The 63,016-nt window shown below is 35.2% G+C and overlaps 4 protein-coding genes, 1 long non-coding RNA gene and 1 pseudogene across 6 annotated transcripts; 2 read left to right on the forward strand and 4 right to left on the reverse strand.

Moving 5' to 3' along the window:
• LOC108831349 (dehydrodolichyl diphosphate synthase 8-like) overlaps positions 1-181 on the reverse strand; it is a 498-nt pseudogene extending 317 nt beyond the window's left edge.
• Positions 182-7,499: 7,318 nt separating this feature from the next.
• On the forward strand, positions 7,500-8,477 carry LOC108831350 (fasciclin-like arabinogalactan protein 12). Its single transcript, XM_018604896.2, has one exon. The coding sequence runs from the start codon at positions 7,554-7,556 to the stop codon at positions 8,304-8,306; it is 753 nt and encodes a 250-aa protein (XP_018460398.1). The 5' UTR covers positions 7,500-7,553; the 3' UTR covers positions 8,307-8,477.
• A 19,330-nt stretch (positions 8,478-27,807) lies between these two features.
• Positions 27,808-29,976, reverse strand: LOC130508036 (agamous-like MADS-box protein AGL62). Its single transcript, XM_057003186.1, has 2 exons — positions 29,656-29,976; positions 27,808-28,198 (listed from the first exon to the last, which is right to left on the reverse strand). Exons 1-2 carry the CDS (start codon positions 29,974-29,976, stop codon positions 27,887-27,889), a joined length of 633 nt encoding a protein of 210 aa, XP_056859166.1. The 3' UTR covers positions 27,808-27,886.
• Positions 29,977-35,332: 5,356 nt separating this feature from the next.
• Positions 35,333-36,526, reverse strand: LOC108841860 (agamous-like MADS-box protein AGL62). Its single transcript, XM_018614639.2, has 2 exons — positions 36,193-36,526; positions 35,333-35,934 (listed from the first exon to the last, which is right to left on the reverse strand). The coding sequence occupies exons 1-2, from the start codon at positions 36,511-36,513 to the stop codon at positions 35,425-35,427; spliced, it is 831 nt and encodes a 276-aa protein (XP_018470141.1). The 5' UTR covers positions 36,514-36,526; the 3' UTR covers positions 35,333-35,424.
• Positions 36,527-38,968: 2,442 nt separating this feature from the next.
• Positions 38,969-40,210, forward strand: LOC130507952 (uncharacterized). Its single transcript, XR_008942597.1, has 3 exons — positions 38,969-39,139; positions 39,324-39,430; positions 39,540-40,210. It is a non-coding gene; the product is annotated as an uncharacterized LOC130507952 (long non-coding RNA).
• Positions 40,211-45,433: 5,223 nt separating this feature from the next.
• On the reverse strand, positions 45,434-51,332 carry LOC108842831 (E3 SUMO-protein ligase SIZ1). Of its 2 annotated transcripts, XR_008942484.1 has the most exons (17): positions 51,090-51,332; positions 50,910-50,990; positions 50,687-50,729; positions 50,522-50,594; positions 50,255-50,417; positions 49,969-50,099; positions 49,693-49,761; positions 49,133-49,220; positions 48,971-49,046; positions 48,721-48,794; positions 48,491-48,598; positions 47,823-47,984; positions 47,576-47,680; positions 47,408-47,488; positions 46,122-47,328; positions 45,720-45,985; positions 45,434-45,619 (listed from the first exon to the last, which is right to left on the reverse strand). XR_008942484.1 is itself a non-coding variant. In XM_057002552.1 (16 exons), exons 1-16 carry the CDS (start codon positions 51,111-51,113, stop codon positions 45,843-45,845), a joined length of 2,628 nt encoding a protein of 875 aa, XP_056858532.1. In that variant the 5' UTR covers positions 51,114-51,332; the 3' UTR covers positions 45,434-45,842. The 2 variants fall into 2 exon arrangements, 1 of the variants encoding a protein (XP_056858532.1); XM_057002552.1 differs by having other exon boundaries at positions 45,434-45,985.
• Between the last annotated feature and the right edge of the window lie 11,684 nt (positions 51,333-63,016).

Genomic DNA, 63,016 nt, shown 5'->3' on the forward strand with positions numbered 1-63,016 from the left:
AGTGTGACGTAAGGTACACAAATCTCTTTGCAGTACTGAAGAACGTACGTTACGAATACGAAACCAGCTCTGTGTCCTGCGTCTGCCCTGTAAGATTGCGCTTCTTACAGATTTTAAAGAGAATATAACTGCGGTTTCCATCCATAATGAATGAGATGTGAGTAGGGATTGGACCGAGAAGGATTATTCAGATGAACTTATCCAACAACGAATGTGATGGATGACCCACAAAAATGGTTGTATGGTTGATTCGTTCTTGTTTGTTATCATTTTTTTTTTGTGATTTCTTAGGTTCCACAGTTATATTCTCTTTAAAATCTCGAATTAGTAAACCAGCCAATGATCCATATTTCAAAACAGAAAATGCAACTAATAAAAACTACTCGTTACTTCGAAAATGAAAGAAATGGCAATTCAAGCAATCTGGAACTGCTTTTTTTTCTTTTTGTTGCATCATGAGTCTTATTAGAAATATTGAATCATTTAAAGATTCTATCTGATTAAGCAGATCAGATACAAATCATAATCATATCAGACAAAAGCATAAACATCATAGTAGGTTGACAGTGTTGTTTTCGTTAGTCCCCACTTATACACTTGCAAAACCAATACACTCCCACCTTCAGATTATAAATTTATATATGTTTACATTATTTGAGTCTGTATATGTTGACACTAAATCACAGTTTACAGAAAAAAATATCTTTCTTGTCATGGCTAAAAATTGGGATCTAACATCTTGAAATTCCACTTCCAGCATAATTTATTAAACTCATTACTCAAATTAAAAAATTGTATAAATCGTATTTGATGACAAGAAAGATATTTTTTTCTGTAAACTGTAATTTAGTGTCAACATATACAAACTCAAATAATGTAAACATATATAATTTATAATCTGAAGGTGGGAGTGTATTGGTTTTGCGTCTCTCCCTGACAAATGGCTAAAGTAAATGAAAATCACACGGAAAAAACGCGTTTTCAGTCTCTCCCTGACACGCTCTCCAATGCAGTCTCGTTGGACTCTCCCTGGCCGCTCTTCCGCCGTGCAACCACCGTCTTCAACCTCCGGAGACGCTCTCCTCCCTCCTCCCTTCCCCCCGGACCCTCCCGACCCACTCTGCCTCTCTCCCCCCATCTTTTTCCCCCTCTCGCTTCCACCCTTCCACCAACTAAATCTGAACGCCGTAGAACCCATCACACTATCTCCCCATCAGATACTGAAATGACTCTAGCTCAAGGCTCTCCCCCTACTTTGGCCGTGACTGGAGCTCCCTCCTCAACTTCAATTGGTCCCTTTGCTGAGACCACTGTTTCAACTACTGCTCCTGCTACAGGAAACCCTAACCCAACTTTTCTTTCTACTTCAACTTCTGGACTTGTTACCCCACCAGTTACTGGAAACCCTTTAGATCCTGCACAATTTCCTCCCAATGTCAGAACTATCCAACCTAACCATAACTCCCCCTTGTTTTCCAACCGTGCCTCTAGCTCCTCTGTCTTGCCTCCTACTCTCTCCCCTCCTGCCTCTTTACCCTCCCCCAACCTCAGTCCTCTCATGATCTCCCTGCTGACCCCCTTTGCCGCCCAAACCCCAACTCCTACCCTAGTTGAGTCCCTTCGTCTGAGGGGTGATAAATCACTTCAACGTCTTGCTCCTGTCACTATTTCTGAAACAGGTCGTCCCCGTGTGCTCATCCCCGACTCTGTTTTTGAGAAGGGAGCTGAACTCCACAGAGACTTCATCATCTGCTACTTCAATGGTCGCCCTCCACCTTTCAAACACATTCAAAGCGTTTGAGTCATATGTGGGGAAAAGGCAGGAAGCTGGAAATGCACAACAATCCCCTGCAGCGATCTGTTTTAGTAAGAATTAGAAGTGATTACCTCCGTCAGAAGATCCTGGATAAGAACATTTGGTATGTAGGTGATTCGATGTTCCACACTGCTCAGTGGTCCTCTGCGCATTCTTCTGCGACTCCTCCTCTCAACTCTATAAAAATTTGGGCTCATTTAACCGGTGTACCACTTGACCTGCGCTACAAACAAGGGCTTAGTTTGGTTGCGGGGTTAATTGGTAACCCTAAAGAAACTGATGATTTCACTTTAAACCTAGTGAGCCTCACCTTATCTCATGTCAAGGTTGAAGTGGATCTTAATGTCCCATTGCCGAAAGTGGTTGAATTTGAAAGACAGAGTGGAGAGGTTGTTGAGGTGCAAGTGGAGTACCCCTGGTTGCCTCCAAAGTGCACACACTGTCAAGAGCTTGGCCATGTGATCAGGAATTGTCTGCTATATACTCCGCCTAAGGACCCCTTGCCTCCAGTGGCGAAAACTCCTGCAGAAAAAACAAAGAAAAAACCTTTAGCCTCAGTGAAAAAAACTCCCTCTCAAGCAACTAAAACTAAGCAGTATGTTGCTAAGGTTCCTCCCCCCCCTTCCCTTGTCCCTCCCCCTCCCCATCCCTTTCCTCCTCCCTCCCCTCCAGTCCCTCTGCTTTCAAAACTCCTTCTTTTTCTGCCTCCCTGTCTCATAAATTCCCCCCTTCCTCCACTGAAAGTCCTTCTGACAAACCACTTAAGCCATCACTAAAAAGAACCCGTTCCCCTCCTTCTTTTTCCCCTCCAGGCCCTCCTCAAATTTCTTACCAATCTTCTAAACCATCCTCTTCCGGTTCTTTTCCGGAGGTTTCTACTTTGAAGTTCCTCCAAAACTCTCCCTTCCTTGACCCCTCCACAAAAAACCCTTTTTCGCCTTTACTTTTTTCGGATAACCCTCTCCAGACCTCTGGAGACCTCCCCTTTTCTTCCTGATGAGTGTTAAACTCTTTTTTTGGAACCTTCGTGGTTTAAATGACCCGGAGAAGCATCGGACATTTTCGGATTGGCTATATGCTAATAGACCTATTTTTGGAGCCCTATTGGAAACACATATAAAAGAACTATCTCTGCCCCGCTTGATGTCTATCCTATGCAAGGATTGGCACTATCTATCTAATCACCAATCGGATGATGATGGGAGAATCGTGCTTATTTGGAAGGATCCAGCTAAAGTCACAGTGATCTCTCAATCAAAGCAAATGATCACCTGTGAAGTTGAGTTGCCTAATTCTGTTCCTATTGTTTACTCTGCTATCTACGCATCTAACCTCGTTGAAGAAAGAACTGACCTTTGGGTTGAGCTCCTGAACCAACACTCTGCTCTTGCTCTTGACTCGCGACCTTGGATGATAGGAGGAGACTTCAACCAAATACTTTTCCCTCATGAGCACTCTAACTTCTCTCACAGCCAGCACTCTTCTCAAATGTTTCATTTTCGAGACTGTTTGCTTCAGATGGGAGCTTTTGACCTGAGGCACTATGGACCTGTTCACACGTGGACAAACAAATGTGATGAATCCCCTATTGCAAAGAAGCTAGACAGATGTTTGATTAATAGTGAGTGTCTCACCGCTTTCCCCAACGCTACTGCAACTTTCCTTCCCCCAGCCCCTTCTGACCACGCTCCTTGCCTCATCGACCTCGCTTTCCACCTTCCTAGAGCTGGCACCCAACCCTTTCGTTTCCTAAACTACCTAACCAAACACCCGAGCTTTCTTGAGGTTGTTACTGATGCTTGGTTGCTCGCCGGAAGTGTCTCTGCCGACCTAGCGTCTCTGTGTTGGAAACTTAAAAATATCAAAAGGAGTCTCAAAACACTTAATAAAGAAAATTTCTCGAATATTCAACAGAGAGTGGCAGAAACTTACCGTTTGTTACAACATGCGCAGGTACAAGCACTAGAGGATCCAACTCCCTTGACTTTTGCAGAAGAGCGTGATCTAAACCTGAAATGGCAATTTCTAAGGCAAATTGAGGAGTGTTTCTACTTGCAAAAATCAAGGATTAACTGGTTGAAAGAAGGGGATTTAAATACTACCTATTTCCATCGCATCTGTCAAGTGAGAGCAAGCTTCAACGCTATTCGTTCGTTCCTCCTCCTGTCTGGTGTCACCATAACTGATCCGCTGGTGATGAGCGCCTATGCCATTTCACACTTCAAATCTGTCCTAGGTCCTGATCTGTTACCACTTCGTTGGGTCTCCCCTTCTGAATGGTTTCATACTCTTACACCTTTCCGCTGCAGCCAACAGCAGGCCTTCACCATTCTCTTGATGCCCACTGCTGATGAGATCACTAAGATGCTGTTCCGTCTGAACCCCAACAAAGCGCCGGGGCCTGATGGCTTGACTTCTGGCTTCTTTAAAGCTTCATGGTCTCTGCTTGGTACTGAGTGCATCGCCTCGATCCAGCAGTTCTTCAACTCAGGTTTCCTGCCAAAAACTGCAAACTCAACGATTCTCTCTTTGGTCCCGAAGTTCACAGGAGCATCTAAGATAACGGACTATAGGCCTATTTCATGTTTGAATACGCTCTATAAAGTTATCTCAAGGTTGCTAGTTAAACGTCTAAAGCCTATTCTACATCAACTTATCTTGCCCAATCAAACTGCTTTTGTAGAGGGAAGATTACTGGTAGAAAACACAGTACTGGCTAGTGAACTAGTAAACGGATATCACAAGAACAGAGGGAGTAAGAGGATTACTGTTAAAGTTGACATCGCGAAAGCTTTCGACACTCTGTCTTGGGACTTCCTGTTTGAGGCGTTGGAGAGCCTGTTACTGCCTGCATCATTCGTTCGGCTACTGAGGGCTTGCATCTGCACGACAACATTTATGGTTGGTTATAACGGTACAGTGAATGGGTTCTTTAAGGGGAAGAGAGGATTAAGACAAGGAGATCCCTTGTCTCCCTATCTATTTGTTATAGCGATGAATTACTATCCTTGATGCTAGATAAAGAAGCGAGGTCTGGGAATCTACCTTATCATCACCAGTGCCACAAGACGCGGTTGACTCATCTCTCGTTTGCTGACGATCTCTTGATTTTCATCGATAGGTCGTTGGAGTCTGTCCAAAGAGTACTTCAGATCCTGCACGAGTTTGAAAAAAGGTCAGGTCTTGCTGTCAGTCTGCAGAAATCAACTTTCTTCGCCTCGGGACTTTCTGAACAAGAGATAACGACTATTCAGGCTTCAACTGGAATGCCTTGTGGAAGTTTACCTATGGGATATCTTGGAGTCCCTCTGTGCACAAAGAAGCTTAACCTGCAGAATTGCGAGCCTCTACTCCAGCAGATCAAACAACGTCTCTCCTCGTGGTCTGCCAAAGCTCTCTCTTTTGCTGGACGTCTCCTTCTGATTAAAACTGTAATATCTGGAGCCTCTACCTTCTGGTGTTCCAGCTTTATCCTGCCAAAGGCATGCATTAACAGGATTAACTCGCTTTGTGGTCATTTCCTATGGAACGGTAATATTGAAGGCCATCATAATGCAAGAGTGAGTTGGGAAACGGTGATACTTACCAAAGCGGAGGGAGGACTTGGTGTGAAAGATCTACATAGCTGGAACCTAGCATGTATACTGAAGCTCATTTGGATGCTCTTCTTTCGGCCAAGCTCTGTCTGGGTCTGTTGGTTTAAAGAAGTCATACTGAGAGAAGATATATCAAACTATTGGACAATCAAGAAAAGCTCTACTCACTCTTGGTTGGTAAACAGGATGATCAAAGCACGCGACCTAATCTTCCCTTTGCTTAAGCGTAGGATTGGCAATGGAGAAACCACTAGGTTCTGGTTCGACAACTGGTCACCTTTCGGAAGTATCGACACATTTCTGAATGGCAACGCCTCCCGACTTGGAATTCCAAAGAATGCGACTCTTGCATCTCTCTTCACAGCTACTCGCTGGCGTCTTCCTCCTGCGCGCACAGACAACCAACTACTGCTTCAGGTGCATCTAACTACGGTGTTGTTAACTCAGGAAGAGGACTACTATGAATGGGAGATTGAAGGTAAGGTCAGACTCAAGTATCACACAGGAGAGATGTACACTTATCTGAAAGGCCATCAGCCACTTGTCCCTTGGGCTAAGATTGTGTGGTGCTCCTACGCCATCCCGCGCCAGAGTTTTCTAACTTGGTTGGTTCTACTTGACCGCTGCCCTACAAGAGATAGGTTGAACAGATGGGGTCTCAATGTGGATCCCCTGTGTCTACTCTGTAATACACAACATGAAACTAGGAATCACCTCTTCTTTGAGTGTGGTTTCAGTTTGGCGATTTGGACTCAGGTGGCAGCGCGATGCGATCTCCAACCTCTACGCTCGTGGGAGGACACTCTTCTCCAGCTCCAAGCTCTGCGATCGCCGCGTCACGCTCTCCGCCTTACACTACTTGCGTTGCAAGCGACTGTCTATTGGGTATGGTCTGAAAGAAACAATAGACTCCACAGCCGTGTCTTTAGATCTCCGGATGCTATTGTTTCACTGATTGACAAGCAGCTTCGAAATCGTCTTCAGAGCATCCGACTAACCAACCCCCGATCCTCCTCTGCAATGACCCAACTTTGGTTCCTTCACTCTCCGGTGTGATCGCCAGCGGAGTAAACAAGAACCAACAACTCTCGACTCTTCCAATACTCTCCCACCGTTTCAACTTCATCATCAGGCCTTGGGATTTTATTTTTCAATTGGGCTATAGTTCTATTCATATGTGTTTCTAGATGGGATAACTGAGTGAATCTCAACACAAACTTAAGCATTTGGGTTTGTCTATTTTTAATTTCTTTTGCTTTTTATATTAAGAATGCCAGTTTTCAAAAAAAAAAAAAGTAAATGAAAATTGTTTCACCAAAAAGGGTAAATGCGAATTGTTCACTGCTTAAGAAAATATTTTCCTATAATGGGAATCCTTGGATTCTCATCTATCAATTCCAAAATACAGTGCGTTTCGCCTATAGAAAAAAAACTATACACTGGCAACATTACGACAAACCAAATAAATAAAAACTTAAGCTCTTAAATGTTCAATATGCTTGAAATTGAAGAGAGCCCACCACAAAATCAGTTGATCTGTTTGCTTTTTCTTAATTTCCAAGCAAAGTTGCAAATTGCTCCTACATTATCACATCCTCTATTATTCCTCCTACCTTTTCATACAGAAGATTTGATCATTACAAACGAAGTAATGATTTTCTTCTAATCTATGCAGACACACACTTGTGTGTAAATACGAAATAGTAAATACATTCATTATCAATATGTGAACTGCCAGCATTATTTGCTAAAAAATTATAACTGCATGCATGGCTCAGATAAACATCCAACAATTAAGTAAATGCTTTCATGATTTGGTCCCAAAAGATCGTTACACATTTACACTAAACCAAAACCACAATTATACTTCTTTTGTTATTTACGGCATAAGGCATACATTATCTGTTAAATAATTTTGGCAAAGAGGTACAACAATTCATCTGACAAGATGCGATGGAAACTATGCACACCAAACAATTAAAGAAAAAAAGAAAAGAAAATCATCATTGATTAGCTGTAAAAATGTTGATCTCTTAACCAATTAATTTTCCTCATTTCATTATATCTCTTACTATACTTCCTATAAACTTGCATCTCACACAACACAAAAACATCAACACTCACAAACACACATATCCACCATGAAACATTCTGTCTTCTTTCTCCTCCTCCTCTCCACCGTCCTCCTCCTCCTCACAGCAACTCCCGGAACCCTATCTCAGCCAGCCGCCGCTCCGGCTCCACCAGGACCCACAAACGTCACCAAAATCCTCGAAAAGGCAGGCCAGTTCACTGTTTTCATTAGACTACTCAAATCAACCGGCGTTGCTAACCAACTCTACGGCCAGCTCAACAACTCAGACAACGGAATCACTATCTTCGCACCCAGCGATTCCTCCTTCTCCAGTCTCAAAGCCGGAACCCTAAACTCCTTAACCGACGAGCAACAAGTAGAGCTAGTTCAGTTTCATGTCATACCAACTTATGTCTCTTCCTCAAACTTCCAAACGATCAGTAACCCTCTCCGGACTCAGGCCGGTGACTCCGCCAAAGGACATTTTCCTCTCAACATTACAACCAGTGGAAACACCGTAAATATCACCTCAGGTGTAACGAACACCACCGTCTCCGGTAACGTCTACAGCGATGGACAGCTGGCTGTTTATCAAGTCGATAAGGTTTTGCTTCCTCAGCAAGTCTTCGACCCTCGTCCTCCTGCCCCGGCTCCGGCTCCGACAGTATCGAAGTCGAAGAAGAAGAAGGAGGAAGATGGTGATAGTTCTGATGATGATCCTCCGGCGGACGCTTCGTTTGCTTTACGTAAAGTTGGTTCTGTTCGTAATGCCGTGTCGTTTTACGTCACTTGCATGTTGGTCGCGGGGTTTTATTTGTGATGATCAGTTGGTTTTATTATAAATCATGATCTTTCTTCCATGTGATGATTTTATTGAGTTATTTCCATGTTGATTTTCATGGAATTTTGGGATGATTAATCCAATTCCATCCGATGATATACTCCACACCCCGAACCTTACAGTATAGAAGCATTGATAAATTCTTATTTAAACCACTGGATTTAGAGAACTTCCACAACCCAACTGAAGTTGGGACAAGTGGAGATATGTCTTTTGAATAGATAATTCATATATACCAGTAAAAATGCTATATAATTTAAAAGAATGATACAAAACATATATATATCAAAAAACTCACACTTTATTATTATTGTTTCTTACATAATTGATTAAATACTTATAACTCTTTTGTATATTATAACCACAAATTTAAAAAATGAACGACTTAGCGCACAAGGCACCAAAAAAATTCAGCTTCATAAATGATCAGTCTTAGGAAGAAGAAGGAAGACAAATTATTCAAGCCAATCGAAGAATTGGTTGGTCAGTTGATTATTTCTCCGTAAGTAAATGCGTTCAAGTGCAACAGAATATGATCGTTTCTGACCGCACTGAGTTCTGGGAGCTCCTTTGTATGCTCTCCATATTTCAGTAAAATACTTAGTCCATGACAATTAACGCCATATGTACGTACGGAAAGCTGTATGTACGTACGATTGTATTCTAGATTCTGAATACCTTTGGTTTCGTTTCTGTTGGACGTGCAGTTTACTTGGATGACCTGACCAGCGTAAATCCTGTTTGTAAATTCCAAATTGTTTGGAGCGCATCCATAACTTTCTTTCAAAACAAAACACATAACAATAACGAACACGAAGTACGAGGCAGTTGAAATCGGAACAGAATCTTGAGAAACCATCACTAGTACAAGAAGATGAAGAACAGATTGTGGCCAAAGGAACACATCTTCGAGGTCAGTGAAGGTAGAAAATCAAAAAGAGAAATATGAGTGGAGAAACGATTTGATGAAAACCGAAGATCTCTGAGCAGAGATGATGGTGAGAGAGTGAAACCTATGGTATAACAAACTGTAATACTGTACAACTATTTATATACACATCTAGTACCGTTTTAATCATGTACATTTCCGATTCGATTACTAGTTCAGTTTCATGCCATACCAAGTTATGTCTCTTCCTCAAAACTTCCAAACGATAAGTAACCCTCTCCGGACTCAGGACGGTGACTTCGCTGCCTCCGGTGTAATCAACACCATCGTCTCGGCCCGAGACTCTCGGGTAATGTAAGTAAAAGAAATTATCAAAGTCGAAGAAGAAGGATATCAAAGTCGAAGAAGAAGAAGAAGGAGGATGGATGGTGATAGTTCCGATGATAATTCTCCGGCGGACGCTTCGTTTGCGTTACGTAAAGTTGGTTCTGTTCGCAATGCCGTGTCATTTTGCGTCACTTGCATGGTTTTATTTGTGATGATAAGGTTGTTTGTCACTACTTTTCGTCAAACAGAATATTGAAAAAGAGAATGTACGAGCGAAGAAATGTCGTTTCGAAGAGAAAATTCATACACAAATAAGGGAAAAGCAATGCGATATAATTGTTGAAAGATGGATACAATACATATATCAAATAAACTCATACTTTATTATTCTTTTCTAGAAGATTGATACAATACTTTACTATTCTCTTTTTATATTATAACCCCGATTTTGAAAAAAGGACTTATTTAGGAACGTGCCAACATCCAAACAAATTTTTGGTCGGTCGGTTTATTATTTCTCACTAAGTAAGTGGCATCAGATTTAACCATATATGCGCGTATCTGTTTGCATCGAGCTCTGGCGGCTCCTCTGTATGCTCTCGATATATAAATAAAGTGAGGGCCATCCCTTAAATAACAACGCCATACTATTCTTTTACGTCCTGTCTCCTTAACCGGATCAATCGCGTATGTACCATTGGGTTTTATATCTTGAAGATTTACTGTTTCCTTTCTGTTCGATGTGCAGTTGAGTTGGAAATTACGAGGAGGCGTAAGTTCGTTTTTGAACTCCACCCGGTTGCACCCGGAAATTTTTTTCGAACTTAAACACATAACAATTACTAACATACAAATAGTGAGATTATTCATTTTTTTTTTTGAAGATACCAAAGACCCAAAGGGTATTATTTATAGTTTCTTTTATGATAAATAAGGTAATAGGCTAAATATAGACACAAATATTAATCGATTATAGTTATGATCGGAGGAGCATTCGCAGTCGAAAAATAAGGTAAAACCACAAGATAAGATCAGATAAATTAAAATTGCATATTAATTAACGTTGACCATTATCTTTTTTACTAATAAAATAAACTAGGGCTGGGCAAAAAATCCGAATCCGAAAAACCGAACCGAACCCGATCCGAAAAAGTAGCACCGAACCCGAACCGAAATTGATTAAATATCCGAACGGGTTCAAAATTTCGGTATTTAAAGAACCGAAACCGAACCCGATCCGAACCGAAATATTTTGGGTACCAGAATGTATCCGAAATAAATTTATATACTTAAATATATACATTATTTTTATATATAATGTATATTAAAAATATTAAAAATATATAAGATACTTTTAAGTTTTCCAAAATACTCGAAAAAATATATGCAAATAGTCAAAAGTAAATGTTTAAAATAGCTAAAGTATACTGAAAACACCAAAATAGTTAAATATCTATTGATTCTTTATTCAAATATTCAAAGAAAACCAATTTATATGTTAAATTAAGGTATTTGACATATATGTTATGAAAATTTATATGTAATATATTATCTTTCTTATAGATTTTGAAAATTTAAAGTATATAATGAATTTTGAAAATTTAAAAACATTTTAAATGGGTTATCCGAACCCGAACCGAATCCGCAAAGATCCGAACCGAATCCGAACCGAAATTTAGAAATATCCGAATGGGGCTGAAATCTTTGACCTCGAAAACCCGAAACCAGAATGGACTGAACCGAAACCCGAATGGGTTCCCGAACGCCCAGCCCTAAAATAGACTTTGGTCTCTCCTTGGGACAAATTTGCCACCTGTCACTCTTTTATTTGCTGTGTTTTGTGTTTATTGATTTCGGTTGGGCTATGCGGTTTTGGGTTAATTGTTTCCATGGGCTTCTGTATTCCAAGGCCAGTGATGATGTATGTTTCATTGTTTCATCGTCACTTTGCTACGAACTACTTAACGATTAAACGCAATAACGTTCCTAGAAAACAGGGTTTGTAGCTAGGTCTGGGTATAAAATCCGAAACCCGAAATCCGAACCGAACCCGAACCGAAAAACCCGACCCATTATCTGATCCGAAATATAAAAATACTCGAACGGGTTTTGTAGGGTGGTATAAAAAATATCTGAACCCGAAGTGTTATTAACCGAATCCGAACGGGTAACCCGAAAACCCTGAAACTAATAGTTAATATAAATATTTTGAAATATATATAAGTAATTTAGTTATTAAATTTAATATTCGTGGTATTTTGATATATAATAATAAATATTAACAATATTAAAAATGTTTTAAGTACACAATTATTTATAAACAAGTAATTTATAATTTGTTCATTGGAATAACAAGTCTACTCTCTATAATATAATGTATATTGTTTACAAATAATGTTTGTTTTCATGCTTGATTTAACATTTTATTGTTATTTTAACAATTTTATGTGTGGTAAATTAATTTTTATTAATTTAGTTGTTTTTCTTTATGTTTTTCTATAAGTTTTTGTTTTTTACTTTAGTTATATCCGAACCGAACCGATACAACCCGAACCCGAATGATATATGGTTACTTTATGGGTTTTAGGACGCAATATAATTTTTAACGAACCCGAAGTGTTATTATCCGAACCCGACCCGTACTAATAAAATTTTACTATGGGACCTAGGAGCGTAAATCCGAAAACCCAAAAATCTAAAAAACCCGACCCGAACACCAACGGATACCCGAACGCCCATGCCTATTTGTAGCCGTTACATTATGATTAACTTGGGCCCTTCATTTTCTAGGTTTTTTTTTTTTTGCAACCAGAAGCTTCATCTCCTAGAATCAGTCATTGTCCCCGTCAGTGCTCTGTGTAACGGCTTCAGTTTGGTTTACCTTCTCTATTAATCCAAACATTAATGTGCACCACACCTCCTCCTCTCTCACTCCGATTCATTTATTCAGCCTCAGCACTGCGAAGGTAACGGCTACAACCTTGCATATCGGAAAGACTAAATTCTGTCATGCATCACTTCCAACTCATTCTTCTTGAGATTTGAAAAGCTCATGCAAACGATTCAACGGTTTGAGAGTTTGGCCAACATCATTTCAGTCAATTTGGACGAATGGGTCTCAATGGATGAGGAATCTTGCAAGGATGAGGGTTGTGAAACAGAAATTACTGATGAGGTTGAAGAGAAGGCAGCTGAGCGATTGGATCAAGTAAAAGAAAGACATGCCATTTGGATCCACGAAATACATCTGATAATGGGCTATTTTCAGAGATGGATTGTTGCAAAGAACAAACCCAATGCATGAAATTTACAGAGATCAACACTTTGACAAGCAACTGGTGGGTTAGGCAAAAGGAAGGTAGATGGACAAATAAAATCAGAGCTTGAAGTGGAACAGGTGAGCAGAGGAGACATGCATGTGCCAGAGAGCCTTGAAGGTAACTTGAAGTTTACTCTTAGCTAGAGATCAGCAGGCAGAAACAGTTTTGACTAGGGCTTGAGTGAAGCCTCACTTTTTGGCTCTACTTTTGTAAGAATAAAGCAAACGAATATTACAATGTATTAGGATATATCTAGATCATCATTATCTCTTAGTTTATATTTCCTTATTATGCTAGCATTGGTTTTCCTAGTGTCGATAGACTTATGATATTATGTCTTGTATATAAAGACCTTGAGGTCATGAATGAATAACAACAGAAACGATTTACCGATTATAGAACTTCTCATGGTATCAGAGCCACGAACCTCAAACGAACGATCTCTCTTGCAAAATTTTCAAGTTTGATCACGACTTCCCGACCTCGAATCATGAAACCGACCTTGACCTGCGAACTCGATCTACGCGACCATGACAGAAACTACTTCTTCCTCGAAGACTCGACGAACAATATCACCATACGATCTAACAGCAAACGATAACCCTGGAGCGGTTATCTCTCAACCTCTTCTCAACAGGCGAAACTACGACGAGTGGGCACAAAATTTGCGTGTGGCTTTAAGCGCACGAAAGAAATTTGCTTTCATCGATGGAAGTATACCTAAACCAGACACCGACTCTTCCGACTATGAAGACTGGATGGCTAACAATCACCTTCTAGTTACATGGATCAAACAAACCATCAAAACAAAACTACGTTCCAATATCTCCCATAAAGAATACGCCAAGGATCTTTGGGATCATATTAAGCGACGTTTTGCACTAAAAAGTGGAGCCCGATACCAACAACTTCGTGCTTCTCTTGCGAATTGTCGCCAATCTGGATCCTCTGTCGAAGATTACTCTGGGAGATTAACTAAGATTTGGGACTCTATGGCTGAATGTATGACGGTTACAACCTGCAATTGTGGCAACTGCAGCTGCAATATCTCCGAAGCACAAGAAAAAGAACGAGATACTATCAAGGTTCATGATTTTCTCTTCGGTCTCGACGACGCAACACATGGCGGAGTTTGTTCACAAATCTGTGCTCAAACTCCTATTCCAGATCTTGATACAGTATATCAAACAATAGCTCATAATGAAACCGTTCAAGCTAATAGCCAGAAAGAACAACCAGCCGTGCTAAGTTTTGCAGCTCAAACACCGTCATATTCCAACTCATCCTCTGTTCCACGACAGACAAACCCGAGCTACGACAATTCCCGACAGACAAATTCAGCAAACAACGGTTCTCGACCACGATTTATCAACCATGACGCCAACGTAACCTGCACTGCTTGTGGCCGTCTTGGTCATCGCGCAACTGGATGCTTTCGCGTCATCGGTTATCCAGAATGGTGGGGAACCAGACCTCGAACTCGAAACAACTACCAAGAAGGACATAACAATACCAAACCAACCGACAACACTGCGAAAGTAAACTCATCTCAGATAGCATCTTCAAACACTCAAATCGGAGCCAACTCTGCTTTAACCGACACCGATCGCCAAGGTCTCGCTGGTCTCACCGATACTCAGTGGCAAACTTTGGTTACTTTGATGAACTCACAGAAGACACAACCAGAAACTCGGTTAAGTGGTAAGAACGATAAACCACTTTGGATATTGGATAGAGGGGCGACACACCATATGACCGGACGACTTGATCTTCTTCAAAACATACGTCCTGTTCCTCCAGTCGCTGTGACTTTACCTGCAGGAGCTAATGTCATAGCAAACCAACAAGGAACCGTGGAGTTGACATCCCAATTACACTTACAGAATGTGTATTTTGTGGATGGATTCCATACGAACCTAATATCATTCGGCCAACTACTATCTGATCAACCTTTGGTTGAACAAGTTACTGATAAGATTGTGATTTTGCAGGACCGCATCACGAGGACGCTGATTGGAGCGGGTGAACGTGAGAGTGAGGGACTGTATCACTTCTGAGAGATTGAGACTGTGACTGCGTTTCAGACAACTACAAACGATGAAGGAGTTCTCTGGCATCGACGTCTCAGCCATCTGTCATCTCGTGTAGTGGGACTTATTCCTGGCGTTCATCTTCAACCTAGTAGTAAAATTTGCTTATCAAATTGCGATATTTGTCTTAGATCAAAACAAACTCGAAACTCTTTTCCTGACAGCTATAATAAAGCATCTAGTTCTTTTGAATTAATCCATTGTGATCTCTGGGGTCCGTACCGAACTTCTGCATTCTGTGGTTCACGATATTTCCTCACAATCGTCGATGATTATTCTCGTGCAGTATGGCTATATCTTCTTCCCGATAAAACATAGGTCTCTGCTCGTTTACTAGAGTTCTTTGCTCTTGTCAAACGCCAATTCAACTGTGATATCAAGACACTACGAAGTGACAATGGAACCGAGTTATGTGCTTAACAAAATATTTTCGGAAAGAAGGCATTATTCATGAGACATCATGCGTTGGAACTCCGCAGCAAAACGGGCGAGTAGAATGAAAACATCGTCATATACTTAACGTTGCTCGAGCATTAAGATTTCAGGCTGGTCTTCAAATAGAGTTTTGGGCAGAATGTGTTCTCACCGCCTGCTACCTTATCAATCGTACTCCATCCAAACTTCTTAACGACAAGACACCTTTCGAGTTATTATTTGGAAGACCTCCGGTGCTTGATCAAATACGGATTTTCGGGTGTCTGTGCTACGCACCCAATCAAGAAACTCGGGGTGACAAATTCGCATCGCGAAGTATACGTTGCGTTTTTCTTGGTTACCCCTATGGCAAGAAAGGATTGAGGCTCTATGATCTTGATAAAGAACAAGTGTTCAACTCCAGAGATGTACACTTTCAGGAAGATGTTTTCCCATTATCACAACCTCTTCCCGAAACCTCAACACCAACGCCTCCTCCCATCTCTCCGATCATCGACGACCATGAATCCCTTCTAGATATCCCTATCATCGATCCTAACCCAACAGATACGACCAACCCTGACAATAACCTGACCAATAACCCGAACCCGACTGATACTAACACTGCTACGACATCTACTGACCCTCTGGGTCGCGGCCACCGAATCAAGAAACCATCTACAAGACTTACTGACTACATCACCGACGCTATCAAACCAGTCTCAATTAATACAGCCACTCTCACTCAACTCACGACCACCGCTCCATCAACGACTTCAGGTACGGATCACCCACTTTCTAACTATCTTACATATGACTGTTTTTCCATCTCCCATCGCAGCTATCTAGTTTCTCTTTCCATTGCGGTTGAACCACGGTCTTGGAGAGAAGCAATCGAAGATAAACTATGGAAAGAAGCTATGCGGTTTGAGATAGACGCCTTGGAACAAAATCACACTTGGGATATTCAAGAGTTACCTCCTGGAAAAATAGCTTTTGGTTGCAAATGGGTCATCCGAATCAAACTCAAAGCAGACGGGACTCTTGAACGATACAAAGCAAGACTAGTGGTACTTGGAAACAATCAAGTAGAAGGCATTGACTATGAAGAAACCTTCGCTCTTGTTGCCAAGATGACAACAATACGAGTTTTTCTTGACCTAGCTGCGAAACAAGACTTTGATGTTCATCAAATGGATGTCCATAACGCTTTTCTTCACGGTGATCTAGATGAAGAAGTTTATATCAAGCTCCCTCCTGGTTTTCAATCTCCTACCGATAACAGAGTCTGCAAACTACGAAAATCTTTATACGGACTTAAACAGGCCCCTCGTTGCTGGTTCGCAAAGCTAACGATGGCACTTTGAACTTTTGGATTTGCTCAATCTCGAAGCGACTACTCTCTCTTTGTCTACACCAAACAAGGGATAATTTTACGCGTCTTGGTCTACGTCGATGATCTGATCATTGCTGGTCCTCTTCATCAATGGCAGATTTCAAAACATATATTTGTCTACATGTTTTCATATGAAAGATCTCGGTGTGCTTAAATATTTTTTAGGTATTAAAGTGGCTCGTAGTCCTGATGGTTTCTATCTTTGCCAACGGAAGTACTGTCTTGACATTCTAACAGAAGCCGGCATGCTTGGATGCAAGCCTGCAGGTTTTCCTCTTGATCAGAAACACAAACTTGCAAAAGCGGAAGGTGAACTTCTTCGTAATCCTGGACAATACCGAAGACTCGTTGGACGATTGGTGTATCTCTCCTCCACGAGACCTGATCTCGCTTACTCTATTCATGTACTAACACAATTCATGCAAGCACCACAAACGGATCATTGGGACGCTGCTTTACATGTGTTACGATATTTGAAAGGCACACTCGGCCAGGGTATTCTTCTTCGTTCTGCCTTACCTATACACGTTACTGGATGGTCGGATTCTGACTGGGCATGCTGCTCTTCGTCTCGTCGTTCGGTCACGGGATGGCTTGTGCAAATTGGCACTTCTATCGTCTCCTGGAAATCTCAAAAACAAGACACAGTCTCCCTATCATCCACAGAGGCAGAATATAGAGCGATGACTGAAGTTCTTAAAGAACTTTTGTGGATCAAAGGCTTACTACACGACTTCGGCATCAACCATACGAACCCGATGACACTACGATGTGATAATCAATCAGCATTATAACAAAGCTCCAATCATGTTTTTCACGAACGGACAAAGCACGTGGAAGCTGAGTGTCATTTCATTCGCGATTTCATCATCAACAAGACTATCTCCAGAAAGCATGTTTCTTCAAACGAACAACTGGCGGACATACTGACGAAAGCTTTAGGACGAAAGGAGTTTGGCATTTTTCCCTACAAGTTGGGCATTCGTGATCTGTATGCTCCAACTTGAGGGAGGGTATTAGGATATATCTAGATCATCATTATCTCTTAGTTTATATTTCCTTATTATGCTAGCATTGGTTTTCATAGTGTCGATAGACTTATGATATTATGTCTTGTATATAAAAACCTTGAGGTCATGAATGAATAACAACAGAAACGATTTACCGATTATAGAACTTCTCACAATGTACATTAAACTCCAAAGCTTATGACTGTTTCCGCAATCCAGTTCAAAGGTTGTGTTCTTTTTTTTTTCCAGTTTTTCAGGATTTTCTTAATATCGCAGGCACTATGAAACTTATCGTCGGGAGTATTAATAACAAAAAATAGAGCAAGACAAATACAAACATTTCAAAAAAACATTTCACGTCGACAATGAAGTTATAGGATCCACTTTTGTCTATTAATAAAGATTTTCTTTGAGAATCACCAAGATAAAAGACGGTAAAAACTAAAAAGTATGTCTTGGCATTGTTATCTAAGCCTTTTAGTGTTAGTTAATTTTGTGAATAAGTTTTTCCTTTATTTCGATCTTCTATATATATATATATGTTACTGACTGAGTTTGCAAGTCTTAGAGCATTTATGGCAAAGACCCTGTTGGGTTTCTTATTTTTTTTTTGGCTAATTTAAAAAAAATTAAAAAGGAAATCAATTGCGGACCGTCACAAATGTCGGTAGGGTTCGCAAACAATTGAAAAAACTCCCAATATACGTTTCTTTTCTCGCGACATTTTTATTGGTTTTACCAAAATGTGAGGTCTACTCACTAATTTTTCTCTAAAAACCCTCTTAAAGACTACCGACAAAGATGCTTTTAGAATTCTATTTCGGTGGATTGTACCATTTAGTAGTTGCAGTGTTTATTTTTTTTTTGGGATCAAATAGTGTTTAATTTTTTTAATTTGGTGAAAAGTACCTAGAAACAATCTATAGTTCTATTGTTTTTTTTTGTAACACTATAGTTCCATTGTTTGCTATCTTTTTTTTTTGAAAAATCTATACTATTAAAATCAAGATATAGCTATTTAGCTATTTATATAATTTTTCAAAAAACAAGATATAGCTATTTATTTATTAGTCAAAGATCTTTATACATATAAATTTATTTGCTAATTCTATTTGGAAACTAAAAATTTTATACACAAAATTATATGTAAATATATAGGTACTTTTTGTTAGAAAATAATAAATAGTGCAACTTATACATCAAAAATGCTATGTCACAATATCTACTTATAATTTTTATTGTAATTCAACTCTAATTCAACATAACACTACTCGGAACCAAATACTTGAATGAGACTTTTTCAAAATTCCGAGAAAATTGATATCCAAACAGGTTTTACCAATACCGAAAGGATACCAGAATGGCCAAACTTACCAGATACCTTTTTCTACCTCTCTTCTTTTATTGTTCACCTCTCATTTTTTTATATATTAAATTCACTGTTTGCTCGATGTTGCTGCTTGATGCCCGAACAATAGTGAATATATATCCATGCAACACACATACACCGTCCTGCATGCTCCTCCTCACAGCGATTCCCGGAACCCTATCTCAGCCAGTCGCCGCTCCGGCTTTACTAGGACCCACTCTATGGTTAGCTCGACAACTAGGATAACGCATCTATCTTCGCACCGAGTGATTCCTCCTACGCACTTAGCGATTTCTTCCATGTGATGATCTTGGGAGTGTTATTTTTTTTTTTTTTGAAAAAGGGCATCTTGGGAGTGTTATTTCCATGTTGAATATAATGGAATTTGTGATATGAATCCCAACTGTTATCTTTTTATTTTTTTTCGTGCGAGTGAATTTTAGTTTTGTATTCAAACAGAATATACATCTGGAGATATATTCATTTTGGTTAAAATTAGTAAAGTGTTGAGGGCTCAGACGGATCTACTTTTGTTCTCACCAAAACATATAATTAACTTCTTTTTGTAACAAACTGTCAAGTTTATGGGTTTGGGTACCACTTGGCCGTAAATGGAGTAACCCAAATACATGTATATTATTTAGGTTTCATTCATATTTCCAATGTGAATTTTTATTCTAACACATTCCCTAAAAATAATGGTGGATATGATATAATCATTGATCAGACATAATCCATCATATTCCCTCCGATCATTGTTCTTATTGTAGTTGTGGAATTGAATTTTCTTTGGACGATCAACTAGTAGGGTTCTGGAAATCAATGTACGGACCAGATTAATGGGTCTGAGTGTTGGTCCACTCTGATATTATATCAAATTTCTTAAACTTTTAATTTAAAATCAGTTGGCTGTAAATAGAATGTCCCAAATCTCTTACATATCATTTAAGTCTCATTTATATTTTCAATGTAAATTTTTATTTCAACACAAACCAAAACACATAGCTAAGATAAGAATAATGAGATTATTCATTTTTGGATGTAGAGACGTCAAACACCCAAAGTCTCAAGTGTAGTATCAACTGAACCACCACCTACCAGATTCGAGCAGCTGACTTAGATGAAAGACTACAAATGTGAAAGGTTATCAAAAGTGAACTCATGATTCGCAACCTAATCTTCACTAAAGATATCCTAACCGCTTATGTAGCGTCAGACAAAACGGAAAAAGAAACACAAAGCTGGAGGGGCAGAAATATGTTCGAGAAAAAGAGGAGGTTATTAGAAAGAGAAAATACTATATATTTTCTTGAATCAAATTAGTTTTCAGAGTAAATCTTTATTATATTTGATAACTTTTCTTAGTTACCGCCAGTGTTTTGAAACCCGACCCGGACCCACAGTTGAACCGGTAAATCTGGTGACTCGAGATAACTATGGTTTGGGTTTTGTTAAAAAGCCAAAATTTAAAAACCCGTAAAAACCCGCAAAAATCCACCAAAACCCGATATCGGTTGAACCAACATATAGCTTTTATATCTTTTTTAAGTTTTTAATCATGTTTTTAGATTCTATTTTATATTCTAAATTTCCAATTAAGAAGTTAAGTTTCTTTCAGTTTTTTTTGCCGTCTTCTTTTACTTCTGCTGACTTCTAGTGATTTTGTATCTTTTTTTTTCTTCTTTTTTTATTTTTGATTATTTTGTTTATTATAAACCTGTAGTACTAGGTTTTACGTATTCTAAGTCTTGTGTATATTGTTTTGTTGATAAGTTTTAAAATTTAGATTGAACTTTATGATTTTTAATTACATATAATACCAATTACACTATTTTAGTTGTGATTTTTAGATTTTGATGAAGATTTCATTGTGCCACTGGAAGAAAATAAAGTGAACTATGATAGAAAGAACCAAAATTAGTTGATGTGATTTGGTGTTAGTTTATTTTTGTTATTGACAATTTATTACAATGATATTTTATTTTTGATTTATTTTGGATATGAAGTTTAATTTATTATTCACATTAGATATAAATATTTATGAATTTTATTCTTTATTTTTTTTTAGATGTCATAACTCTTAACTAATCAATTTTTTTAAATAATCTAAACTATTTTTGATATTTTGTATATCAAATGAAAATAAAATATAAAAAGTAAGTTTAAGTATTTTCTAATTTTTTTAACATAAAATATATACATATCGAAACTATTATTTAATGTTTTTTTAAATTAGAAAATATTAACTTTTGTTTCTATATTTTTATTTTCATAGCTAATATGTTATTATATAATAAAATTAATTTATTTATTAACCCGCGGTTTATCCGCGACCAACCCAATGACCCAGTGATCCGGTAAGTCATCCGGTTCAGTGTCCGGATCGGTTTTTAAAACATTGGTTGGTAGTGTTCTTGGCTGGTTTGTGCAGGTTTTGGAATCGGTATCAGACGGTACTAGTGCTTTTCTCAAGCCCGTTCTTTGCGGCATATTGGAGTTTGTTTTGGATCTCGATATTTCTACTCAGGTATAATTGTCCTCGATGCTTCTCTCCTTTGGTCGTCTAGCGCTTAATCGACAATGAAGAATGCAGCTTGACAAGATCACCGACAGCCAGCTACTTCAGGCGACATTTCTGAGACTCCGACACCCGAGAGGTAAAATCCATTTTTTCGAGGTTAACATTGATGTTAGGAGTTTTGAGGCTCCTAAGTCAAATGATAGTAAAGTGGTAGTAAGTTGTCGAACCAAATCTGAGGGACTCAAAGCAGTGAGAATGCAAATATTTGCCTAATCTAAGTGCAATCAGTGAATTGGATGGTTTTTAAATTAAAACTAGAATGCAAGTAACAGAAATGATACTTTTAAGCTATTGGAAAGGAGAACTCATGGGTATAGGGATTTCAGACCTTGGATGATCAAGTTTTGAACTAAGGATGACAAATGAATCAATCAAACTATTAACCTTAAGCCTAGACACAATTCTAAGCAAGCTCTATGTCTAGATGAATGCTCATTTGCTAACATGTCTCAAACATCAAATGTCTTTGGTTGAATAACATGCAAGCAATCATTATTAACAAGTCTATTAGCTATCTTAGCATCTTTAACAACAAATATCTTTGGCAAAGTACACTAAGAGCCTAGGAGAGTTGACTCAGGCATTTCATCAAACACCTTTTGGGTGGGAAATGCCTAGAGATCACCCTTTGAGTGGCCTACTCAAATGATGCATTAAGATCACTCTACTATGCAAGGAACAAGCATGATTTACACCTAATACATCCTAGAACTAACCTAATCACCTTTAATCACCCTAACCCATGAATCCAAAAGGTGATTACTCACTAATCTCCATGATTCCTCTTAAACCCATGGTGGATTTCAGATGAATCATATAGAGAATTAGAAGAAAATCACAAGAACACAAGAACAATCAAAGCCAAAAGAGAACTTTTCTTGAGAGAGTTTTGTGTTCTTCAATAGATCAAAGATAATCTGCCAAAAGGTGGCTACAACATACTTAAACATTAGGTTTTTCAGAGTAAAAACGTGCATAAGAAATTGCAAAAAGGTCCTTGAAAAATCATAAAATCGTGTAGCAAAAGGGGCTGGAGCGACCTTGGGGGGTCGCTCTGAGAGGTCGCTCCAGCCTCCATTTTTGTGTCTCCGGGCGATGAAAACGCGAGCTACTTAGGTGGGTCGCTCTGGTTGGTCGCTCTGGTTGGGAGCGACCTTGGGGGGGTCACTCCGGAAGGTCACTCTGCGGTTCTCGACCAGGATGGATATGCCTCTAGTAAATTGATCGTAACTTCTCCATTACATCTCCAAATGACTTGAAACCACTTCCATTAGAAAGCTAACTCAATTTCCTGTGTCTCCACAAAATCTTAGCAACAGAAGATTTCTCTAAGACCTCCATCCATGTTCATCTTTCACTCCCTTTTTGATCACATTGCCTCCAAATGTCTCCAAGAACTCCATGTGGTGTTTCAATACCTGATAGAGACATATGTATGCCAAATGCAACCTAAACATGTCTAAATCCTAATCTATATGATGCAAATGCTTATGAATGAATAGCTAAAACAAAGCAAATATGCAAGATATCAAACGTCAATTAAAGAAAACAGTTATTGGTAGTCTAGTGATTATTGAGCTATCTATCAGAACTTGTCGGATAAGTGGTGATGCAAAACTAGAGTTGTAAAATATTGTTCTAAATCATTTTGTTCAAGTCTTGTTTATATTCAATATTGATGCCCGTTTCGGGATTTATAAATATATTTATTAAAAAAAATCTTTATTATATTTTGGAAAACAAAATACACGTGCTTTATGTTTTTTGGATATTCTATAAGCGTTGTAATTATTATACTTCTGGAAAAAAATTAAAGCAATGTAAATTATAAGATTTATTAATATGAATATCAGGTAAACCCATGTTTTATTATACATTGTATATTTTAACCCAAACAAAAAAAAAAGACTCAGTGCACATGAAAAAAAAACTTAGCTTCATAATTGATAAGTTCTTAAGAAAAAAAACACATTACTTCCAATTAAGTTTTGGGTTGATGGGTTGATTATTTGTCACTAAGTAAATTCCATCAAGTTTAGCGGTGTATGAGCGCATCTGACCACATTTTGAAAGCGCTGTTACATAAAGTCTCCATACTTCTTGAAAATGCTCCATTTTCTTACCCTGCCTCAAATGACAACGCCATACTATTCTCTCCTTCCCTGCCTCATTAAATGAAATTTTGTATTTTTCATTGAATTTGACATCACGGATACCTTTATTTTCATTTGTGTTGGACGTGCAGTTGACTTTGAGTATACTGCCAGGTCCAAGCTGGTTTTTAAACTCTACAGTGTTTGGAAAGCATCCGGATTTACTTTTGTTCAAACCTAAACACATAACAATAACTAACATAAATATAATGAGATGATTCATTTTTCAGTTCTAAAGACGCTGAAGACTCTAAGGTATAGTATTTATAGTTTCTGTTATGATAAATAACATTTTAAGGTAATAGCTAAAATAGACACAAATTGACCAACTGAACGTATGGTTGGAGAAGCATTCGGTGTCGAAAAATAAGGTAAATCCATAAGATTAGATAAAATAAATTAAAGTCGATCACTATAACTAAAGAAACCAAAGTCAATTTTTTTGGAAGTGTAATATTGTTAGGAAAATAGTTTATATATATACAAGTATAAATATCAATAGAGTACATACAGTATTTTATAACATATTCTATCGAATTAGTTTTCAAAGTAATCTTTATCGATGAACATTTCTAACCTACATCTATTCTTGTCTTTATCTATACTACTAAAGTATAATCTCTAATAGGATATGTTTTCGGTATTCCAAATTTTTTTTTTGGATAAATTCTCAGTTATATTTTCAGGTTTCAGGTAAACTTTTAAAATATATTTCGGGCAATCAGACAAAAGTTTGGGTATTTTTTTTTCTTGGGTTATATTTCGGGAATAATTTCAGACCATTTTCAAATGTTTAAATATATTTTGGATATTTGTTGGATTTTCAGTTATTTTCAAGTTTCAGATTATTTTTCAAGCTTTCAGTGACTTCTAATCTTTTCCAGATCTTAATATCTAAACCGATCTAGACCTGCCATGTACCCAAATATTACATATACTTTACATGTATTTGAATTATGATTCCGAACCTCCGGACATGAAAGGAATTGTCCCATACCCAGATTAAAAAAATCAAATATTTATTTGGGTCCAAATGTTTAGGATCCAAAGATCCAAATAAAAAGGAACTGACCCGAAAATCTAAATACCTAAACCTACTCTCTCATTATATTTTGTGTATTTTAATAAGAGTTACATTTGTTAAATAGATATAATTTAATGGTAAATTTTTTTAGCTAATTTAATAGAACATATTTGTACGTTTTTAATAGTTTGTAAAATTTCTTAATAATTTTTATAAAAATTAAATTAATGTAATATATATGTAATTTTTAACATAATATTTTCAAAAATGGTTTTATTAAATTTAATTTTTTAAATAATTGAAATTGTATAATGTAAGATGACATGATACAATATATACATACTAACTCATTAATTAATATATAAATATTGTAGATCCAGAACATAAAATAAGTGTATAATACTATTGATTAACTATTACTACGTTGAAAAATAAAAATTTATAGAAAAAGTGTATCATATAAAATGAAGAGTAATAATAGAAAAAAGTTAAAAAAATAAGATTTCAAACCATGTTTTTAGTTGGATGATTGCCTTGTTAGATGTTATCATGTAAAGATTATATATGTATCGCATGTACTAAATTAAATATGTTGTTCGTTTTAATCAAGAAGTATAACACAACAAAGCATAAAATAACATATATGGACATAGTGCATACATGTAAGGCACAAAAAGAGCCGAATTTCAATAATTACTAGGGGGCTTGCAAGCGCGGGGACATGACAATTAGATATGTTATATACTTTTAAAATGTTATAGGAAATGTTGGAAGGGTAAACCCTAGAACAAATCAATCACGCAAATGTTATAGGAAATTAATGTGGACACTTCTAGGTACGGAGCGGAGTTGTTGACAATGATTCATGTGTTCCCCAACCATCAGTGAGAGCCTGAGATCCTTAGAGAGAAAAGGTTACTTAGACGTCAAGTTAAAAAGATTTGCAAGAAATGTTGGCGTTGCATTAAGGAATTGGTGAAATTATACAGTGTGTATGTGTTGCTAGGATGGATCTATTAATGGAGAGATAAATTAAGTAGTTTTAGTTTTTACTACATGGTACCTTTTTTGTTTGAATTTATTGGTCTTTACTTATAGTTGATTAGGTGATGAGGGTAGAGTCCGCGTATTTGTAATTTCCAGTTTTAGTTGTAAGCACGTTTATGTTCCAACTTTTTTGGGTTCTTTATTCAGAACTTTCCAGATTTCTATTTGGCTGGCTAATTGTAAGTGCATAATCGCTATGTTTATATATGATTTTATTTCCTCTGACTTCGGTAACAAACTAACAATATTAGTTAATAGATCGTATTGTTAGAGGAATGAATACAAATCCAGTAAATATATGGTATTAAGTAAGGTATTGTTACAAAATATAAGGTAAGACCAATAAAAGTTAATTTTAATGAACAGGTCCAAACAACCTTTTTAAATAGATTTATTAAAACTCCTTTCCTTTTAATAGTATTGACTAGATTAGGACCCGCCCTAAAGGGCGGAAATTGATTTGTCAAATTTCAATTAATAATATATGGTATATATAATATGTGTATAATATTATATATATTTTGTATAACATTTATATATATATACATATTAGACATATATATATAATATTTTATTAAATATATATAGAATTTAATAGTGTTATAATTTGTGTTGTACTTGTTATTAGTTTGTATTTAATCTTCTTTCATTTTTAGTATAATAATTTGCTTTTTCACACTTTTTACCTTTTAACTTATACACATAGTTATGCCCTTTTTCAAAAAAAAAACTTATACACATAGTCTCGTAAAATGTAATATATAAAAAACATATTTAAAAAATCTACTGACCATATGCCACCATTATTTGGTTGTTTGAACAAAAAAAAATCATGTTCTTGCAGAACTGTGTATGTTGTGATATGATGTAGGTGAAGAGTAAATATATGGAAGTAAAGTTAGTGATACGAACATGAGCCTATATATGTTGGTCTATGCCATAATTATTTGGTTTTGGAAGATCAATGAGCATAAGTATACACGGTCTTTGTATACTTACGTTGTAAATGAGTCGGATATTTTTTTTCTTATGTCTGAAATGATATAGAACTCGTTGATTTAAAAGTGGTTCAGTTTTATATGATCTAATTATATTAAGAGACTAACCAAAAATATTATAAAAGTGTTACTGGTTAGGTTTAACTAATCTATGTTGGTTAAGATTTGGTTTAATTTAAGTTGATAGGTTGCATTGTATAGGAGGCATGATATATTCTAGCAACAACTATGAAAGAGTCCAAAATTTAAATGAGAACTTCAAATAGTAGATAATCCCTAAATTAATAGATTAGATGCTACAATATTTTTCTTAATAAAATAAAATACATTAGATAGAAATGAGAATAACAACAACATAATTCTGAATAAGCAAAAGAAAGGGGGGGAAACAACAACCGCATAACAAGAAGAAATGAGGAATTCTGCAAAAGAAGATAAACACAACATACTTAGGAGAGATGAGGACAGAGGCGTGCCTACAGTGTTTTCAAAAAGGCATTCGCCTCAGGCCCCCAATCAAAATAAATTTATTTAGAGTCCCTTGATCAAAAATCATGTATGGTATGTAATGGTTTAGATATTTTTCTAAAAAGAGTTATCACTAGAGTTCGACTTACTCTTTTGAATTGAGTTTTTTTATTTATATGATATTACTATGGCTCCAGTTTATAAGTCAAAATATATTAATAAACTTATTCTTTTAACGTTTTATACTTCGGTATTTGGTTAAGATGATATATTGTATTAGAAAATATAGTTGTACATAAGTTTATTTTGGAAACTTGCCTTAGGTCTCCATATCTCTTCGCACGGCACTGGATGAGGATAAACTAAAACATGATTTTGTTTAAAGACTTCAAATGCATCACATCAGGAATGATTAAGACTGAGGAGGAAGGCCATCATGAGGATCTTAATTTCCAGATTCATTTGGATTAGGATTATGGGAGAGCCATGTCATGGTTGAATCCAGGGACAAATCCCTCAACATTACTATAGTTTCCAAATGGTGCATTACTAGAGCTTCCAGCATAAAAGCCTGGATGAGGAAATGGTGTTGCTAGGAAGAGTTGGAAAGCTTCTTGTGTCACTTGTTTCTTCAAATTTTCAAGTTTACCTTTGAATTCTTTGGCTTGACCTAAGTCAAGTATTCCAATGGATTCTTTAAACCAAATCTCAGGTATTTTGAATTTTTTTCTTAGTTTCTTTATATCTTCACTCGTTTGTTGCTCAGATTCTAGTTGGTTCGTCACCTGCATATATAAAAACTCTTATTAACTTAATTTGTTTTGTTTTGTAAAACCCTAGTTGGTAAAATCTTAAATTATTTTTTCACTGAACATAAACATATATAACTACCCTAAAATAATACATCAACAAGAATATCGCTTATGGCATCAAATTCTACAGCATATTACTAGCATTTATTTTCCATATTACGAGTATGTCTACTCTATATAGGGAGAAACATGTATTTTATATAGTATATACATTATTTATGACAGTTAATATAAAAATAAACTAAGTGTTTTCCTGCACCATGTGCAGTAAAATTGTTTTCAAAATTTAATTTATATTTAAAATAAGGTTTATTAAATATTATAGATTTATTATTTTTACCGATATTTAAATATGGATTTTATTTTTTAAATATTAAATTAAGATAAAATGATTTTTTATTTAAAATATATTGTATAATTATCAAAAATTTGAACTAACAATATTTATAGAATCTGTAGATATATACGAATCTAATGATTTTATGATTAGAAATCAAAAATTTTAAAAATTGTAGCAATTTTTAAAGATTTAGTAATACAAATTGTATAGTTATAGAAAATAAAATATATAATTTCGAAATTTTAATGTTATATATGAATATATTTATTTTATAGATGATGTATGTGATATTACCATATTTAAAGAAGTTTACCATAAATAAATATTAACATTAAATGTAAGGTATGAGTTATTACCATATTCTAAAAAGTTTACCAAAAATATAAATCAACATTAAATGAAATAATCCATGTCATATTTTTCGGAAACCATGTCATCAATTTTAGTAGCCATGTCATATTTTTTTGTGAAACTGATTGTAGAAGATTTATTAAATATTATAGATTTTATTATTTTTACCGATATTTAAATATAGATTTTATTTATTTAAATATTAAATTAAGATAAAATGATTTTTTATTTAAAAATATATTGTATAATTATTAAAAATTTGAACTAACAATATTAATAGAATCTGTAGATATATAAGAATCTAATGATTTTACGATTAGAAATCAAATTTTTTTAAAAATTGTAGCAATTTTTTAAAGATTTAGTAATACAAATTGTATAATTATAGAAAATAAAATAAAATATAATTTTGAAATTTTTATGTTATATATGAATATATTAATTTATAGATGATGTATGTGATATTATCATATTTAAAGAAATTTACCAAAATAAATATCAATATTAAATGTAAGGTATGAGTTTTTACCATATTCTAAAAAGTTTATCAAAAATATAAATCAACATTAAATGAAATAATCCATGTCATATTTTTTTTTGTGAAACTGATTGTAGAAAGGACATGTGACAAAATCACTTCTCAAATATAGTCCAAGGGATATTGAAAAATAAATGACTGCATAGACTACAGATTTTATAATTTTCAATAATAATATTTCTGATAGCACAATAAATTTACCTCAGTAAGACGATTGTTCAGACCTCGAATTGTAGAATTTTGATGGATTTCACCAAGCTGCATATTGAGTTGTGGATTGTTATCTGGATGGTCATTATTTTCGAACCGCTCTATTATAGTTTCCACCTTTGTATGACCAAAAGAATAAACTTTTCCACTAGGTGAAAACACAATAACAGCGATACGAGCATCACAAAGTGTGCAAAGCTCACTAGCCTTTTTGAAAAGACCAACTTTTCTTTTGGAAAACGTAACTTGAAGGTTATTTTCTTTCTCCATTTTGACCATTTTTGTTTTCTGGCGACCTTTACTTTTTCTCATTTTTTCTCTATTGATAACTGGAAAATAAAGTATTGGTTTGTGTTTGTATGATGATGAGACTTTGTGTATTTATAGCCAAAATCACATACGAGCAGTTAATTCGAAGTTATCTTAAAATAAATTTTGTTTACATTTGTTAGGTTTATATTTGAATATGAATTTACCATTTTTATACATTCCAATATCTTTATATTCCATCAATATAAGGTATGAAATTCTTATTTATTTGACTACAATATCTTTTTTCAGTTTCCCATAAAATAAAAATATTATAGTCAAACAACTAAGAATTGCATACCTTATATTGATGGAATGTAAAGATATTGAAATGAATCAAAATAGTAAATTGATATTCAAATACAATGTATCATAATCTGCTATCTTGACTATTTATGATATCATACTAATAAAATATTTTTTTTAGACCATTTACAATGGAGGTATTGTTGAATAAAAGATTCAATACTTTAATTATGAAAATGAATATATCAAATAAAGAAGTGTGATGATATAGATTATTTGGTGTTGAAAACATTTAACAATCTTTTTTAAAAAAGCAGAGTCCACCGACATATCAATTATCTGATTATAAATATATAAATATATATATATATACACTGAAACCTCTATAAATTAATAATGTTGGAACTACACCAAAACTATAATTTTTTATTAATTTATAGAGGATATTAATTTATCGAAATACTAATTGAACCAAAAATTCAATTTGGAACTATGAAATTATATTAATTTATAGAGATATTAATTTAAAGAGGTTATACTGTATATTATCTTTGTTACTTATATGAAATTTATTATTCTATAAAAGAGATAATTTAAGTATTTGAACAAAGAAAAAATGATAATTCTCAATTAAAAAATAAAATGTTAAATTTTATTAAACAAGACTATTTAGTGGATAAAAATTGAACGTGTGTTCAATTAGGTGGAAAAATGATGCGGATAGGGTATTAGAATCTTAAAAACCATTATCAATAATATTAAGGTATCCTTCAGGCCATCTTCAATGGAACACCAAAACACCAAATTTGGTGTAATTTCATCTCCAATGAGACACCAAAATTACACTATTCCACCAAATTTGGTGTAGAGTGAATAGTTAGTTTATATACATATTTTATTGTGTTTTTATTTATAATATAGTTCAATTATTATTATTAGTTAGTTTAAATTTGTTTCAATTATTGTTATTAATCATTTCAAATTTGTAATTAAACACAAATATACTGTATTATTTATATTTTTACATGACTAAAATATTTTTTTTTATTTTGATTTCAGATAAAAAAAATCACTGAGTTATTATTATAATTTTTATGTTATAAAAAATAAAATATCATAGAACTTTTATATTTTATTTTATTTTTAAATAAAAAATCACTAAATGGTTATTATCAATTATTTTATTTTAAATATTGATTCTAATTTTTATTTAAATGATATTTAATACTATTAAATTCACCAAACTTTAAAATATTATTTTTTGTTTTATAATATAGTTAAACATATATTACTGACTAATACAAATTTATTAAAATCAATATTTTGTTATGTTAGGTGCTTTGCATAATTAATGTTTTGTAACCTTTAATATAGTATTTTATGTAAATTAAATACATGTATAATATTGTTAAACCATAACATATAAATGTAAATAAATTTATAAATGTATAACTACAAAAATTTAGTGAACATAATATCAAAGTGTGATAAAACAATCAGTTATCAATTTCAAATACTAAAAATCAAAAGATTATCAAAAGAGAAAACATCAAATAATATAATATTATTTTTGGTGTAATATTTGGTGTCATGGTTGGAGATAACAAAAAATATTTGACACCAAAACACCAAATTTGGTGTAATTTCAACACCAAAATTTGGTGTTATGGTGGGAAATGCTCTCATGTTGACAAGTAAGCATTCTAAACTTCAATCATCTAATGTTGTTTTTAGCTGAGTTACATGCTGTGTGGGCTACGTTTAAGAAAACGGCCCACATAACCAAACAAATGCCGACAAAGTTGGTGATTGCGAAGGTGTTACAAACCGTCGAACTATCATGTGGCCTATGGTGTTTCAGAGTGATGCTTAAGTTTGTTACTGAGGCCAACAGGTTGATAACTGAAAGAATTAGATTTTAAGCGGCTCATAGATAATCAGTTACTGATAGATACGTTCAGCTTCAACTAAGACAGCTTGGTTCCCCCTAAAATTGTAACTGACATATTTAGAAAGAATCTAGTAGTTTTATCCCAGGAAAACATAACCCTACGAAACGCTGATATTTTAAACATCTGCATCCTTTTATAGCATCAGCTACCAAGAGCACCTCTGATTCTGGTAAAATGGTGAAGAAGCTCTGCTCTAAGAAAGAGAAAGTCCCAACCACTACTTCCCATATGCTAGCTCCAGAAGGAAAACCCAAGAATCTGCCGGGTTCCTCCTCTAGCTCACGGTCTCACAAGAAACGTAAAGGTAGCAGTAATATATTCCTGCATACAAATTACAAAGCCTTTGATTGCATGCCAGAACTGAAAATTTTCAACGTAAACCTGCAGTACCAGAAGATGACAAAAGCCATCCATGGTTATGTGACAGATATCTCACCACAGCAACAAAAACAGAGCATCCCTACAATAGTAGAAAACTAATGGCTATATATTTAACATTTTCTTTGTTCAAATTATGTATAAAATACATTTCCTGACACTGCTTTTGTCGTGGACACAATGCTTCAAAATAAAGACTGCTTCTGGAAAGAGGACAGTTGGGACAGTTGTGTCTGGGTAGGAACAAAACCAAACTCGAACAATGTCAGTGAAACCCAGAAGCATTTTCGTACAAATATTAGGCGTGTTCTACCCTTACTAAAATCATATTTATGGTCCATGGAATGTAGGTATTGAGCATGGCGTCCAGCCTCTTCCCATTTATTTTCATAAACACAGCTCATAGTACTATCTATAGTTACAATCTTGACATATATATGCGGCCTCAGGCCGTCCAAATAAACCAGCATTACAACATCCACAAAAATCTGCACCACTAAACACTTCAAATCACCCCATCTAAACACTGAAATATACTCATATGTTCAATACACCCGATGAGCCACGAGAAGGACGGCATTGACACAACCAAGGAAGACTCAGTGAGGTAATTGGTTCACCCGACGACTTCTGACAACTTGATGATAAATAAGCCGAAGCTCCAGATCCTTCAAAACAAGACTGAAAATTTCTACGTAGCAACAAAAATAAAGTCGGCCACCAAGATAACGTAACCGTTGCAACGATTCAAAGATGAGCATTTCCAACAGCGCCAGCACACAAGACCAATCAAACCCACAAGGATCCGAAAGAAGAACTTCTCTGAGCTTGAGGCAAAGACTAAGAAACCGAGACGATCCAAAATCAAAGGCTTATAATAAGCCAAAAAAACACAATAACAACGAGGATTGGGAGAAAAAAAAAAGGGAAAGGATAAGCACCCAATACCAGAAAAAAAAAGAAACTTCAAATATTTGATCTAGATATATATCCGGAAAAGACAATCAGCTGAAACACGAAAAAGCTATAGAACAAATCCGACCGATGTTATGGCTGTGAGGGCAACCAGATTTTAACCATCAGCATTGGTGCAATTCTCAATAGATTCTCAGTACATATAATAATACATAAAGATTAAAAATAAAAGAGTAGATGAGAGAGACAAGAAAACGTCTCTTGAGGAAGAGATTTTGTCTGAAATTATGAGAAGCGTTGGCCACTTGTCTGTTATTTATTGACCTATATTTTATTAATATTAAACTTTTGTCAGAGAAACTTTGTAGAATTTATACCTCTGCGGGTGCCCTTAAAATGTATAGCTTGGTTTTAGAGATAAAAGGGATAGAATTAGATTTTAGTTTTTTTTTTTGGACAAAGAAGAATTAGATTTTAGTTTTCTGTTATAATTCATATTTATTTAAAAATATGAAACACATATAGCCTTGATTGGTAGAGCATTAGCATTAGCATTATACTCTACATTATCCAATCAACATTTGTTAGACTAGCATTTAGAAAAGCATTTACTAAATACTAATGCTCTCCAAATGCTCTCTCGCAAATGCTCTCATATGAAGCTTTTGGAAGAGCATTTGCATTTACAATTTATAAATTTAAGAAATAAATATAATCAGTTCATTTATTTGATTTAATACTATCATAAAATTATTTTTATATAAAAAAAATGAAATTTTGATATATAAAATAAATTTACAATATAAATATTTCTTTTTAAAAATATTATTTCACATTTAAAATATAATTTAATTATATAAATTATATTATATTTTAAATGCAAAATATTATTTTTAAAAATAGATATTTTAATTGTAAATTTTATTTTTTAAAATAAAATTATCGATATAAACATAATTTCTGAAATTAGTAATAAAATAAATTAATTATATCTCTTTTATATATTAATATATAAAATAAAAAGATATATATATATATATATATAATTTATTTATTTTGTTTAATATTATTCAAATTATTTATATCCAAAAATAAATTTATATTTTATTTATTTTATTTAATAATATTAAAAATTAATTTATATCCAAAAATAAATTTATATTCTAAAAAATATATATATTTTTTTTAAATAATAATATTTCACATTTAAAATTTAATTTAATTTATGTTATTAATTGAGATTCATTATTTTTAATAACAATTATATTATTATATATATATATATATATCATAATTATATATATATATATATATAATTTAAAAATAAAAATATTATATACTAACTTTTATAAAAAAATAAAATTGTATACTACTACTGCTTTACCAATCATCTTATTAAAAATTTTAATAAGAGCATACAGCTTCTACGGCATACTGCTTCTACAGCATACTGCTAGTGCTTCTTCATCAGCTGTACCAATCGAGGCCTTAGATATTTAATCCTCGGAAGAATTTTATTATTTTAGTAAACCAGATACGTAAAATTCTTTTATATACTTATAATACTCCAGAATATTTTTTTTACTCCAAAACATATCTCGGGAAAAAATATCCACTAATCCAATAATCTCATAGCCTGATTCATCAAACTGGCACTGCCCATGGCTCTTTATATTTTCAGTGACAGACGATAATCGAAAAAGTGCACTAAATCGAATATTTAAATCCATTTATAAAGTAGAGAATGTTACAATCTTTAGAAAAAAAAACACTTCAGAAAAAAATTAGGAAAATATATCAATAACATAATTCTGAATAAGCAAAAGAAAGAGAAAGACAACAACATAACAAGAAGAAGTAAGGAATTTTGCAAAAGAAGATAAACACAACATACTTAGAAGAGATGAGTACAACCTAAAACATGATTTTTTCTTCAATGCATCACATCAGATTATTAATATTAATCAGATCTAGGGTGAGGAGGATGGCCATCATGGTGATGTTCATTTCCAGCTTCATTTTCTTCTTTGGAACTCGGATTTTGGTTTTCATTCTGATTGGGCTCTGGTAAGTAATTGTATCCTGGAACATGACTGTAGTTTCCAAATGGTGATGGATGGTTGGGGAGAGCCATGTTATGGTTGTAGAAATTATTCCCATTCAGCATTCTTCTTTGATCAAACATGTTCATATTTGGGTTGACGTTAATACCACCATCAACCCCAAAAGGAGAATTACTAGAGGTTCCCACATAGAAACTTGGATGAGGATATCTTCCTTGTAAGATTTCGAAAGCTTCATGTGTCAATTGTTCCTTCAGAATTTCAAGTTTACCTTTGAATTCTTTGGCTTGACCTAAGTCAAGTCCTCCAATAGATTCTTTCAACCAAATCTCAGGGATTTTGGAATTTTCTCTTATTTTCTTCAGATCTTCAGCCTTTTTTTGCTCTAATTCTAGCTCGTTCATCACCTGAAAATGTAAAAAGTCATTCTAACCATGTATGTATATAAACCCTACTTGGTAAATTATTTTTCAATACATAAAGATATATACCTACACTGGGTATTTAAAATAATACAAAAGAATATCACTTATGGTATCAATATCCATGCCATATGATTCTACACGATATTAATAAATACTGAAAAATGATTACAACTCTGTAGATCAGGGCTCTCATAATTTTCTCAAACATAATAATATTTATCAATAACAAAATAAATTTACCGCAGTAAGAGCATCATTCATATCTTGAATCGGAGGGTTTGCAGGGTTTTCATCAAGTTGCATGTTGGGTTGTGGATTGAGAGGTAGATGGTCGTTTCTTTTGAATCGATCTATTATAGTTTCTACATCCAAATGACCAAAAGAATAGACTTTTCCACTAGGTGAAAACACAATAACAGCCACATGAGCATCACAAAGTGTGCAAAGCTCACTAGCCTTTTTGAAAAGACCATTTTTTCTTTTAGAAAATGTAACTTGAAGGTTATTTTCTTTTTCCATTTTGACCATTTTGGTCTTTTGACGACCTTTACTTTTTCTCATCACTTCTCTAGGGGATAACAGAACAAAAAAATATTGGTTGGTGTTTTTATGATGAAACATTGGGTATTTATAGCTAAATATGAGATACCAGCCATTAATATTTTGAGTTATCTAAAAGTAAGGTCAATTCAAATTTAAGGTCAATTTGGATTTGCCAGGTTTTATATTTGAATATCAATTTTACCATTCTAATACATTTCAATATCTTTATATTCCATCAATATAAGGTATGAAATTTATATTTATTTGACTATAATATTTTCACTTAGTTTGTTTCAATCTATCATAATCTGCTATATATATCTTCAACTATTTATGATATTTTCTATTTTTATAAAGTTAACGATTTCATTACAACTAATAGGGATATCACCGTGTAAAAAATGTTATTAAGAATAATTGTAAAAATTATAATACAGTGGAGACATAATACGAAAACAAACATTTGTACCAATTGACACAAGAAAATATTAAACCAAAAAATATAGTACTATATTCTTCAATACTTTTCTATAGAATAACATGTTAAGGATAGTATATTATATGTTATTATGTTTTTGCTATATTCAAAACATATCATATTTCAGTCTCTATCAGAAAACACTTTGTTATCAATACTGACGAATGTTTAAAAGTTAATCATATTTCAATCTCAGCTAGCTACTGGTGTGTGTGTGTGAGTGTAGGTGCGTGTGTGATCAATAAGGGTGCACGTGCACTGAGTGTATTTTAAATGTTTAATTTGGTTGTGTTGCACCCATAATTTTCTAAGATTGTAAATGGTTAATTTGGTTATGTTGCACCCATAATTTTCTAAGAACCTGAGTTCAATTCCCTTAAAATATTGATATCATGCAAATTACTCTAAGAAGTGAATTTATTCTCTCTATTTGTAATACTTAAAGATCGTTTCACAGGAAGCATGGACACATAGTAAACTCAATAAGCTAGACTAGTAATTATGAAAGTAATAAATAAAGTTATCAGAACTATGATGTATAGATGTTAAAGATTGATCCTAGAAATCGATATCTAATGCAAAAGACAACTAGTTCTCGCTGTGAGTATAATCTATTGACTAAATATTTGTTCTAGCTCGCGCATGCAAACAAAAAATGAGCGTCAATCGATGTTATGGCCTAAGTGTCGATCGACACTGCCTTAGGCAAGCGTTATATATCTGATCGATTTGTTCAACTAAATTCCTAGACCAACTCTTGTATGCGCCTAGGGTATCTAATCCAGCAGGATTCAGATTCCGCTAATTGATTGCACTCTTGTACCTTTAAATTCTTCTATGATTCTAGGTCAAGTAATCAGTCACATTCTCGTGATTTTCTAACTACTCTAGATCCTAATATTACAAGCCACCCTGGTGTAGAGATCTGATAATCCTATAACTCAGAATTTCATTCAAAACCCAAAAAAATCTCTAGACCTAACAAGTGAATCTATTCAAACATGAACTTTGTCACAGAAATCATAGAAAAATAGATGTGAAATATAATAAATATAATAACCAAAATTAATGGAGTTACAAGAGGACTCTGAAGGAGTTCATTTCTTCTCTCCAAACTTAAAACTAAGAACAATGAATAAAAGAAAGCATAACCGTCAACAATGGTTTAGAAAACACAAATATGGTTTAAAGTCGGCCGAGGGTATTTTGACAACTTGTGGTGACTTATGGGATTTAGTCGGTCTTGAAATATACTTGATCCACGCTCTGGAATCACCGCATCAACTATATAGCTTCCATGCAACCAAGCAAGATCTGGATGCTTTCAAACAAACAGTGTCAAGGTTCTCTCCTGAACAATATCGAGTTTATATGTTTGGAGTCTTGATTTAGAGTTTTGTTAGTCTATCTGAATATTTTCTATGTTTTAATAGGCAAAACAAGGCTGAAGTACGAGATGAAGTCAGAACTAGAAGAACGTAGGAGTTGAGGTAGATCTCTGTGGATAATCAGCAGCTAAACTGGTTTAAGAAGCAGCTGACAAAACAGAATACGCACGCCAAGGTGCTTGAGGAATCTCTTGGAATTTTGAGCAAGAAGCTAACTGTGTCGTGAGAAAGAGAACAAAGAAGAGGTATGTTTTTTTCTTATCTCAGAAAATACACAATATTTATTGAATTATCTATTGATTAATTTTTTTTTCATTGAAAAAAACCTTGGTGGTTGGTGGTTGAAGATGGATTCACGAGACATGTTTTCCCAAGGACTCAATCAGAAAAATACATGAGAAAAGCGACGCAAAGGAAGAGAATTTTGGGATGATGCAGCAGCAGGAGCGTGCTAAAGTTGTTAGTTTGCGCAATGTATGCATACATACGTACAGAAATCCTGCGTTTCTGGTGAACACACATGAGTAACTAAATTCTTCTTGTTTGATTCTTCTTTAGGGCTGAGGAAGTTTCAGCAGAGAGAGATGAAAGCGTTTGCGGAGGAGAGGGCGAATCCGATAGAAGAGCAGGAGAAGAAGAGGGTAGTGATGAAAACGAGATATTTTTTTAAAGAGATGCTTGATCTAGAGAGTGAATTTGATGCCTTTGGAGCTGTTAATGAACAAGAACGGCCTTCACAATGCAGATGACGCATACTACTACCTTACATGTGCTTCTGGTATGTTAGCGAATCTTAGGAGATTTGTGAAAGACTATTGTTCTCAATCTTAGTAGGAATACTAATCTAAGGAGACTTGAGACTATTATTCTCCATTTCAGTAAGACGACCAATGAAGTATTTTATGACCAACTGGAAGTTTGAATGTTTTGGCATATAACCAAAAGAAAACAAATTTGTGTAGGAAGCTGGTGGACTGGAGTAGGAAGTTAACCGGAAGCCGTCATGGTCGAAACCTCTGCTAAACTGAACAGTTGTTTGTTCACTGCAAGAACATCTCAGTACATTCACGTAAGTTTCAGAAATTTACATATCAGTAAAAATTGGCTTATAAGCTTTTGTCTTTTTTTATCATTTTCTGCTATTTACCTTCGGTTTGATTTCATTGGAACTGTATCAGGCTTGAAGCTTTACGCTGACCCATCTTTGTGAAGACGCAGGAATATTAACAACATCACAACTCAGCAAAGATGAGAGACCACGTAAAACAAAGGTATTCATGACATTTTCTTATTCTCAAATTTACTTGACCTCACTCTGCCGCTCTGTCCAAACCACATTTTGGGTATATTATGTGTTGCATATGATCAAGTATTTTTTATCTATTGAAGAAAGTATCACGCCGCGAGTAATGGAGAGAGTCTTGGGGATTCGCAAACGTCACATGCTAAGTTAGCACTCACGCTGTATATTTAGTTAATTTTGTCTCAGTCATTACAATTTCTGCAGTTTAGATAATCAATACTTAGATTTGGTAACATAATTTATTTATTGGATGGTAAGGTTGCATCAGCTTCTTTTAATGGAGCATGCAGACAACTGAATGGACCTCCTTAGAAACTCAAGCTCTGGGGCAGGCTACATGGAGAAGTTCCTCAAGAGTTCTTTGCCGTACTGTGAAAGAGTTTATGAGACTATGGATTCGGCAAAGGAAACTGAGGTTACAACATCCAGCCTAGGAAATTGGGCATCAGCACCTTCCCTAGACCATGGTTAATCCGAGCAAGTGCGTTTAAGGAATAAAATATCTCAAAGTTTATGACAACAAATATGTTATGTTTCATCATAAAACATTCTTGTTTGGTTTTTTTTGTTGAGGTTTTCAGTTTGTATTTATTGGTTTTGGCAGATAAAGAGATGTTTGTATCAATGATATTATAAGGGCGAAATTATAAAAAAGCTCTCTTGATATATCCGATATCTAAACTTATATGAGTAATAATGCTAAGTTGTTTTATTCAGTGAGGCCTTACACCCTCATCAAATTCTCCGCGACAAAGAACAAAGGCAGCACAATTTCACAATTTTCTTCACTAACAACTCTGTCATATCCGTGATTAAAGATAACCAGCTTGGCGTTGACTCTCAGAGGTTCAGGTTCTATTTGTTTGAAGACTTCGAAGCAAACTGTAATTTAAGGAGTGCTTTCTATGGTAAGCTCGAACTAAGGATGACAATGAAGTGATTTCTGCAATACAATATATTCAAAAAAAAATTTGAATATACTAACGTTCAAATTTCAGGTCAGAGACTTGCATCATTCTCACCTTTCGGATTTTGAATTTCTTCTTATGTTGTTCCCATGTATTATTGCTAAAGGAATCATAAGTAATGAGGTCACCTCCCGATGATCAGCATAACCACATTTGATTTCATTTCTGTAAACATGTTAATAAATGCATATGAGTATAACAGACAATGCTATAGAAATCTTAAGGGATCGAGATTATTAGCTTCACCATCTAAAAATCAAACAGGTTAAATAAATTCTTAGGACAGTTAAATTAGATGTGATAAAATAAGAAAAAATCTATTGGAATGATATCATAATTACAAACTTATCAATCGCACTCACTTTATTAACTAATATTAAAGTTTAAACCAATTTTTTTCTTTTGACCAAAAAAAAACAAATGTTTTCTCTTCTTCATTTTTGAGAAACACATCCACGTTTAATTCTCTGGATTCGTTATTTTGGTTTCAGATATATGTAATTTAAAGATGAAAAAAAACTTATGCCTTCTACAAATGGCACACTAGCTTTTGCCAAATAAGGACTTAATGAATTAGAGCATGTTATTTGACAAAATTGGAGAATCTTTGATCTGTCTATTAAGATGTCCTCGAGAGTGTTTTAAAATACATCACATTTTTTTATGTGAAACAATGTGTTTGGCCACGGGATTGTATATAGTCTCGAGATTAACTCACCTGTATTCTTCTTCTTATTTATTTTCGTAAAATGAGTTTTCCTTAGAACATCTCCATTGGTGAACCCTCTCTTGGGGTTCATTTTTTCAATTTTTAATTATTAAATTTTTTCATTTTTTTTTGATTTTTTTTAAAAAAAAAATAAAAATAAATAGACCAATCGTGGGCCGCCACGACACGTAGGACCCACGCTACAGTGATGAACTTCAGGAGAAAGGGGTTCACCGGAAAGAGCTTCGGTGGAGAGAGGTTCATAAGATTTGTTTATTTTAATATTTTTTTTTCTTGGGAAAGATATGATTCCCCTCAAAAAGTCTCAATGGAAATGCTCTTACATTCGCTTAACTTATATTCAATTTCTTTCATGGATTGTCGTTTTGAAGGATTTTACCAACTGAGAGGGCTAGAAGGTGTTTGAGTATTTTCCCTAAAACGAATTTGTACTAAAATACACTTAAAACATTTTCAGAATGAAAGAGTCTAACTGTGGTTCGAGTTTATGTGTGCTATTAAGGACATACCTCTTTGGATTATTCTTTTACGTCCATTATATTATCTTATCGTCATGGTTGCATATCTAACACTGCGTCGTGCTTTGTGTTATATAGGTTCTATGGTTTGCTTGCTTTGATGATCTTATGTAGCGGGGTTTGTTGGACATGTCTGGAACCATCTGTTATAATGTGAGACACCTTGGATTCACCTACCTCAGATCAATATGTATAAGTTATTCCCAACAATAATTACCCCCACACAATTTTATGAAAATATTGTACACACATACATGATGAAGTACGTCTGTGTTTGTAAATACATCTTAGGACCAAAGGAGATCATCAACAAATTATAAACAAATAGACGAACAAAGTCTTGCTAAGTTCTAAGTCCAAACTCTAAGTCTGTAGGTTATGTAAGTTATTGACGATTATATAATAAAAAAATATCATATACTTTTTTTTTTGTCATCTTTTGGTTTAATTTAAAAACATAAAAGGTTTTACATCAGCCGGCAAAGAACACATTCCTTCCAGAGCCATAAGCCGGCAAGGATCGCAATCCTTCCGGAGCCAGAAGATATTACAAGGATACAAACCAAACAAAAGATGGAATACTAAAACTTAAACCTAGAAACTTATTAAGAGAACCGAAGCGGATGTCCTGATGATAGCGACCATTGGAGAAGAGTGCATCAATCTTCAAATTACGGATAGAAACAAGTCTAGGAATCTTGTTTGTGGACTTGAAGAAGCTTCCTATCCAAGAACCAAAGAACCAATTTGGCAGAGACCTCAAAGCTCGCACAACCTTAAGCCGGTACTTCCATTGGCTCCAGCCATATTGTAACACAATTAAAACCATTTGGAACTTTATATGAGAACCGGAGAAGACACTCTTGTCACAAACCAAAGCAGAGACCCTCCACATTTATTGAAATAAGCTTCAAGGCTAAAGCATAATCCATAATCATTCATCCATATCCAACGAAACCACATAGTAGAGAGGGAATACGGATTTGAGAACCGTAAGAGTTGTAGCTTCTCAAAACGCCAGAAACGTAATCAGTTGCGCCCAAGAAGCCAAGCTCATCACAAGTTATCCCATCCTCATCCCTAGACAAGAACTAAAACCAGACTACACTAACCGCTTATGGAGGACCGCAAACTGGAGAAGCTTCAGACGAACAGACACCATAGCCCTTCACCGGTGACGGACCCAACCAACCAGCCCAGAAACACCACAAACCGAAGGCAGGAGACTGAGCCTTTCGCCCCTCCAGACCATCTCAATCAGCAAAGGAACACAAGCTCGGCTCCAGTCAGAATCACTGCGACGAGACGCCGCCGTACACCACCAGATCCGTTTCCAGATCATCACTTTGACAACAGAACCTCCGCTTTATCAGATCTGCGACCACCAAAGCACAAGACACAACAAACTAAACTAGAAGACGAAAGACACCTACTAGGACCGGCGGTGGTGCTATCGGAGCCACCACGCGCCGGTCAGCCGAAGTTACAGATCCGCCGCTTTAATGGGGTTGAGGAGGAGACGAGAGAGATATTGAATGCTTCCTTTTAATCCTTTGAAAAAAATATCATATACTTATATTCGATTAAAAAGAAAAATTATATAACAATTTTCTGCGCGTAACGCGGACACAGATAAAATAAAAATAGGTACAATAAAATTAATTACATAACTAAAAGTTTTAAGATATTTTTTATTTAATAGAGTAATTATGGAAAATTCGCTATTATTTTTAAGAAACGGATGGAATATATGTTATGACATCTCTGTGTCTACGTGTGCGTGAGTGCGTCATTAGAGCAAACTACAACTCTATTTTAGAGTGTGTGTGTGTCATTGGAGTAAACTACAACTCTATTATAGAGTTACTCTATTTTAGAATAAAAAATAAAGTAAACTATTAGAGATTGTCTAATATAGCATCCTGAAATTAAAGTGACCAGAATAGGTTTCAATAAAGGGTTAAATGATAATTATATCATCATTTCTAATTTTAACTAATTATTTATTAAATAGATAAATATTTAAAAAGCGATTTTGTTTTGATTTTTTAAAAAGCTTTTTCAAATTTTATTTGGAAAATATTTTTCTGTAAAATGTTATTTGGAAAACCTTTTTGACATGTATGATATCTTCATGAATTTGTAAAGTCTTCTCTAGACTTCAGAATTTCTTTATAAATGACTAAATGTATTTTTTAAGTGTAACTTGTATATATATTTAAGAAGTTCTTCCTAAATGTATATGTTATCTTCCTGAAATTGATTTATATGCATATTTATGAGATATTACACTATACAACGTCTCTCAAAAATGTTTTTAAATATGTATAAACCTTTTACAAAATTTATATATCAAATTCTTAAAGGTATTTCGAGAACTTTAGAAAGATGTTATATGTATTTAAGAATACATTATAAAATATACATATGATTCAAATTTAGTAAGATATTTGTAAATATATACTAATGAAATTTTTCCTAAATTTATACTAATGAAAGTTTTCCTAAATATATATTTAAGAATATATTTTTAAATACATATTTATGAAAGCTTTTCTAAATTTTATGAAGGTATTATATATTATTGATAAAAGTATTTTTAAATTCAAATTCAAGAAAACTATCCGACACATTCATGAATATCTTCCTAAACTCAAGCTCATGAAGATATTATACATATTTAGGAAAGTTTTTCTAAACATTTTTTCAAGAAAGATTATTTTTTAAAATAATTCAAAAAGAAAAAGTAACAAAATATTGGAATAAAATTGGAAAAAGAATAAAGAGAAATTTCTTGAAATACCATAAGTTGGTTACCACATTTCAAAAATACACTTAATCAAAAATATCTTAACATTTGGGTTTAAGGTTTTGTATTTATTGTTTTTGGATTTAGTATTTATGGGGGGATGCGTTAGCCTTGATTTCCACTTGTGGTTGGTTAAGTTTACGAGAAAAATGTGAGTAAACCTATTTGACTATTTTTTGTTTTCTACTCCCTCCGTTTCGAATTATATGTCGTTTTGGAGCAAAATTTTCGTTTCAAAATAAGTGTCGTTTTATGATTTCAATGCAAAATTTATTGACTTTTTAATCTAATCTATTTTTCAATTGGTTGAAATCTAATTAGGTGTATTGGTAATGATGTTTTTATCTAGTAAATATACAAAATTAAATGTTTTATTAATCTGTGTGCCGAAGTCTAGAACGACAAATAAATTGAAACGGAGGGAGTACTTAATATTGCAAGACAATTTTGCACAATAATTCGCAAGTATTTTGATAGTGATCTTGTTTCTTTCAATACTGGACTTAGATTGCACTGTTTGCATTATCCATTAAAGGCTCCTAAACACTTGGGAGACTTCGCACAAAAAGCATTTCCAGAATGTTGCCTCATGTTCATGAACAGTGGCCCAAAAAGCATTTCCAGAATGTTGCCTCATGTTCATGAACAGTGATACTTTGGCCGAGAGAGAGAAGCATATATTTACCCAAATGTTTCTGGCAAAACATGATTAAAACTCGATGCACGTAACTTCAAATGGAAAAGAAGAGCTGAAATTTTTTATAATAAATAAATAGAAGTTGGAGCCAATAATTTACAATGATGTTACATGACTTCTATGGCTCCTGGGCATCCGAGTAAACAAATTACATCGGAACCACCTGTGCCCACTTTTCTGCCTATTTCAGTACACTAAATCAGCCTGTGCTTTTCTTTGCAAAATACAACCCCCTGCAGACACAAAGGGCCAAGATTCTGAACCGATACTGAAGAGAGAGTCTCAACAACATCGTAAAAAAAGCATAACAATGATATTAATAATAATCAATACCGGTTCAAATCTTGGCTAACTCCGGTATGCTGTCTGATGATCCTGTTGATTGTTCTGTGCATAGCTTTAAGAGTCAAAAGGAACACCGAACCATCCCGAGACAGATCAAAGCAGGAACAAATATCACTCATCAGAATCCGAGTCAATGGAGAGGAACATCCGAGGTCTTACAGAACGCTTCTGGCGAGGAAATGAAAATGGGTTATCTGATCTTTGCCTCTTTGCCTTGTCTTGTCTACTCTCATTCATACCCAAAAGCAACGAATCTGCAAATAAAAGAACACACTAACCAGTCAGTAACTCTACTACATGGACTATCTATATAAAGGAGGTGAAAGAAAATGAAACACAAGCAGGATCCACATTAATTATGTTTTAATTTGTCTCAGTCAGGGAACGAACCATTCTCTGTCGTATCATCCAAAGAACCTTCCCTTGTTGACATCTGCTGGCTTGAGTTGAGCCCGTTCGCAGTAGCAGGCTCTCCGGGATCCTCACAGGCGCTATCGCCTAGCCTAAGCGAGATCCAGTCATCACTCCGGATACCATTCGACATGTCACCTTGGTTTCGGAAACCTGACTGAGCTGAACCATCTGGTTTCGTCGGCAAAAATATCTGAAGCGAGGGGTCGTCTCTTCCAAATGCAAGAGGATTGTCAACTAAGCCATCATTTGCAACAGCTTCAGATCTTCCATCCGAGCACGGAGCTACAGGAGGAATAGATGCCATTGATGTCTCAGGAGCCATTGTGTAATCTCCATTTATCTCAGGACCACAGTTCAGTGAGCCTTGATGATGCAAACCAACCAAGCCTTCTGAAACATCAGCATCAGATGCAAATAGTTGGAAACCAGAGGCTTCTGGAGTTTCAGATGGGAATGACCAAAGGGGCGTATCAAATTCATCATCGTCATTGAAAAGACCTAAGCGTGAACTTCCCCCAGCTATGGTGTGCGGGTCTTCGTTATAAGAGTTGATCATTCCAGAAGGGTTCAACGGAAAATTTACCCCATCATTGGCTCGAGAATCACTGTATGCAGGTCCAGGGGTGATTACTATATCATTATCTTCATCAGAATCACTCAGAACAATAACTTCATTATTTCTATCCTCCCCACCTTGGTTTCCATCAGGAAAGTTGTAACCTGAATCGACATTCATCGAGATGGAATCAAGTTCAATGCCGTTGGTTCCAAAGTCAAAGGTTCCTCCAATAGCACCCTGGTTGACGCTTGTGTCATCACCATCCCTACCACTTCCAGTAGCACTACTACTCATTGGTATAATATTCTTCTCTTGCCTATTACTTGAAGACATTCCATTTGTATTATTAGGCTTGCTAACTTCCCAAACACCATTGCGGTTCTTCCTTATGCCAAGTTTCAGAGGGGTTGGGCCACCATCTGAGAAACCTTCTTGTTTAACCGGGATCATCATTTCCATCTTCCGTTTAATCTCATCAGCAGAGGGGCAAAGACTACCATCGGGCGCGTGCCACTGTGAGAGTTCCCCCAGTTCCCTACGCTCACTCTCTTTTTTGGATTTAACACGCCAAGAGCCGTCAGGTTTCACTTCAATTTCAGTCACCTCTTCATCACAATGCATCATCTGTCGTGCAGGAAGAAAGCATTTCAATAAATAACGTAGATACAAAGATCCAAGCATTATAGTATTCCCATAACTATACCTTTGATGTGATACGGTTAAAATAAGGATCCACGATTACATGCTCCACTGAGTAGTTCTTCAGACAAATAGGGCACTGCCACTGCATGTAATCAAGCAACAGAACAAATAAAGTCAGAAAAAAAAAAGGAGGAATAGCCCAATTTTTTGACAAGGATAGGAGACATGCCTTTCTAGAACGTTGATTCAACTCCACAAACACCTCAAGGTCAAAACCGCCCATGTGCACACAGGGTAAAAATCTCCCTGCAACTTTTATCCTAGAACCGCTCATCTAATGACACAACAGAAAAGCAAGTTAAAATTCAGTTGCAAGGAAATGCACACGTGCACAGTATCAGATAGCCCTAGGTAGATGGTCAGCATCAGTTATACGATAAGGATGGAAACTGAGCTACAAGCTATTGCTAACTTACAGGACACCGGAGATTGACACCGAAGAAATCAGCAACAACTTCAATGTCACTATCACTGTCGGCATTATCATCTCCACCTCCACCTCCAATGCATCGTCGAACACGTGCAAGCGCATCTTCAAATGTCTCCCCTTTCGTCTCTTCTGGAATTAAATTGAGAACCTAGATGGGAACAACGAGCAAACATTGAGGTAACTTCGATCACCGTAACTAAATTCATGAGCTATCAAGAACACTAAGAATAGTAAAATAAGATGTTTCAGCACAGCAGACGGATGACTCTTAACTAAACGATTTCATTTCAATGAAGTTCTATTGTATCTTGCACACCATGTATCATACAAGACCAAGTTCGGTGACTTATCCGAGTGAAACATAGGACAAAAGAATAGAAGTCTAAAAATAATGAACATATTTAGTGGGAGTTGGAAATAAACAAGAGAAAATTAAATGTAACTATGTAGCCACAGGTAAATTTCACAGATTACTTTCTTCAAATGCGAATATAACTTCTTAACCCTCTTAAAATGCAATTTGATTTCTTTTATGTCTGTAATCAGAAGCTCGTTTTGTTTCTTCTTCAATCATTATGTCTGTATTGCCCCCATAGACCGACCAAAATCATGTTTGAGTGTTTCTCATGCAAATGCAATACTAGTGATCAGTACCTGTTGTAGAGTCCTACGCTTCACAAGTCTAACTCCGAAACAAAAGATTCGACTGTCACCTCCACTCAAGGATATTCTGTTAATTCCATCTTTCACATAAGGTTTGATCTGCCAAAATAGTAGAATGAGATGGTAAACAAATTAAACCACCGATTGCAAAAACTTTCAATGTATGAGAGAATAGACTCTTTAGTAAATTCAATAATGTGGAAAAGGGATGGAAAACACACAATAGGTCCATCGTCCCGGCCGTTGGCTCCCAAAAGCTGTGACCCAGGTCGGTAAATTGCACGTATAGGCATACCTATGAAACGACAGGGTATATCATGAATCGCACACCAGAAAACATAAAGGCGTCTTACTGAGCATAGTCAGAATAACATGAAAACTAAGACGTATGTTAATGCAATGCGCCGCCCAAGGGACCTTATGACTATGCAAGATAACACATTCCCGATTTCAAAGGAGGCATTGTCATACCATTGATCTGTAGATCAGCATGCTGAGGCCACTGCATCCTAAAAAGAACTTTGTCATTCAAAAGCATACACCAAGCCTGAACAAAAAAAAACGAGAAAATTCCTGTTAGAAACGCATAAATAGGTACAGCGTTACATATTAAAGTATTTTGCAAAACTCAACCTGAACATCGTAGTCTTGTTTGGCCAATAAGTCTTTGTCTGCCCTTGTGATTTGAAATGTTCTCTCAGCACTCTGCATTGTGCTTGTACTGGAAAAATTTGATCGGAGTATTAGAATGAATAAAAGCCAGTAACAGAATTTTTTCAGTAGGGGTACATCTAGCTACGAAAAATTGTGGTTCTTGTTCTCTAGACACTAGAAAGATTGTCTTATTGCAGTTTCCAGTTGAAAAGTCAACTGACTAGCAGGATTCTGATTTGGATCCACCACTATTAAATACCCATTCCCAAAGAGAGGAAAAGACGAGAAATATATAGTACCAATTCACACAATGCAGATGAATCATTAGTGAGAGCACTTTATTGCAAACCATTAGAGGGAACAAAACGTGAACGTGTTTAACGCAAGATAAACAGATGTTGATGTATCATCTAGGATAATCTCATTGAGTACTTCAGCTTTCTAAAGTAAAATTGTAAAACAACTGTAAGTTTCAAAGATGGGAATAGAATTAGACAAGTTCAATAACGACAGCAACAAAGAAAATATGAACTTCTCACCCATCGGTTGGGATGGCCGTTGAACCCAACCTCACTGGATAAAGTGGATGTGCCACTGTAACCCAAAACCTGCACAAAGATAACCGAGCCGTGAATCACGATACTAATGGATACTTACTGTAAATACAATGAAATTTAACAACAACATTCTAACTACTGTGAAAACAGAACTAGAAGCAGAATAACTACAAATGAAACTAGGATGGAAAGCATGTCAAAAGGAAATTATGCCTATTAATCACAACTCAAACAGAGACGGGGAAAATAAAATCTTACGGGTCAGCTCGAGTGAGTCGGCAGACTTCACAATAAAATGATTCAGGAAGTGGTGGATTTCCATCCATAGGCTTTTCCGGGAGAATAACACAGCCAACATGCTGCCAAACATGGCATCTTGGATCATCACACTGAAACCGAAAAAAATAAAAAAATTACAAACAAAAAGCATCACGTATTTTCACAAATGGAATCAACGATAAATACATATCAGGTCATCATCAGCCATAATACACCACGAGATGCTCAAACAGGAATAGACACGCCGAGCATGTCCAAGATTTACCTGTATCATTGATTCAGTCTCCAGTGAACCTCCACAAACACATCGAACTTTCATCTCTGGTCGAAAGGAAGCTTCAGGCTCCCCCTTGACTTTCAGATTACTGGTATCTGAACTAACTTGTCCTTTCGATGCTAAATCACTTGCCCCAGACACTTTGATTTTCCTATTGACCACAAGGAAAAAAAAAAAAAAAAAACCTACTGTGTTAGTTAATTAAAAAAGAACAAAGCAAGGCGTTTCCTTAAAAGAAATGATTCAATTCAACACCTATAAGTATCATCCACTAGTCTTGCAACTTCCTCCTTGGGCACTGTGTTCCTTTTAGACCACAACCTCGCAGCTGTCAGTAGGAAACGAAAACGGATGTCCATGAGAAGATGACAGAAGCGTGAATAAACAGAGAGAAAGGGTGGTTAGTTCACCTAAACTAACCTTTTCCATCAGAAAGAACGGTCAAGATCCGCTCCACAAGTTCCTGTACAATCAATCAATCACACATAAGTATTCAACAGTAACCCTATGAAGCTTATCTGATATCCAAAACAGTACATTACTTAAAATTTAAAACGGAAACAGATAACACTATAATGTCTTATAGATTGAAACTCTAAACACTCATAATCTAAAACAAACAAACAAACAAACAAACAGTCACCTGCTTCTTTCCCTGTTTCGAAAGTCCGAGCTGAGTGAGCACATCCTTGAGTTCTTTAATCCGAAAATGTAATAGCTTATCCTGTAAACACACACACAACACGCATATATGTATTAAAAAGGTTCAAAACCAACACACGCATATATATTTAAAAAAAAAAAAAAGCACAGATCTTTCTACCTTACAACGAGCTTCCACATCCATGGCTTGAATCCCAGACACAAACAAGAAGGGAGAGATAAACCTAAATTTTCACAAATTAAACACAAACCAAAGGGATCGGAGACTGCATCAGAGCCCAAACTGAATTGGGGAGATTTAGGGTTTTCACAGCTTTCGATAAGATTTTTCTCCCTTAGGGAAGAAAAAAAAGTGAGGAAGGCAGCCACCAAACTAGACAATGGGGAAACAAAGAAAAAAAAAACGATCCGGAGGAGAAACAAAAAAAACAAGGGTAGCCGGACCAGTCGCCGATTATCTAATCCGGTTTAGTGACGAGCAATACGTCCGGGTTTAGTTTCTGTGCGGTCACGTGCACCGTCTAATCCCAAAGCTCTCTCCCGCAAGAATCCATACAACTTGACGTGTTTTATTTGACTTTCTCCTTCTCTCAGTCACCCACTACTGTAACGGTGCCGTTTCGTTGATCTTTTATGTAATTGTAAACTAATGAATCTAATATTCCGACCGTCCCCCACGTGTTTGATTAGATGACACCAGCCGTTGGCTCAACCGGCCCGGTTTATAATTTTTCCAAACCGATTTGGTTTTTTTTTTTGTCAAACCGATTTGGTTGTAAATGCAATTTTTTTTTTTTTCCGTCAAATATATTATATAAAAGGGCCAAGCCCAGAATCTTACAAACTTTGAAGCCCGTTAACAACGGGCCCAAACTTAAAAAAACCGGCCCACAGCCCAAAGAACCCCAAACCCTAGCGCCAGAGCAGCTCGCGATGCAGCCGCCGCGAGATCGAATCTGAAATTAGGCAAGACACGTGTTTCATCCTCGACACACGAGGGCCACGCGTCACGCAGGCGCCACATCTCTCCCGCTTCCCGCTACCACCGGAGAACCAAAGCTACGTTCACCGGAACCAGACCTGAGTTCACCGACTCCAAGCATCACCACCGCAAACACTTTTTACTCTCCCGAGTGGTTATAATCGGAGAGCATCAATCGCCACAGCGAGATCTCGTCCACCACTGATGACCGCACACACCCAGGAGAAGGCATCACAAGCATGCCCGAATTTACCACCAGAGACCTTCATCCGCCTCCACCGAGGCCACAAACAACCAACAAACCACCATGACTGCTAATAAAAGAAAAGCAACAAACTAAAACCTAAAACTCTAGGAACCGAGATCCGGCGGCGCAAAACAGAGGAGACCTTCACACCCCGGAGACAAAAGCCGACGACGGCGGATCTGAGAAACTTCCCCGTCGCGGAAACAGAAGCCGGCGTCGACAGAGCTAAGGGAGCCTCCATCTCCCGGAAGAAAGCCGGCGTCGACAGAGCTACGATAGCCTCCATCCCCCGGAACCAACCTTTACACATGCAAGCCCATCCTTTCATGCCAAGAGCCTCCACCGCAACGCGTCTTCCCTCCAGTCGAAACCAGAGCTCCGACAAGGCGTTTGGTGGTAGACGGCGAAAAGGACAGCACAAATACTTCTCTTAACCGAAGAAAAAAGGTTCCGGCGCCGGCACGGACGCTCACGCGCCGGCCGGACACCGAACCAGAATCAGATCTCCTTTCTCTCTCTGTATGAAATTCAATTATTTGAATAGTATTGGATGCTTTGATGAAATGCAATTCTTTTACCTTTGTGTTAGTGTGTACTTCTACAAAAAAAAAAAATTGGGAAACTCGGTCTAATTTGGCGGGTGGAATTAGTTATTCGCGGACTATTCTCTTTATTCGTTATTTATTCGTTATTTGTATCTAAACTTTTATAATTGTATATTAAATTTTTCTGGGATGGGCGTTTGGATACCCCTTTAGATTATGATAGATCTATTCGAGTCTCGGATTTTTGGAGTCAAAGATTTTTGCTTCATTTATGTATTTCTAAATTTCTGTTCAGATTCAGTTTAGATCTTTGCGGATTCTATTCAGGTTCGGATAATACGTTTAAATTAATTTTAAAATGTTAAAAAATTTATATACTTTAAATTTTTTAAAATTTATGAACAAAATGTTATATTATATATAAATTTGAATAATATATATCAAAATACCTTAATAGATATTTAAAATATTTTTAGTATTTGAATATATTTTAACTATTTTAGACAATTGTTTTTGACTATTTATAAATATTTTCAAGTAGTTTAGACAACTTAAAAGTTTGGATGGTTTTTAATAATATTAAATCTAAAAATAGTTAATATATTTAGGTATGTAAATTTATTTCAGATATATACTGGTATTTGAAATATTCTGGTTTCGGTCAATATCGGTTATCTAATTAAATACCAAAATTTTAATCAACTTTGATTCGGGTTCGGTATTACTTTTTCATATTGAGTTCAGTTCGGTTCTTCGGATTTATGTTTTACCTAGCCCTATTAAAACAGTACTCTCTAAAACACTGTTAAATAAAATATGTATGAGTTGATCAAATCATTATGTTCAGCCATGCAAGATTTAAGGAATAATTAGTTTTAACGTATATCTCTATTGGCATGTGTAGATCTTTGTGGTTTCGCAAACTGATAACAAGTTCAGCTAGATGAATAATAACTAACATTTGTTTGCAAATGAATTCTGAAAGCCATAGTCGTCAGATAACAAGGACATTATAAGTTCGTTTCTTAAAAAACAAAAAAAAAAAAACAAATTGCTTCGGTCGTATTATGGGTCAGGGGTCAAGCAAGTTGTTTAGTTTCTCTAGCTCTCATTTTGCTTCACTCTTTCGCCTACGTGACGCAGGAAGATACGTCAATCGTGGAAGGAAGTTCCACAAGATATATGTTTCGGGTCTTAATGTTGGTGGCATTTGGAAACTCTTGAATTATGCTAAATTTCCATATATATTGAAAACGATTTAAAGGAGACAGTGGCAATTCGGTGAATATGTTGTTTGGGCAGGATGTGTTACGTTTTTCGAGAAAATTTGCATATGATCAAACAGTTTCGTGATCCATTTCACAAATAAATTTTTCTGCTGATCCAAAACCCAAATTACGAAGGAAAAATTTCCTAACTACACTTTGTGCAATACCACAATTCAACAATACCATCAATAGAAATGACATTTTCACAAATACACTTTTCATTAATGTGTAAAAGACAAAATTAACCTTACCTTATATTTCTCTCCCCGTGGAGATCCATCATCTCTTCTCCGTCGCTTCTCTCCGATGAAGTCGTCTCTCTCAAGCAGTCGGTGACAGAAGAGTTACAGAGATCCATCGTCGTTTCTATTGAGATCCGCCGTCTCCGTCATCCGCCGTCTCCGTCAAGATCCATCGTCTCTGTAATCCGTCGTCTCCGTCGAGATCCATCATCACTCTCTCTCAGCTGACGACAAGAGATTACGAGAATCACGATTAAAATCTCAAATATGTTGGCTCCTCACCACGATTGACACTGGTATGTTTCTAATTTGTATATTTTTTGTTTGATTCAAGTAATTTTTTGAATTTGTTCTTTCTGATATAAAAAAAATCAGAAAAAGTTGGTTTAGAGCATGTCGATCTAAGGGAAAGAGTTTTAATAGTAAACATTGAGCTTTCGAAAAATTATAAACCTTTATAAATCTGGGTTCAAGTAATATTAGAATTTTTGTTCTTCTGTTATCCAAAAAAACAAATAAGGTTGATTTGATTTAGACTTGTCGTTTGAATAGTTCTGGTTAGGAGAAAGATTTTTGGATAGTGAACATTGCATTTTCAAAGAATTATAACCTCTTATAAATCTTGATTTTATGATATTGTCAATAGTACAACTTAATGCTTAATGATATTACGATGACATTGTTTTCTCCATAGCTTTGAAAGCATATACTGAGATGCATGACTTAGATAACGGGAAGAAGATACACTGCGACATCGTTAAGGCGCCAGGCTTTGATAATATTGTGTTGACAGGTCTTGTAGATATGTATGCTAAGTGTGGAGAGATCGAGAGTTGTTGTAGAGTGTTTGACGGTATTGCCCTTAGGAATGTGGTTTTCTGGACTTCGATGATTGCTGGGTATGTGAAAATGGCTTAAAAATGTGAAAATGGCTTAAACAAATGGCGTATAGAACATTATATCTTCTCTCTCTTTACATGACATCTTTTGATGAACAAGTTACTTCATTCTCTCCACATGCTGAAACAAGCTTCGTCTCACAATCAGACCTTACTGGTGTGCTCAGCTACAATTATCAAGTATCTCCCGTGTCTGAACGTTCATGTCCTTGGAGTTTCCAAGCCAACTTAAAAGTCTTTTCTACAAAAGTAAGTAGAACACATTGGTCTTCAACATTTAGCATATTTGTTTAACTGATTTGATGTTTGCAGAAGAATAAAAGATATGTTTATGCTCATCATACTAACCTTGGAGATCTTCTAGGCTCATCTCACATCGTAGATGACATGGAAAACCCGAGTAGGTTCTCTGAAGAAATCTTGAGATGCATATCTTCAATGTATATCACACTCTCCGGCAGAGCAAGAACCAGTTCTTGTATTCAGGCTTCACCTTCATCCAAAACCAGATTTGATAGTTGGAACCCATGCCTTGGGGATAGCAAAGAAGCAAACGCTCCACGAGGTGTTGTAATAGAGTCTCTGAAACTTCACCTGGATGATAGTTGTTTCAATAATTTATAAGTCTTTATAATTTATATAGCTAATTTATAAATCTTTATAAAATAAGTTATAAACTCTTAGAAATTGGTTTATGAATCCGGATAAATGACTTATAAGGTTTTATAAATCATTTAATTGTTTCTTTTAAATTTAAATTACCCAAGAGATCATATGTGCAGTTTCAAGCTATTGTTTACTTGAAATCAAACTCGTTTATAATTAGTTACATAATACATATACAGCAAAAAAAAGAGGGAGGGAGATTGGCAGAAGCATTATAATTGTTTATAAATTATTTATAATTGTTTATTATCATGAGTGGATAGTAAAATCATAAGCTTTAAGATATTCCTATAACTAACTGATTAATATTTATAATTAATGTATAACCTCTTATAGAAATATTTATAAATTCTTAGAATTTTCACGTAAAATGTTTATACAAAAATTTATAAATGATTTTTTAAGTTAGAAAATGTTTTATAAAACCTTATAAACTCTTTTTTTCTTACTAAAAACCTATTGGAGTAAAAGTTATAACGATTCTCATTTTATAAACCCTTATGAATCAATTGATAAGGTTTTTATACATTAACTTAGAAACCTTAATAAATTAGTTGTATAGGTTTATAAATCAACTAAAAGATTCTATAACCATTTAGAAATCCTTATAAAACAATTTATAATGGTTTGTATAATAATTTATAAGGGTTTATAAGGGTATGTAAATAATTTAGAAGGGTTTATAAAAATAATTTGTAAAGTTTAAACACCATTATAAAGGATTATAAAACAATTTATAAGGGTATGTAAAATATCTGAAGCGGTGGAGACTTGCTTGTTATCCGCATGTGCCTCAGAATCTGCCACGTATCATCATCTCCTTACAAAGCCTGCACGTGTTCTTTAGTTTTATGAATTTAATCTTGTGTATCAAAGTTTTATGAACTTGACATAACTAATTGTAATCTATACATTTCCATTTGTACCATTAAAATATGAAATCAATAATCTCTATACAATATTTTTTATGTCCTTATGAAAATGTAAAAGGGGTTCTAAATACCTAAAGGGCACTGTTATAGACAATATTGTTTCGCACAATTAAAAAGAGTGGGTACATATATTTTTGCAATATAAAAACACAAAACTAGTGACTGTGTCAAAGTAAATAACAAAGTTTTATAAATAAAGCATGACCAAAGAATTAACCTCAAAAATTGTTACACAAAAATGAAGAAGTCCTCCGCTTTCTTTATGTTTGCTCATAAAGGAGGCCACTTGGAGATCATTCCTAATAAAAACTGGAAGAACCTCTTATATAACAAAGAACATCTTTTGTGTATTATTTATAAACTCTTATTAAATGTATCCATTAATAAGAGTTTATAAATATTTATAAATTGCAGCATACACAAGATAGCGATTGATGTAGCTTCATCGGTCAAAAAAGGATTTCCTGTAACAATACCCTTTCTAGTTGATCTCAATGTAAAAGTGAACATATGTTTCATCGCTTTGCTTCTTTCTAGCATATTTGGTGAAAGAGCCATATCACCACCCTTTTGTTGTGCTTCCATCTGATCAAAGGCATGCTGTATAAACACAGAGAAATACTTAACTTCAATTGGAAGAATCTGCAAAATAACAAGCTTTAAGCACAAGTTCACAAGAACATCTTCTCAGCTATGTTGGTTTCGCATTTTGCAGAACCAGAAAAAATGATTTGCTTGTTCTTGGAAGAAACTTTGGAATGACCCAGACTTTTTTGTGATGTCATTGAGAGCATTACGAGCACCTCCAAGTTTCTTCTTCTGACCAATCACATATCACTTTTAACAGAAGCATCAGTAACAACAGTCTTTGAAAATAACAAACAAGCAAATTCTTGTTTCAAAGAATCCATCAACTGTTTAAGCATATGATTACACATAGGTGAGGACATCCTCCATTTTCTTGAAGTTTGATCAGATATGTGGTTACTTTAATGAATCTTGTTTGACACAATCAATTGTCATATTTGTATTCTTTTCTGAAACATAAAAAAAGCATAATGGTGATAGTCAATCTTTATATACACAACTATATTGTGGGATAAAATTATATGCGATAATGACCCTCCATATACACAATTGTTTTATAATTAAGGTCTTATAGATGTAAAATCTAAGGAATTACTACTTCCAACAATAAGCAAATCATGAGTACTACATACTACCTTGTAAAATAACTGAAAACTCTTATATACAAAAATGTTAGCACTATGTTCTTTATCGATAAATTTATAAGGTCTTATAAATTTGAGATTTGAAAACTTCATGCGAAAAACTTTGTCTCCCTTCCCAGAAATTAATCGATTTTGAGAAATCAAGCTAAAATTACAAAAGGAGACGAAAATCACCATCTATTACCCTTTCACCTTTGTTATGCGTTCAAGGTGAGAAATCCTCTTGTTTTGTTCGTTTGAGCTCGTCAGACATATGCTTCGTCAAATCTCGTCGGAATCGTTGAATCTTGTCGGCAAAAGTGTCAGAATCGTCGAAACTCGCCGGGAAGTCGCCAGATCTCGCTCGCCGGGAAGTCGCCAGATCTCGCTCGCCGCCGGAGAGCTCGTCGTCGGAATGCTCGGAGAGCTCGTCGGAGAGATCATCGGAGAGCTCGTCGGAGAGATCATGGGAGAGCTCGTCAGGTTCGTATTCAGTCTCGTTTGATTGGATTTGGAGAGCTGTGGGAGAGAATACACCAAGGGGTATAACAGTCATTTTCTTATTTAGTTTTTAGTGGTAAAGTTGGTTAGTGTATTTTTGAAAAGTGGTATCATAAAAGTGGTATTAGTGGCAATTCCCCAATTACAAATTTGGTCACAATCCAGATCTCCAATTTTCTATATATATAACGACCTCCCCACTACAGAGGTCGAGACAAAGCCTCCTGGAATATCCCGAAACTCTACCTGTAAAATTGATGCATCATGGATCAATAATGGCAGCGTCAGTGATTTAGGGCGGAGTCTTAAGGATCAAACGGGTTCAGAGTACTTTGGATTACAGACGTGTAACAGAAGTCTCTTAGTTTTGCATGTTGAGATGGAAGGTTTACTTTGGGCTGTCTCATGTATGAGAGACATGAGGATAATCTCGATACGGTTCGAAACGGACTGCTCGGACTTAGTGGATATGACTATTAACCCGGCGGATTAACCATCATATGCGACAGAGATTGAGTTGTTCCATAGATTACGGAAAACTTTGAGGATGTGAGTTTGTCTCATCTTCCTCGTAGTAGGAATGGTCGAGCAGACGCGTTAGCAAAAGAAGTAAGGATCAGAGGCTATACTTTTTCCCATATAAATCAGACCCGTTCTATAGAGATGCTTCTCGGAGAATCGCCTCGTCTGTTCTCCACTTGATATAGTATAGATGGGTAGACGACAAAAAAAAAACATTTCATTTTGTGGTGCTACCACATCAGCATATAATAGTATTTCTCCTTTGGACACATGTTCTCTTTTCCATATGGATCCTAAACCTTAGATAAATCTTAAACCTTCAATTATAAGGTCTAAATCCTTGGATAACTATAAACTCTTGGATAAATCTTAAACCCTAAACCATAAAACTAAACACTAAATCTTAAAAACACTAAACTCTTAATCATATAAACCTATAATTTTTGGATATTTTAACACTGTCAGCCAAACATTAAACCTTAAATCCTAAATATTAATTCTTAAACATTATACTCTAGATTTTTGGATAAATTTATGATTTATCCAAGGTTTAGGATTTATGTTTAATGTTTATTATTTTTAAGGTTTAGTGTTTAGTGTTTATGATTTTGGGCTTAGAATTTATCAAAAGGTTTAGGATTTACCTAAGGATTTAGGGTTTAGTGTTTTGGTGACGGTGTTAAAAATATATTTTTTAAAAAAATTTGACAACTATTACTACCTTTTATTTATTCTAATCTTTTTATTTAAAAATATAATATAACTTGAAAAATATTTTGTTTCTTTTTTAAAAGATATTGAATATTAAATAACAAAAAATTATTAGTTGGTGAACCTAAAGATTTGCCATAGAGGGTAAACCCAAAAAACCTCAAAAATTATTATCAAGTAAACAAAAAAAAATCTCTAGGACAGGCTTAATAAACAAAAACTGAACAAGTACAAATAAATTACACAGCATGAATAGTTTAGAGTCATGGATCAATATGATTCGAAAACACAAAAATTGAACAAGTACAAATAACTTGCACCGGGTAAATAGTTTAGAGTTGTTGTTTTAGTTCAAAATTAAAGCAACACACTGTGTCTTAAGTTAATAGTTTGAGTCATGACGTAATATGATTCGACCGGGTTCAACCAAGTTCAACCAAATTCAATTAATTTCAAGTAAAGAATAAAAATAATCAAATTAAAAAATAATTTATTTGTTATGATAAAATTTTAATATAGTTAAATTTAGTTAGAGTTTTTAGTTAAAACTATGAAATAAAATTTAAGTATAAACCAAATAAAAATAAAATATAAAATCAGTATTTTAAATTATAAGATAAAATATTTATCATTGTGAATTATGAATTATGAATTATGAAATTTTTAAAAATAAATATAATGAAAATGTATTTTAATTTATAATAGTTATAATGATTTAAAAGATAAAAATCAATAAAATTTATCTTTCGTAACAAACAAAAAATAAATTCAGTTTTATCCACCTGGCCTAGATATGTGTCCGGTTCAAGGTTGACATCTTATATTAACTTTCAGTACAGTCACATACTCAAATGGCATAGTTGTCACTGACGAATGACGATGTTGAAGATAAGGAAGTTTGATTTCAACGGAAAAATGATGGTGTGAATCCTAAATATTTTTAGAAAGAATTGACCTGTTTAGTTAGATTCTCAAGTCTTGGGAGATGGTCTCATTGATTTGATCCGTTTTTTGCTTCTAATGGAGGAAACTAATCAACAGGGAGATCTTTGAGTTCATAATGTTGATAGTTTTCATAGATTTGTCAACCTTTTAAATATGTGTCAAAGACCAACAAAACAAAACAGAAAGAAAGAAAATACATTTCTCTTGTGGGTAAGGAGCAACAAAGCTCATTTCTTGTAATTTTCGGGGTGAGGATGTGCTAATCTTTGAGAGGTAAATGATAAGAGAACTTCACAAAGACTAAAACATCTCTGAGCAAATTGCAAGAGCCTGTCTTGGAACAGATTATCATTTCAGCCTCAAACCAAGGTGACGATGTAATGACCAATTCCATGGTCTTGCAGTTTAGAAGTACAAGAAGAATAGAGAATGGGTGACTTTGTTACTTGAAGGAAATAAAAAGAATTATGGATTGAAATGGCTTGCATCATTTTGTTAGAAGGAATGTGAATAATAAAATTAAACTTCGAATTTATAATAAACCAAAAGTAAAACATCATTAAAAATTTATTGATAACAAAAATAAACTAACACCAAATTAAATCAACTAATTTTGTTTTTTCTATCATTATTTACTTCATTTTTTCAAGTATAAACTAGAAAAATAATAAGTAAACGTTATTTATTGGTTCAACCATTGGTTCAACCGAGTTCCGGATTTTAGTGATTTTTACGGTTTTTATTGAGTTTTTAAATATTAGTTTTTTTATAAAACCCAAACCGGATTTATCTTGGATCACCGGGTTTACCGGTTCAACCGCGGGTTTGGGTCGGGTTTCAAAACATTGGTTTTGATGAGAAAAAATGATTTTGCGATTTTGGTAGGAAAATTTACTTTATGATCTCGGCAAAAAAAACTTAATTTTATAGTTGTAGTAGAAAATTCGATAAAAAGATAAAAATAATTTTTTCTATGAAATTGTTTTGCAAAAAGAATTAAAACAAAACTAAAATATAAATCAACAATAATAAATGAGTTGAAATAGATTTAAATTAGTTAATGTAAAATTCACCAGTCTAAATGAATATCCCTAATTGAGATATTTACTTAATCGACTACAGTCCTAAAATCTCAGGGCAAGCCCTCTTTATGCCTGCATATAGACCATGGAGGTGAAGGCGAGACAACAGAGGTCCCCATACACAAAAAGTACTATAACTTATCCTTTTATGAGTCCTCGTATATTGATATATTATTGGTACTATATGTACTATGAATAGCTGCTGAATTGTCACCTCACTTCCTGGCGTAAAGAGAGGTATTAAATAGTCCTTGTATATTGTTGGTACTACATTTACTATGAATAGCCCCTGGAATGTCACTTCCTAGCGCAAGTCGATCTATTGTATCGTTGTGAAACTTATCCATAACAAATTAACAACTAAGATCTATACATTCTAATTATACACATAATCTTTAAACAAACTATATATTGTAAGACCTCCCTTATATAGGTTCTCTAGCTGCAATCTAGTGATAACAATTTATCAAAGTGTAGTTATTTTGATATATGTTTTTTTTTTTACGCAAATTGAAATATATTAGAAACTGGCCGAAGCCCAAAGTACAACAGAGGCCCAACCAAATCGGCCCAATCGAAAAGCATAATACAAAACAAAAGGGCCAAGGCCCAAGTGGAAAAGATTCCACCGACAGCCCGAACTCGATTCTGGCCCGAGTCCCGAGACCACCTTGAACCGTGACCGCCAAAGAAGCCTCCGCCGGGGAAGGCTACACCGTTTCAGAGCCGTCGATTCACCAGTCGCACCGCGCGCGTACACCTACGCCGCATCCCACTACTTCACCGAAGCTTCTTCTTCCGGGGGTGAGCTTCAATCGATCTAAGAGAATCGAGATCTCAACCTTCGACATTAACGCCCTGAAGCTATCCCACATAAACCCATCGGAGAAACGTCGGAGAGCATCATCACTCTTCTCGAGCACTCATTCGACCATCGCCTTCCTCTCACGGAAACCCTAACTCCACCGCCTCCATCTGACGGCGACTCCTACCAACCCCAACAACTTCCACAGTGCCAAAGAAAACACCAATCGGCTTTATAAACACGAACCACAGAGCCGGCGGCGCGGAGCTAACCAAGCCTCCACCCCCGGGAACAAGGACCGGCGGCGGCGGAGCTCTGGAAGCCTCCACCTCCCGGAGAAGAAAATATCTCTTTCTTTCTTTGCGATTGTTACACAAACCAGAGTAAAACACCATCACGGCAACATAACACAAAACGCCGGACCGGCGGTGGCTAAGGGAGCCTCTCCGCCAGCCTGAGCACAATCCTCTCTCGAGCTTTTTTCTCTCTTAAACAAAAGTAATTGTCTTCTCTTTTTTCTTTTTCTCTC

Source organism: Raphanus sativus, chromosome 2 (assembly GCF_000801105.2).
Source record: "Raphanus sativus cultivar WK10039 chromosome 2, ASM80110v3, whole genome shotgun sequence".
Lineage (NCBI taxonomy): Eukaryota > Viridiplantae > Streptophyta > Magnoliopsida > Brassicales > Brassicaceae > Raphanus > Raphanus sativus.

Bases quoted from the DNA above. Each gene is read 5' to 3' on its own strand.
- LOC130508036 (XM_057003186.1), bottom strand. From the start codon at position 29,976: ATGAGAAAAAGTAAAGGTCGCCAGAAAACAAAAATGGTCAAAATGGAG. The intron at 28,199-29,655 runs GTAAATTTATTG...TTATATATGCAG, and splicing joins TGAACAATCGTCTTACTGAG to GTGACGAACCAACTAGAATC.
- LOC108842831 (XM_057002552.1), bottom strand. From the start codon at position 51,113: ATGGATGTGGAAGCTCGTTGTAAG. The intron at 47,985-48,490 runs GTACTGATCACT...GTTCCCATCTAG, and splicing joins AGCGTAGGACTCTACAACAG to GTTCTCAATTTAATTCCAGA. The intron at 47,329-47,407 runs GTATAGTTATGG...CCTGCACGACAG, and splicing joins TTAACCGTATCACATCAAAG to ATGATGCATTGTGATGAAGA.
- LOC108841860 (XM_018614639.2), bottom strand. From the start codon at position 36,513: ATGAGAAAAAGTAAAGGTCGTCAAAAGACCAAAATGGTCAAAATGGAA. The intron at 35,935-36,192 runs GTAAATTTATTT...TTACATTTTCAG, and splicing joins TGAATGATGCTCTTACTGCG to GTGATGAACGAGCTAGAATT.
- LOC108831350 (XM_018604896.2), top strand. From the start codon at position 7,554: ATGAAACATTCTGTCTTCTTTCTCCTCCTCCTCTCCACCGTCCTCCTC.